The sequence below is a fragment of the Triticum urartu genome, chromosome 1 (assembly GCF_003073215.2).
Source record: "Triticum urartu cultivar G1812 chromosome 1, Tu2.1, whole genome shotgun sequence".
NCBI lineage: Eukaryota > Viridiplantae > Streptophyta > Magnoliopsida > Poales > Poaceae > Triticum > Triticum urartu.
Genome location: NC_053022.1, coordinates 66735279 through 66807367, shown reverse-complemented (window position 1 = coordinate 66807367; position 72089 = coordinate 66735279). Strand labels below are relative to the sequence as shown.

General features: G+C 44.7%; 1 protein-coding gene and 2 long non-coding RNA genes across 28 annotated transcripts; all 3 read left to right on the top strand.

Annotated features, from left to right (window-relative positions):
- The first annotated feature begins 44280 nt into the window (after positions 1 to 44280).
- LOC125508190 lies at positions 44281 to 47889 on the top strand. Its single transcript, XM_048672831.1, has 3 exons — positions 44281 to 44707; positions 45905 to 45979; positions 47576 to 47889. The coding sequence occupies exons 1-3, from the start codon at positions 44341 to 44343 to the stop codon at positions 47668 to 47670; spliced, it is 537 nt and encodes a 178-aa protein (XP_048528788.1). The 5' UTR covers positions 44281 to 44340; the 3' UTR covers positions 47671 to 47889.
- A 10772-nt stretch (positions 47890 to 58661) lies between these two features.
- Positions 58662 to 63865, top strand: LOC125547811. 12 transcript variants are annotated; one of them, XR_007300804.1, is made up of 8 exons: positions 58662 to 59213; positions 59315 to 59868; positions 60020 to 61060; positions 61237 to 61288; positions 61500 to 62182; positions 62339 to 62433; positions 62531 to 62592; positions 63722 to 63865. It is a non-coding gene; the product is annotated as an uncharacterized LOC125547811 (long non-coding RNA). The 12 variants fall into 12 exon arrangements; XR_007300808.1 differs by lacking the exon at positions 63722 to 63865 and having other exon boundaries at positions 60020 to 60117; positions 60907 to 61060; positions 62531 to 63397; XR_007300794.1 differs by lacking the exon at positions 63722 to 63865 and having other exon boundaries at positions 60020 to 60127; positions 60907 to 61060; positions 62531 to 63397.
- Positions 63866 to 67815: 3950 nt separating this feature from the next.
- Positions 67816 to 70834, top strand: LOC125547761. 15 transcript variants are annotated; one of them, XR_007300784.1, is made up of 5 exons: positions 67816 to 68497; positions 68628 to 68838; positions 68954 to 69028; positions 69502 to 69902; positions 70551 to 70834. It is a non-coding gene; the product is annotated as an uncharacterized LOC125547761 (long non-coding RNA). The 15 variants fall into 15 exon arrangements; XR_007300760.1 differs by having other exon boundaries at positions 68943 to 69028; XR_007300777.1 differs by having other exon boundaries at positions 68925 to 69028.
- Positions 70835 to 72089: the final 1255 nt, after the last annotated feature.

Here is a 72089-nt window from a genome sequence, read left to right as displayed (position 1 = left end):
ACCCTCGTGGCTGATGGGTGGCCCCCCTCTGGTACTTCTTGCACTCAATATTTTTTATATATTCTGAAACGTGCTCCCGTGAAGTTTCAGGACTTTCGGAGATGTGCAGAATAGGTCTGTAATATTTGCTCCTTTTCCAGCCCTGAATCACAGCTGCCGGTATTCTCCCTCTTCGTGTAAACCTTGTAAAATAGGAGAGAATAGGCATAAGTATTGTGACATAATGTGTAATAACAGCCCATAATGCAATAAATATCGATATAAAAGCATGATGCAAAATGGACGTATCAGGTATTTAGTAGCAACATAATATGATAGTAGTGGTAACGATAGCAAAAGTAATATTTTTGGTTTTATAGTGATTGTAACAGTAGCAACCGAAAAGTAAATAATCGAAGAACAATATATAAAAAGGTCGTAGGCAATGGATCGGTGATGGGGAATTATGTCGGATGCGATCGATCATGCAACAATTATAACATAGGGTGACACAGAACTAGCTCCAGTTCATCAATGTAATGTAGGCATGTACTCTGAGTATAGTCATGCGTGCTTATGGAAAAGAACTTGCATGACATCTTTTGTCCTACCCTCCCGTGGCAGCAGGGTCCTATTGGAAACTAAGGGATATTAAGGCCTCCTTTTAATAGAGTACCGGACCAAAGCATTAACACATAGTGAATACATGAACTCCTCAAACTACGGTCATCACCGGTAATGGTCCTGATTATTGTCACTTCGGGGTTAACAGATCATAACACATAATAGGTGACTATAGACTTGCAAGATAGGATCAATAACTCACATATATTCATGAAAACATAATAGGTTCAGATCTGAAATCATGGCACTCGGGCCCTAGTGACAAGCATTAAGCATAGCAAAGTCATAGCATCATCAATATCAGAACATAGTGGATACTAGGGATCAAACCCTAACAAAACTAACTCGATTACATGATAAATCTCATCCAACCCATCACCGTCCAGCAGGCCTACGATGGAATTACTCACGCACGGCGGTGAGCATCATGAAATTGGTGATGGAGGAAGGTTGATGATGATGATGGCGACGGATTCCCCTCTCGGGAGCCCCGAACGGACTCCAGATCAGCCCTCCCGAGAGAGTTTAGGGCTTAGCGGCGGCTCCGTATTGTTAAACACGATGAATCCTTCTCTCTTATTTTTTTCTCCCAGAAAGTGAATATATGGAGTCAAGGTGGACGTCGGTGGAGCGTCAGGGGGCCCACGAGGCAGGGGGGCGCCCCCCCCCCACCCTCGTGGACAGGGTGTGGGCCCCCTGACGTGGATTCTTCTTCTAGTATTTTTTATATATTCCAAAAATAATCTCCGTTGATTTCCAGGTCATTCCGAGAACTTTTATTTCTGCACAAAAATAACACCATGGCAATTCTGCTGAATACAGCGTCAGTCCGGGTTAGTTCCATTCAAATCATGCAAGTTAGAGTCCAAAACAAGGGTAAAAGTGTTTGGAAAAGTAGATACGATGGAGACGTATCAAGATCTCGCAGGAACGTAAGATAAAATAAATAACAATAAATTGCAACAAGGTATTTTTGTGTTTTTGGATTAATAGATCTAAAAATAAAAGCAAATAAAAATAGATCTCAAAGGCAACTATAATAAAGAAAAGACCCGAGGGTCGTAGATTTCACTAGTGGCTTCTCTCGAGAAAAATAGCATACGGTGGGTAAACAAATTACCGTTGGGCAATTGACAGAACTTCAAATAATCATGATGATATCGAGGCAATGATCATTATATAGGCATCACGTCCAAGATTAGTAGACCAACTCCTACCTGCATCTACTACTATTACTCCACACATCAACCGCTATCAAGCATGCATCAAGTGTATTAAGTTCATGGAGAGACGGAGTAATGTAATAAGAACAATGACATGATGTAGACAAGATCCATTTATGTATAAATAGACCCCATCTTATTATCCTTAATAGCAATGATACATACGTGTCGGTTCCCCTTCAGTCACTGGGATCAAGCACCATAAGATCGAACCCATCACAAAGCACCTCTTCCCTTGGCAAGAAAAATCGATCTAGTTGGCCTAACTAAACCAAAGATTCGAAGAAGAAATACGAGGTTGTAAGTAATCATGCATATAATTGATCAAAAGACTCAAATAACTTTCATGGATAAAAACATAGATCTGATCATAAACTCAAAGTTCATCGGATCCGAACAAACACACCGCAAAAAGAGTTACATTATATGGATCTCCAAGAGACCATTGTATTGAGAATCAAAAGAGAGAGAGGAAGCCATCTAGCTACTAACTACGAACCCGTAGGTCTACAGTGAACTACTCACACATCATCGGAGAAGCACCAATGAGGATGATGAACCCCTCTGTGATGGTATCTAGATTGGATTTGTGGTTTCTAGAACTTGCTGCAGCTGGAATTGATTTTCGTTGCCTACCCTACGGTTTCAAGAATATTGGGGTATTTATAGAGCAAAGAGGCGGTGCGGGAGGCCACCGAGGTGGGCACAACCCACTTGGGAGCGCCTGGGCCCCCAGGCTCGCCCTGGTGGGTTGTGCTCCCGCGGAGCTCCCCTCTAGTACTTGCTTGGCCCAACAGGTGTCTTCTAGTCCAGAAAAAATCTCCAAAAAATTTCGCTACATTTGGACTCCGTTTGGTATTGATTTTCTGCGAAGTAAAAAACAAGCAAAAAACAGCAACTGGCACTGGGCACTATTGTGATAGCCTGGCTTAATAAGGATGATAGACTACTCATATCAATAAGGAATCCCTTCTTTTCCGGGAGCCCATTCGGACAGAACTCCAAAGTTAAGCGTGCTCAGTTTGGAGAAATTTCAGGATGGGTGACCGACTGGGAAGTTGCTCCCGGGTGCGCACGAGTGAGGACAAAGTGCGCAGAAAAGACTAGTATTGATCTGTGGGGCCAGTCTAGATCCCGCCAGGAGTAACGACCACCGGCGGGTGTGTCCAGGGCGTTACAAGTTGATATCAGAGCCGACCCTCACGGTTACACGGATGTTTGCGGACAGGTGCGCGGTCATGTTGTTCATGACGTTTGTGACCCGTCGTGGCACACGGCATGGCACATGTAGTATGTGATAGCCTGGCTTAATAGGGATGATAGACTACTCATATCAATAAGGAATTCCTTCTTTTCCGGGAGCCCACTCGGACAGAACTCCAAAGTTAAGTGTGCTCAGCTTGGAGAAATTTCAGGATGGGTGACCGGCCGGGCCAGTCTAGATCCCGCCAGGAGTAACGACCACCGGCGGGTGTGTCCGGGGCGTTACAACTATGTCAATAGGTTAGTCCCAAAAAATGATATAAAGTTGCTATAAAATGATTGTAAAACATCCAAGAATGATAATATAATAGCATGGAACAATCAAAAAATATAGATACTTTGGAGACGTATCACAAGCTTATACACATTATAAATGATCTTGATCTCAAGGCTGAATCCACCTTTTTAGATGCAGATGATCGGGCATCTAAGGCGGAGGCTAAGCAGAGATTGCGAGAGCTTCTGAGAGAAGAAGAGATGAAATGGGCACTGAGAGCTAAAGTGAAGAAGATCGTCCAAGGGGACAATAATACCCAATTTTCCCATATGATTGCAAATGGAAAACACGGAAAGAAGGAAATTTTCCATCTTGAGCAAGATGAGGGTACAATTGTAGGACATGAGAACCTAAAATTGTATATCTCTAATTACTATAAACAACAGTTTAGGGCTCCCGAAGATAACTTTGTGTCTATGGACGAGCACATGGTCGGGGATATTCCTCAGCTCGGGACTGACAAGAATGAGATTTTTATTCACGCCATTCATGGAGAAAGAGGAGTTTGAGGCAATGTCACAAATAAATAATAATAAGGCGCCTGGCCTGGATGGTTTCCCATCAGAATTTTATAAGTGTTGGCATATTTTTAAAGGCGATCTAGTACTGATGTTCCATGACTTGTTTAGTGGCCATCTGCAACTATTCCACCTAAACTTTGGGACAATAACGTTGTTGCCAAAGAAGGAGGAGGCGATGCGCATTGAGCAGTTTTGTCCAATTTGTCTGCTTAATGTGAGTTTTAAATTTTTTTTGCTAAAGTTGGGTCAAACCAACTGATGTGGATTGCACATAGTGTGGTGCTACAAACTCAGATGTCTTTCATGCCAGGCAGAGACATACTTGAGCATGTGGTTGTCCTACATGAAACACTTCATGAGATCCACTCGAAGAAACTGGATGGGGTGGTCTTCAAACTGGATTTCGAGCAAGCGTATGATAAAGTTAAATTGTCGTTCCTACAGCAGGCTTTACGTATGAAAGGATTCGACGATTCCTGGAGGAAGTAGGTCGATTCATTTGTATAAAAAGGCGATGTTGGGATTAAAGTGAATGGTGACATAGGTCACTACTTCCAGGCACATAAGGGTCTAAGATAGGGGGACCCGATGTCACCTATCTTGTTCAACATAGTAGCGGATATGTTCGCTATTATGATAGGAAGATCTAAAGAGGAAGGCCAAGTATGAGGACTAGATGGTAAGGTGTCCATACTACAATACGCTAATAATACCATCATTTTCAGGGAACATGATTTGGCAAAGGCCAAAAATATGATGTTTGTAGTATGCTTATCCGAATAGTTGTCAGGTTTGAACATTTTTTAAGTTGTTCTGTTTTGGGAGAGCCAAAGATGAACAAGATGCTTATAAACAACTATTCGGATGTGAACTGGGTACCCTACCGTTTAGTTATCTGGGCATACCAATTCACCATCGCAAGCTATCCGAGAAGGAGTGGAACTGTATTGAAGATCGTTTGAAAATAAACTAGGCTGTTGGAAGGGCAAGCTTATGTCATATGGAGGTCGGCTAATACTAATAAACTCAGTGCTCACGAGTATGTCGATGTTCCTTTTGTCCTTCTTTCGTACTTGTAGGGGTATGAAAAGACTGGACTTCTATCGATCATGATTCTTTTGGCTGAGTGATGAAATAAAGTGGAAGTACAGGCTTACTAAATGGGACATCATTTGTAGGCCGAAGGACCAGGGTGGTCTTGGGATTGAGAATTTAGAGGTAAAGAACAGATGTCTACTCAGTAAATGGTTGTACGGACTTTCCGTGGAGACCGAAGGCACGTGGATACAAATTTTATGTAATAAGTACTTATAATCTAAGACTTTGTCCCAGGTTACCGTTAGACCTAATGATTCACCTTTTTGGAAGGGTTTGATGAGAACAAAAGCAACTTACTTCCATATAACTAAATTCATCATTAGAAAGGGTAATTCGACAAAATTCTGGGAGGATGCGTGGTTAGGGGAGATGCCTTTAGCCACACAATATCCATCTCTGTATAACATTATATATCGTAAGGAGGCTTACGTTGCTATAGTGTTACAGTCCAACCCTCTAAGTATTCAATTCCAGAGATCTTTGATAGGAGACCGATGGGAAGCATGACTGCATCTGGTCAGAAGGTTGATGGATGTGAACCTCTCTGATGATCCTGATAGTATTCACTGGAAATTAATTATGAATGATATTTTTCTCAGTGAAATCTATGTATTTGACCTAATTGATTTTGGTCCGATTCCAAAATCGATACATATTTGGAAGACCAAAGTCCAGTTAAGAATCAAAGTCCTAATGTGATTTGTTCACAAGGAGGCGGTTCTGACTAAGGATAACTTGGCAAAGCGTAATTGGGAGGGTAGTCAAAGATGTGGCTCCTGTGATTACGATGAAACAATCAAACACCTCTTTTTCGATTATCCGCTGGCCAAACTGTTTGGCGTTCGGTTCATTTAGCCTTTAATATCACCCCTCCAAATAGTATTCCCATGTTACTTGGGACACGGCTAAATGGAGTAGAGACAAGTATTGCGAGACATATTTGGATAGTCGTATGTGCATTACTTTGGGTTATATGGAACTATAGAAATGACATGGTTTTTAACAGACAAACTTGTATAATATTTTTGCATGTTATATACAGGGCCACTGCTTGTATCAGTATGTGGTCGTTACTCACTCATGTGAAAGCTAGGGAGCCTTTGGTTACTAGGTCTTCCCGATGGGAGATAGTAGCTTGGGATATCTACAACGGGTTTGGATGTCGGTCCAGTAATAGGATAGGTGTTTAGTCACCTTGTTCTATTTTTGCCGGCTGTGGCACATTATGCTTTTTTATTTTTCTTCAGCTCTGAGCGAGCTTATTCTGGACTTTTTGGTCACTTTTCTTAATAACGGGGCTGAATGCATTACTCCGGTGCAGAGGCAGGGGGTAATTCTCCTTTTCTAAAAAAGGATATTTCCATACTTGGGTTGTTTGATTTGTAGGAGTGGCCCATAGGAATTTTTGTAAGGATTGCTTTGTGCTATATTTCAAATGTGTTGTCTACTTAAATCTCTTGAAAACAATATTCTTATTTTTATTGAGGAGCACTTAAACGATCTCATACAATTTTGGTCATGTGGAATTGAAGTGGGCATGACACTGTAACCATGCATTTCTGCTAGCCTGCATTATTGAAGTTAGGTGAATAAAAGACACTTGTAAACGGTGTATCTTAGGCTCCTTAATGTGAAAAAACATAATTATACTTATCATTTTTTGCCACAACGTGTTATCAAAACAACAAAAAGTAAAGACACTTGTAAACGGTGTATCTTAGGCTCCTTAATGTGAAAAAACATAATTATACTTATCATTTTTGGCCACAACGTGTTATCAAAACAACAAAAAGTGACTAAGATAACGCTACGTAACCCATAATTACTAATTCATACGAACTGAAGTTTCACAACAAAAATTAATTGGTACTTCATTTATTAATCACCTGACAAACTGCCATTTCTCATGTAACCGAGTTGCATCATCAAGTTCAGTGGCACGCAACTTCAGATCTACAAAATGTGCAACGCACTGCATAAACAAAAGTTTGCGTATGATACAGCTTGCACTGAGAGCAACTCCAATGAAGCGACCCAAATAGACGACGATTTCGTTTGCTTTTTGTCCGTTTGGGTCGGCTGCCCATCCGGCGTCCATCCTGTTTTAGATATGGGTCGGCGGCGCGCCCAACGCGTCAACCCATATGTGCCGGCGTGGTCAGCTGGCCGCCCTATTTCAACAAATAGCTTAATTTTGCATTGATGAATTTGTATTTAAATATATAGTCAAATAATATAGTTTGAACTGAATAAAATAGCATAGTTTTACAAGCCGAATAAAAATAAAAATGACTCACATAGTTTTGCAAACGAATAAAAGAAGATACATCTATTGGTTGCCAACATGCATAAGCCCACATATATTCAACCAAATCACTTTGCTGTTGCATGTGAGTTTTCCAATCATGTATGTCATGATGAAATTGGGTGAACTGTTCAAACGTTGCCGCTCCTTCATGCTCAGACACAACATTCTCATCCTGAAACTGAAACCCTTGATCATACAGACATTCCGGGCGCTCGTCTTCTACGATTATATTGTGCATGATCACACAGGCAGTCATCACCTCCCACAGTTTCTGCGTGCTCCAGGTATTAGCAGGATACCGAACGATGCCCCATCGAGATTGCAAAACACCAAAGGCACACTCGACATCCTTCCTAGCACTCTCTTGCTCTTGGACAAATCTTTTCCTCTTCTCTCTGACAGGGTTGGTGATTGTCATACAATAGTGCTCCACTGAGGATAGATACCGTCACCCAGGTAGTATCCTTTGTCGTAGTTGTAGCCGTTGATAGTAAAGTTCACCGGTGGGCTGTTGCCTTCGGCAAGCCTAGCAAACACCGGCGAGCGCTGAAGCATGTTGATATCATTGTGTGATCCAACCATGCCAAAGAAAGAGTGCCAGATTCAGAGATCTTGAGACGCCACAGCCTCTAGTATGACAGTGCAAGCCCTGACATGGCCCTTATACTGCCCTTGCCAAGCAAAAGGGCAGTTCTTCCACTCCCGGTGCATGCAGTCTATACTGCCAAGCATCCCTGGGAAGCCCCTGCTGGCATTCATCGCCCAAACGGGCTATATCTTCAGGAGTCGGCTCTCTCAAGTACTCAGTGTCAAACACAGCAATAACAGCCTTGCATAATTTATACAGGGACTCTAGGCATGTAGACTCGCTCATACGGACGTACTCGTCAATGAGATCACCGGGCACTCCGTATGCAAGCATTCGGATGACGGCGGTGCATTTCTGATAAGAGGAGAAACCAATCTTGCCAACGACATCCTCTTTGCACTCGAAATAGTCATCATAGCCGACCATCCCCTCTCTAATACGGTTGAAAAGATGCCTACTCATATGGAAACGGCGGTGAAATTTTTGATATTTAAACAACGGGTTTGTTGTATCAAAGTAGTCCTTCCAAAGAAGGAAATGCCCGCTCTCTCGGTTGCGATTCAACGCCGAAAGGTGGCCCGGAATGGAGCCACGGAACAACGGCCGCTGGCTGTTGAGGTGGTGATGGACCAACATGGCAGCCAATATCTCCACCTCGTCATCGGACGACGAATCGTCGGAGTCGCAAAGGAAATTGTGCAAAAACAACCCGTCGGCGGAGTCCATTTAGTACCTTGGCAAACTGTCGAACAGCTTGCGGGCGTCGACGAAGGAGATGGCCGGCGAAGGGAGTCGCGTCGCGGACGGACCAGCTAGCTGTCCTGCCGTCGTCCGACGAGTGGGTCGGCGTCCGACGAGCGTGCCGGTGAGGATCTGGCCGGGGCGGCGATGCGGCTTCTTGGTCGCGGGCGGCTGTGTGGTGGGGGGGAGAGCGGGGCTGGGTAGCAGTCGGCTCCCAGGTGGTGGCGGGCGATGTGAGAGTGGGTGGCGTTGCTGGGCGGATGTGGAGACGCCGGCAGCTGGTAGAGTCGCCGGCAAAAATGGACGGTGACATCGGCGACGAAGAAGGCGAGCGAGGATTGCTGTTGGATGGGAAGATGCCAATGTGCCACCAACCAGCGTGCCCTGAGAAGAACAAGGCAAGCGCGGGCGCGTCCGTCTCGTGTCCACGCCGACATAAATCCGACTCAAAAATTAGCCGAAAATGAATCGCCCGTGGATAGAAGGCAAACGCGCGTTCGATTCGATCGACGAGTGGACGAAATGGGTCGCCCGTTGAAATTGCTCTGAGGGTGCCGGTGCTGTAGCAGTACGCGCATGATATCCAGCCGGCCAATAGCCAGCTACCGGCACATCACACCGTCCTATGGGCGTTGAGATCCAGATATAGGGCAACGCAGACCATACACGAGATCAGAGATGAACTACACGCGCGTTGTGCGCAAAAAAAAAGAAGAAAAGGAGTTGTCCATGCGGCAAGGTCTCCACCGTCGATCTGAGGGAAATATTCAGCGGGCCATGCAGTGGGGCCTGGCACGTGCGACTCCACGTGCCACCATGTGGGCGCCAAGGTGACAGGTCCACGTCGTCCTGGCCGGCGAATTAGCATTCGACACCCGATCGACGCCGGCCAACGGCGACGCGCGCGAACGTCGGAGGTTAGGCCGGCGTGTACGGCCAGGAATTTCTCTTTCCCCTGGCGTGTGAGCGAGCGGGGCGCACGTCTCCCGCGTACGGCGTGGGAGGTTGTTCCGGCCCAGGTGGGATGGATAGCGAGCTCGCGGCGGAGCGCCATGCACTCGATCTCTCTCCTGTGCATGCATGTTGACGTCGCCGTGGAATGTAGTACGTGCGGGAGCTGCGCACGTGATTTTGACGGCTCAGCCGCGAGTGCGTGCGATTACGAATTGTAGGCATTGAAGAAAAATATTCTGCACACATACAAAAAAATTATCAGAATTTTATTAAAACATACTATACATTTCAGTTTTACCAGATGGGAGCATGGTACTCCCTCCATAAACTAATATAAGAGTATTTAGATCACTAATAGTGATCTACTTCATCTCGCGTCAGGACTCACGCTGGCAGCGCCCTACTTCATCTCGCGTCGTCTCGCTGGCCAATGGTAGTGGTCATCTTCGTCGTCAGAGATGGCCGGCCAGAGGCTTGGTGATCGGATCTCGAGATCCATCATCTAGTCCCGGCTGCGAGTTGGGGAGACATGGTTGCCGGTGAAAAATCGAGCCGTTGGCAAGCGATGGCGGCGTTCTACGTTGTTACCTTGATGGAGGCATCGTCGTGTAACTACTGTCCACCCACTCGTGCTGTTCTGGGGGAAACCCTAGGATCTGGTGTTCCAGATTGGACGATGGCGGCACTGCGGTGTCGTTTCTCTCTTGGGAGCATCGTTTGTGGAGCAGCGCTGGAAGTCAAAGGCAGGAGGTGGAGCGGCTTCGTCTTGCACGGAGCTTCGGTGGAGATGTTAAGTCATGCCTGACCGACAGGTGCTACGCTTTGTCATGCCTGGTTAGCAGGTGCTACGCACGACAGATCTTCCAAAGACTTCAAGCTATGCCGGTTGGTGATACTTGGCAGTATGGTGCTGAGGTGTATCAGTGACGACCGCGACGTGCACAGCTGTTTGCGCGCAGGAAGGAGGTGTCGTTGGGCGCCGTGGTGGCGTCGATGATAGCTAAACGGAGTAAGGTTGATGCACCAGTACAGTTCTGAAGATGGAGCGGTGGCAGTTGGGGCGGCGGCCTCTGAGAGCACGCCGGACCGGCGAGACCCATGCCCGGCAGGCGTCCTGGATGGGTCCTCAGGTCTTAGATGTTAGGTTTGGCTGTGATATCTATTTGGTATTAGGCTCAGACTATCTGCGCCCTTCATCAATTGGATAGGTGTAGCGACAGTTTGTTGCTTAGACGGCGGCTTTAGTCTTACTGTGGCATTACTTTGTAAGGTCTTGTGAGAATAATTAATAAAGTGGTTGTATGCATCGCCCAGATGCAGAGGCCGGGGATCATCCTTCTTTTCTAAAAACAAACTAATAGTGATCTAAACACTCTTTTATTAGTTTACGAAGGGAGTAGCATTTAAGCCATGGAAGCTCTCTATATTCTCACGTTTGTGTGTTTGTTTTGTTTGACACATTTTGAACACCTCTCACGAGGTTGCCCTATTTCTTCAATAGTCTGGGTCACTGTCCTCGATTGGTACACAGGAGAGGGGAGGAAATCCATCATAGCAGCTTATCATTAGGATAAGTCTTTACCCTATATATTATGTGATATAAACTTGGTAACATTAAATTTGCATTCCATATTACTTAATTGTGGTTAGAGTTTTGTACCACCAAAGCTGCATGTTAACAGTGTTAGTGTACTTGGCCAAAAGCTTGTCCTAATGGACCTAATATGATAGGCAATCTTCAACAAAGGAAGTGTTTTTTCAAGACTCATTCCATACCATTTTGGAGGCTGCCTTCTTACCCCAAGGAGGAGATTGTCGAGAAGTTGATGACTTTTTCATTTCTCACGTAAATAACATATATTTCTGTTTTCCCTTGTCCTAAATCGATAGAATGACTGCTTTTCCGTACAAAACCTTACTTTTCCGTAACCTCGCGATATGATTTTTTTTACTAAGTTTCATGAAACGTGTCCATACATAAATGCATAGGTTTTGAAAATGCATTCTAGATAAAGAAGCTATTTTTTTAACACAGTACAGACACAAACGCTCATACATACGCGCATACACTCACCTCTATGAACCCGCACACACCCTTACCCCTATGAGCACCTTTGAGAGACTGAGTCGACATATCATCTTGAGATTTATGAAGTCACCATAGGTTCCTCATCGACAGCGGGAACGTCTCCTCCCACTGAGAGCGCATGGCCAAAAATTTCTGAAATAAATTCAAGAATAATGCGAGCACCGGGACTTCAACCCTGATGAGTTGTGGATATCATTGTCCCTCTAACCATCCAACCACAGGTTGAGTCAAAGTGCTCGCTCTAATGATGACATTCTTCTCATTACAAGAAAGATCCACGGCTCTGCAACTAAATGGTGATTCCCATGCCATAAAAACAAAAGTGATCCCCACCTCTCCAATGATGTCCTCATTCTTTCCTTAGTTTTCCATATGTGCGTCATTGAATTAGGTAGAACATCTGGTAGGAAATACTCTAAATAGAACACCATGACATAAAATTGAGGGGCAAATCAATTGAACATGTGAAGTAGTCCCGTCGAGAATAATTTCATCAGTGCCCCGTAGCATTATGTTAGTCACGCATGATTTTTTTTTTGTTTGTGTAGTGAAACGACATCTCAGATCACCAGGGGTCTCTTGACATGACTTTTACTGAGTTTTGGGCCCCTAACATAAACGCCTTATGATCGATAGATGATCATGCTTATATGTGAAAGAGCTTGAAATAGATAACTTGACAACTTATGATCGATAGACAATCAGGGCAAGATGCGATATATCTGTCTGGCTTCTATTTTCTGGTTACGACGTGTGTAAAACTTGGATCCTCTCGCATGATGTTGGCATTATTTGTATAGTCGGGGTATTGGAGACTTCGTTTTCTCCGAGTAGGACTTCAAACCATACATGAGTGGGACTCACGGTCTCTTGCCAAGTACTTGTCAAGACTCCTCAGGGAACCCAGGGGTGTGCCAAGTAGATCAATGCAACCTGTATACGATATACATGACTCATGGAGACAGTAGTATGACTATCCATCGCCAACTCAAATCAAGATTACTCAAAATAAGAAATTTAGTGCGTGGACCCATTGGTATTTGTAAGACATACCTTGTGTAGGTTGTTCATTCATGTTCAATCTATGAATTGAATACTGAAGTACGACACCCACATGTGTTCGCATTAGGGGCTCAAATCTTCATTTACTTCCCAAAATATAAGTCATATTTCATTGCTCTACGACATATGTTCTTATGTTTGGCCATGTGTGGTATTGGTAATACATATCTTGCATAGGTTGTCCATCCGTGTTCAATCTACGATTGGAACACTGATGTGGAACCCTATCTTGCATACATATCTTGCACATGTTCTCCTTGGGGATTAAACTCTTCTTCCTCCCAAAAATATAAGTCATATTTGTATTGTTCTAAGTCATATCTTCTTAAGTTTGACCATATTTTGTGTTGGTAAAACATATCTTGGGTAGTTGTCCATCCTGATTCAATCTACGAACTGAACACTGATGTATGATACCCACACATGTTCGCCTTAGAGCCTAAACTCATCTTCTCCAGAAAATATAAATCATGTGAGTATTTGTTTTGTTCTAATTCATATTTTCTTAAGTTTGACCAAATTTATAGATATCAATATCAATACAATAGGTACATCATGAAACATGTATTCATAGTCTATTTATTTGATATTAGACATCGACACTTTTTATAGACTTGGTCAAACTAAAAGAATTAGGACAAAACTAATGAGGCTTACATCTTGGGAAGCAGAGTATGCCCCATGATTTATGACGTATGCTAGCTTCATTTCAATGAATAAGGCATGTGCGGATCTTGAGATTCAACTTTGACATCAATTAGACTAATAATATACAAGTTATATGACTTAAAAGTTATGCCATTAAAACCTTATTTGAATATGAATCCAACAAATATAACTTTTATGGCACATAACTCACACTTTGTTGCTTACATTAATGGTCAAATTTAAATGTACAAACGTGTGCATGCTTTATTCGCTGAAATGGTTTTTTTTCGAAGCACTGGCCGTAAAACAATTGTTCTACAGTATTTATTCGCTGAAATGGTGGGTGTACGTATGATTTATTAGAGTGATCTTCGTCATAGATCTGATTTTTATTTCTGGGTTAGTTTTGATATTTTTTTTATGATAGGACGAGTTGGGTGCGGTAATGCCATGGTGTGAAAACCACCCTCATGGCATGTGTGTGGGCTTGTCGATCTTGTGTTGTCCTCGTAATTATATATTCAAATAAACGAGATAAATATAAAGAAATGCACTGGTTCATGTATATGACCGAATGGAAATTATATATATTTAAATAACTCGTATCATCACCAGTTCACATAATCGGATTACAAATGAAATGAAATTAGAGGAAAAGCCAACACCGCATTGTTCGCATGTACGCATGCGCGGGTGCAACTGAGGTGATGCTAATATCGATCTCCCTCATGCCTTCTCCCCATCAGTAGAGGAAATATGCGATGAAGGAGACGGCGGCGAGGGCGGCGGCGGGGGCGGCTGCCACGGTGTTGGCGTCGCTGGCGGGTGCTGCTTCGGAGGCCACGACGGCGGTGGCCGAGGAAGCGACCATGAGGGCGGCGAGGGCGATCTTCTTCATCTCCATCGTAGATTGGTAGTTGAGCTTGGATCCAGATGGCTTATTCTTCACTTTGCTGCGAGATGGAGCTTATTGCTTTGATCTTATTGCGCTTGATGATGAAATGCAAGGGAAATGGCTTGATTTATAGGCCGGGACGGTTTGGATACGAGTGGTTAAGAGCAGGATTAGCTGCATGTATGGACGATACTGCGTTTGATTAGTTCTGGCTGGAGAGAAGGTCAAAGGGAGAGCAAAAATAGGCATCTATATATAGTGTACGTTTATGGGAGGCACTAAGTGTTTCCCTTTATTTTTCCTGGACGTATAGTTGACGGTTAATTCTGTTCGGGTTCTCCTGCCGCAGATATCAGAAAGCTGTGGTTGAGGTCGAGCTACATGGAAAACCTTATCCTCACCTTTTCAACATTGTTTTGAGATCACTCCGCAAATATATGCTTAGTCACCTGACGCAAATACACACGGGTACTTGCGGCCATCGAGCTCAGGTCAATCATGTCAAGTTTAGATAGAGAGACGTAACTAGGCCGTGTTCATTCTCTTGATGCACAAACATGAGAGCAACAAATCACATAGGGCAAATAAACACGGGAATTGTTATTAGTGAGTAGTACAAAAGTTTTCTTAGTACGAGAGTACCCAGATTGTCATCCTTCGACTTTCCTTCTTTTCTTGACCCTAATATTACGCTGGCGTTTTCTTATGAAGGTCACCCGAGCAAATTATCTTTTCCTACGGGAGCACTACCAGAATTTACCCAATTGCCGACGGCCCCCGTCCGCATCGACGGACCTATCCCGACGGCCCAGGTCATCGGGATAGGCTTGGCCCATGGACGGTGCCACGTCATCGATCCGCGCCATACGCCACGTCATCGATCCATGGCTCTACCCTTCTGTGGCTGTAGCTATGCCGACGGCATAGCTGTAGGCATAGATTTCTAATATTTTTCATATTTTATTTATTTTCTCTTTTTCCTTAGGCCGTCGGCATAGGCTTGGCCCATGGACGGTGCCACGTCATCGATCCGCGCCATACGCCACGTCATCGATCCATGGCTCTACCCTTCTGTGGCTGTAGCTATACCGACGGCATAGCTGTAGGCATAGATTTCTAATATTTTTCATATTTTATTTATTTTCTCTTTTTCCTTTTTATTTTTTTCCAAAATAATTAGATTAACTTAAATGTGCCTTATGTACAGAAAACATATCTGGGATATATATATATATATATATATATATATATATATATATATCGATTGCCCCCTCACGGGCGTCGCTTCCGTCGTGTTACGGAGAGGGGAGACGGGACGGGGTACCTGGGGGTAGCAATGCCGCCAGGTGTTGCGGTGGGCCCTCCTACGGTTGTGGAAGCGTGGTGGCAGGCGCAGGCACCCGGCACGCGGCTCCAAGGTGTGCCCCTCCCCTCACGGGCGTCGCTGCCGCCGTGTCCCGGAGGGGGGAAACGACAACGTCGGGCCGACACGGAGGGAATCTTGGGGTGGGTTGGGCCGGGACTGTGTTGGGGGTGTACCTATAGGCTGGGCTATGACAACCAGGTGAAAAGGTCCACCGGTCAAACCCCGTGCGGTGAAAGACAAAGGGCTAGACCCGGCGGTCGTCTGTGTCAGGGTTAGACGGGACGGTGTACCTGGGGGGTAGCAATGCCGCGAGGTGTCGCAGTGGGCCCTCCTACGGTTGTGGAAGCGTAGTGGCAGGCTCAGGCACCCGACACGCGGCTTCGGGGTGTGCCCTCCTCACGGGCGTCGCTGCCACCGTGTCACGGAGGGGGGAAACGGCCACGTCGGGCCGACACGGAGGGAATCTTGGGGTGGGTTGGGCCGGCACGGTGTTGGGGGGTCTAGCTATGGGATGGGCTATGACAACCATGTGAAAAGGTCCACTGGTCAAACCCCGTCCGGCAAAAGTCAAAGGGCTAGACCCAGCGGTCGTATGTGTCACGGTTAGACGGGACGGGGTACCTTGGGGGTAGCAATGCCGCCAAGCGTTGCGGTGGGCCCTCCTATGGTTGTGGAAGCATGGTGGCAGGCGCAGGCACCCGGCACGCGGCTCCGGGGAGTGCCCCCCTCACGGTTGAGGTCCCGGTGCGACGCTCTGGTGCCATTGCTACCACGCACGGCCCCCGTCCTGCCTAAACCTGTAGCGTTTGACCATGGGATCTAGCCCTTTGACTTTGTACGGACGAGCTTTGACCAGTGGACCTCTCCACCCGGTTGTGTTACGTCAGCCCATAGGAACACTTTGGAACAACATCCGGGCCAAAGCCACAGCAAGATACCCTCCGTGTAGACCTAACGTGTTCGTTTCCCCCCATCCAGGTGCCGGCGGCGGCGCCGTCCGTGAGGGGGGCACACCCCGGAGACGCGTGCCGCCTCTTCGAACATGCCACCAGACCATCCCTCATGTATGAGGTCCCGGTGCGACGCTCCAGTGGCATTGCTACCCCCCAGGGCCCCTGTCCCGCCTAAACCTGTAGCGTTTGACCACGGGATCTAGTCCTTTGACTTTGCACGGACGAGCTTTGGCCAGTGGACCTCTCCACCCGGTTGTGTTAGGTCAGCCCATAGGAACACTTTGGAACAACATCCGGGCCAAAGCCACAGCAAGATCCCCTCCATGTAGACCTGACGTGTCCGTTTTCCCCCTCCAAGTGCCGGCGGCGGCGCCGTCCGTGAGGGGGGCACACCCCGGAGACGCGTGTCGCCTCATCGAACATGCCACCAGACCATCCCTCATGTATGAGGTCCCGGTGCGACGCTCGGGCGGCATTGCTACCCCCCAGGGCTCCCGTCCTGCCTAAACCTGTAGCGTTTGACCACGGGATCTAGCCCTTTGACTTTGCACGGACGATCTTTGGCCAGTGGACCTCTCCACCCGGTTGTGTTAGGTCAGCCCATAGGAACACTTTGGAACAACATCGGGGCCAAAGCCACAGCAAGATCCCCTCCGTGTAGACCTGACGTGTCCGTTTCCCCCCTCCAGGTGCCGGCGGCGGCGCCGTCCGTGAGGGGGGCACACCCCGGAGACGCGTGCCGCCTCTTCGAACATGCCACCAGACCATCCCTCATGTATGAGGTCCCGGTGCGACGCTCCTATGCCATTGCTAGCCCCCAGGGCCCCCGTCCCGCCTAAACCTGTAGCGTTTAACCACGGGATCTAGCCCTTTGACTTTGGACGGACGAGCTTTGACCAGTGGATCTCTCCACCCGGTTGTGTTAGGTCAGCCCATAGGAACACTTTGGAACAACATCCGGGCCAAAGCCACAGCAATATCCCCTCCGTGTAGACCTGACGTGTCCGTTTCTCCCCTCCAGGTGCCGGCGGCGGCGCCCTCCGTGAGGGGGGCACACCCCGGAGACGCGTGCCACCTCTTCGAACATGCCACCAGACCATCCCTCATGTATGAGGTCCCGGTGCGACGCTCCGATGGCATTGCTACCCCCCAGGGCCCCCGTCCCGCCTAAACCTGTAGCGTTTGACCACAGGATCTAGCCCTTTGACTTTGCACGGACGAGCTTTGGCCAGTGGACCTCTCCACCCGGTTGTGTTAGGTCAGCCCATAGGAACAGTTTGGAACAACATCCGGGCCAAAGCCACAGCAAGATCCCCTCCATGTAGACCTGACGTGTCCGTTTTCCCCCTCCAAGTGCCGGCGGCGGCGCCGTCCGTGAGGGGGGCACACCCCGGAGATGCGTGTCGCCTCTTCGAACATGCCACCAGACCATCCCTCATGTATGAGGTCCCGGTGCGACGCTCGGGCGGCATTGCTACCCCCCAGGGCTCCCGTCCTGCCTAAACCTGTAGCGTTTGACCACGGGATCTAGCCCTTTGACTTTGCACGGACGATCTTTGGCCAGTGGACCTCTCCACCCGGTTGTGTTAGGTCAGCCCATAGGAACACTTTGGAACAACATCCGGGCCAAAGCCACAGAAAGATCCCCTCCGTGTAGACCTGACCTGTCTGTTCCCCCCCCCCCTCCAGGTGCCGGCGGCGGCGCCGTCCGTGAGGGGGGCACATCCCGGAGACGCGTGCCACCTCTTCAAACATGCCACCATACCAACCCTCATGTATGAGGTCCCGGTGCGACACTACGGTGACATTGCTACCCCCAGGGCCCCGTCCCGCCTAAACCTGTAGCGTTTGACCGCGGGATCTAGCCCTTTGACTTTGCACGGACGAGCTTTGGCCAGTGGACCTCTCCACACGGTTGTGTTAGGTCAGCCCATAGGAACACTTTGGAACAACATCCGGGCCAAAGCCACAGCAAGATCCCCTCCGTGTAGACCTGACGTGTCCATTTCCCCCCTCCAGGTGCCGGCGGCGGCGGCGGCGCCGTCCGTGAGGGGGGCACACCCCGGAGACGCGTGCCGCCTCTTCGAACATGCCACCAGACCATGCCTCATGTATGAGGTCCCGGTGCGACGCTCGGGCGGCATTGCTACCCCCCAGGGCCCCCGTCCCGCCTAAACCTGTAGCGTTTGACCACGGGATCTAGCCCTTTGACTTTGCACGGACGATCTTTGGCCAGTGGACCTCTCCACCCGGTTGTGTTAGGTCAGCCCATAGGAACACTTTGGAACAACATCCGGGCCAAAGCCACAGCAAGATACCCTCCGTGTAGACCTGACGTGTCCGTTTCCCCCCTCCAGGTGCCGGCGGTGGCGCCGTCTGTGAGGGGGGCACACCCCGGAGACGCGTGCCGCCTCTTCGAACATGCCACCAGACCATCCCTCATGTATGAGGTCCCGGTGCGACGCTCCAGTGGCATTGCTACCCCCTAGGGCCCCTGTCCCGCCTAAACCTGTAGCGTTTGACCACGAGATCTAGCCCTTTGACTTTGCACGGACGAGCTTTGGCCAGTGGACCTATCCACCCGGTTGTGTTAGGTCAGCCCATAGGAACACTTTGGAACAACATCGGGGCCAAAGCCAGAGCAAGATCCCCTTCGTGTAGACCTGACGTGTCCGTTTCCCCCCTCCAGGTGCCGGCGGCAGCGCCGTCTGTGAGGGGGGCACACCCCGGAGACGCGTGCCGCCTCTTCGAACATGCCACCAGACCATCCCTCATGTATGAGGTCCCGGTGCGACGCTCGGGCGGCATTGCTACCCCCAGGGCCCCCATCCCGCCTAAACCTGTAGCGTTTGACCACGGGATCTAGCCCTTTGACTTTGCACGGACGATCTTTGGCCAGTGGACCTCTCCACCCGGTTGTGTTAGGTCAGCCCATAGGAACACTTTGGAACAACATCCGGGCCAAAGCCACAGCAAGATACCCTCCGTGTAGACCTGACGTGTCGGTTTCCCCCCTCCAGGTGCCGGCCGCGGCGCCGTCCGTGAGGGGGGCACACCTCGGAGACACGTGCCGCCTCTTCGAACATGCCACCAGACCATCCCTCATGTATGAGGTCCCGGTGCGACGCTCCAATGGCATTGCTACCCCCCAGGGCCCCCGTCCCGCCTAAACCTGTAGCATTTGACCACGGGATCTAGCCCTTTGACTTTGCTCGGACGAGCTTTGGCCAGTGGACCTCTCCACCCGGTTGTGTTAGGTCAGCCCATAGGAACACTTTGGAACAACATCCGGGTCAAAGCCACAGCAAGATCCCCTCCGTGTAGACCTGACGTGTCCGTTTCCCCCCTCTAGGTGCCGGCGGCGGCGCCGTCCGTGAGGGGGGCACACCCCGGAGACGCGTGCCACCTCTTCGAACATGCCACCAGACCATCCCTCATGTATGAGGTCCCGGTGCGACACTCTGGCGGCATTGCTACCCCCAGGGCCCCCGTCCCGCCTAAACCTGTAGCGTTTGACCACGGGATCTAGCCCTTTGACTTTGCATGGACGATCTTTGGCCAGTGGACCTCTCCACCCGGTTGTGTTAGGTTAGCCCATAGGAACACTTTTGAACAAAATCCGGGCCAAAGCCACAGCAAGATCCCCTCCGTGTAGACCTGACGTGTCCGTTTCCCCCCTCCAGGTGCCGGCGGCGGCGCCGTCCGTGAGGGGGGCACATCCTGGAGACGCGTGCCACCTCTTCGAACATGCCACCAGACCATCCCTCATTTATGAGGTCCCGGTGCGACGCTCCGGTGACATTGCTACCCCCAGGGCCCCCGTCCCGCCTAAACCTGTAGTGTTTGACCACGGGATCTAGCCCTTTGACTTTGCACAGACAAGCTTTGACCAGTGGACCTCTCCACCCGGTTGTGTTAGGTCAGCCCATAGAAACACTTTGGAACAACATCCGGGCCAAAGACACAGCAAGATCCCCTCCGTGTAGACCTGACGTGTCTGTTTCCCCTCTCCAGGTGCCGGCAGCGGCGCCGTCGGTGAGGGGGGCACACCCCGAAGACGCGTGTCGCCTCTTCGAACATGCCACCACACCATCCCTCATGTATGAGGTCCCGGTGCGACGCTCGGGCGGCATTGCTACCCCCAGGGCCCCCGTCCCGCCTAACCCTGTATCGTTTAACCACGGGATCTACCCCTTTGACTTTGCACGGACGGGCTTTGAGCAGTGGACGTATCCACCGGTTGTGTTAGGTCAGCCCATAGGAACACTTTGGAGCAACATCCGGGCCAGACCCACGGCAAGATCCCTCCGTGTAGACCCCCCGACGCGTCCGTTTCCCCCCTCTAGGTGCCGGCGGCGGCGCCGTCCGTGAGGGTTAGACGGGACGGGGTACCGGAGGGGGGTAGCAATGCCGCCAGGTGTTGCGGTGGGCCCTCCTATGCTTGTGGAAGTGTGATGGTACGCGCAGGCACCCGACACGCGGCTCCGGGGTGTGCGCCCCTCACGGTTGTCGCTGTCGCCATGTCACGGAGGGGGGAACGTCCACGTTGGGCCGAAAACTATCTATTCCGACGGGCAGAATGCAATCAATTTTTTTTTTGAGAACCAATAAACATGTGTAATATTTATGTGTTAGGAAAAATGCACCTTAAAATAATCAAAGAAAAAGAATATACCTATGCCGACGGCTTGGCCGTCGGCATAGGCGTACATGTGGCATACAGAGCTATGCCGACGGCTAAGCCGTCGGCATATCCTCACCTTATCCGCATCGGCCACCCGTGGCCACTCATTCTCTCTACCCTCCTCCTCGACCACTCCGCCTCCCCGACCCCGACCCACGCCGCGCCACCCGACCCCGACCCCCACCCGCGCCGCTGCTAGATCCCGACCCGCTGCGCCGCCCGCCCTCGATGCCTCTGTCCGCCCCCTCCACCCAAGCCTCGCCGCGCCGCCACCCCATCCTCTCCCCCAACTCCGGCGCCGCCCCGCTCCAACACCACCGCCGCCCCCATCCCCTACCGTTGCCGCGCCGCCCCGCCCCCGCCCCAACACCATCGCCGCCCCCATCCTCTCCCCTAACGCCATCGCGCCGCCCCCATCCTCTCCCCTACCGCCGCCGCACCGCCCCAAATCTGCCGTCGCCGCCGGGCCGGCCCGTCCCCATCCTCGACCGCCCCGTCCCCGACGCCACTGCCCCGCCCGTCGTCGCCCTTCTCCGCCCCGTCGCCGCCCCGCCTCTGCCTCGCCGGTGAGGCCCCCGCTTGCTGCTTGATGCTTGTTGCTTGTGCTACTGCTTGCTGCTTGCTGCCACCGCTGCCGCTGCCGCTGGTTGCTGCTTGCTGCTGCCACTGGATAGATTAGTTAGTTAGTTTAGGGTTTAGATGGATATATTAGTTAGGTATATAAATAGTTAGATAGATGGATTATAAGATATAAAAATGTTGTTGATGGTTTAGTTGAGAAATAAAATTGTTGTTGATATATAGATGGATAGATGAGTGGATATTACATCATGATATATAGATGGATAGATGATATGCTATATATGTGGTTCGATGAGATGCTATATATTGCATATCCTGCAAAAAAATTGGTTCGATGAGATGAATCAATGATGATGACGAATAGATGTTGATGATGAATATGTGACGAATAGATGATGATGGTTATAGTTTTTTTGCCTACATGATGCAAAAATAAATGAATGCATGTTTAAATGTTTTAAATATGCTCTATGAGTTGTGATGTTCTAAATTTTTGACGCGATGGATTTTGTAGGCTTTGTGGTGTCGCATTTCATCGAAGTGACCGTTGTATGACGCGTTGGTCCCCCTGAGCATCCCTCTGCTGTTCGACTACTTCCTCTACAGCCGAGAGTGAGCTACAAGTCCATCTCCTCCATTTTTTCATATCAATAGATTTCATTCTCAAGTCAACTGGTGTAACCTAGGCGTCTCCCGTCCGAAAGGGTTGCATCGATAAATATGCATTCAATTGCATATTTATCACCGCAGCTCTTTCGGATTGTCCAGCGTTTTCCACGGACAGCCCGAGGATGTGTAGATTGGGTATGTTCTCCATGTTCTACCCCGTTCCGAGACAGGATTTCAGCGGCGCCTCCCCATTGTTCTCCGGAGCACATTCTCTCGGCTATTTGTTGAGACGTGTATCTGGAGAACAACGGGGAGGTGCTGTCGAAATTTTGTCTCGGAACGGGGTAGAATGGAGAACGTACTCAATCTACACATCCTCGGGTGGGATTAGGACCCATCTTTACCTATTAGAGATGTAGGTGGATTAAACGCGGTAGAAACTGAAAATTTGATGTGATTAATTTAAGTGAATCCTTAATTATGTTGTGTGGCTTGCAAAAAAGCAGAGGATGGCAGATAATCAGTGGATGTACAGTGGTTTTATCCATCGGAATCGAGTAACATCAGAGTGGATCACGAAAACCGATGTGTATTTGAAGGAGATATTCCGTCGTCCAATGAGAATTATCCCACAATGCCCCTGTGCGAGATGTGCCAGACGTCACCATAGAAATCAGACGGACATGAGTGAGCACCTTCGCACGCACGGATATATGCCAAACTTTGACATGCCGCCGATAAAATTAGCCGAGCAGGACCGTGGTAGAGAGGAGGTGATGCGACAACCCATCAATGGATATGAGGACGACGGGGTCAGGGACATGCTAGATGATGTCATTGTTGCAAAAACGGCAAATGCAACACCTTCAGAGAATGAACCGAAGGAGCCGGAGGCAACCGCAAAGGCCTTCTTGGAGGTCTTGGCCTTGTTGAAGAAACCTCTTTATGCGGGTGTGAAAATATCTCAGCTGGATGCCATCTCACAACTGATTGCAGTCAAGGCTGAGTACGGCTGTAGCCAGAAATGCTTCGAAGAATTCCTGGGAGTATGGGCTAACAGCCTCCCTGAGGGTCATGAACTACCGAAAAGCATGTACGATACAAAGAAAATCATGAAGGCACTCTCTATGGATTATGAGAAAATAGATGTTTTCCCGAAGAATTGCCTTTTGTTTAGGCACGGGTATGCAGATGACAAGTACTGTAGGAAGTGCGGTTCGTCTCGGTACATTGAGGTGGTCGGTGAGGATGGTGAGAAAAAGCAGCTAACCATCCCCGTTAAGGTTCTTCGGTATCTTGATTTTATAAAAAGACTACAGCGCCTTTTCATCACGAAGGATTCTGCCAAAATGATGAAGTGGCATAAGGAAGGTATAAGGTACAATCCAAAAAAATCGTACATCCATTGGGAGGGGAAGCATGGAAGTCGTTCGATGAAGAATACCCCAAGGAAGCAGCCGAGGCTGGGAATGTCAGAATAGCCATATCAGGTGATGGGTTCAATCCATATGGTATGTAGTCCAATCCATACAGTTGCTGGCCTGTGTTTGTAATTCCGCTCAATCTTCCTCCCGGTGCCCTAATGCAACGGAAGACCATGTTCTTGTCGCTCATCATTCCGGGGCCTGAATACCCGGGGAAGCAATTGGGTGTGTTTATGCAGCCGCTTGTGGATGCTTTGCACCATTCTTGGTACTTTCCGAGGTTGACAGACGACCGGGATCTGCAGAGAAATTTCTTGATGAAAGTTTGGTTGCACTATTGCATGCATGACTTTCCCGGCTATGCTCTATTCTGCGAATGGTGTACAAGTGGGAAGATGCCATGCCCAGTGTGCATGCAGGCTCTGCGAATGATTTAGCTGAGTAAGGGTGGCAAGTATGTAGCCTTTAACCTGCATCGACAGTTCCTCCCTCCAGACCATCCAGACAGGGAAGACAAGAAGAACTTCACGAAAGGCCGGGTTGTTCATGAAGTAACCGAGATTCCAACATTTTCGAGGGCAGATGTTCTTGCTCAGCTAAAAGCTCTCAAGCCTAAAGTCAAAGGCAAAGGCAAAGGCTTCGAGGGATATGGTGAGACGCACAACTGGACTCACATTACCCCCTTCTCGCAGCTTCCCTATTTCAAGGACCTCAAACTTCCGTACAATATTGATGTGATGCACACCGAAAAGAATGTGGCAGAGTCCCTTTTCCACACGATCCTCAACATTCCTGATAATACGAAGGATAACGTTAAAGCTAGAGCCGATCAACAGAGAATTTGTGATAGACCACGCCTGAACATGAAGCCTCCCACAGGCGGTCAAAAAAACTGGTTCAAGCCAGATGCTGACTTTGTCCTTAAACCGCAAGAAAAAAAAGAAGTACTTATCTGGCTGAAACAAATTTTGAAGTTCACCGATGGTTATGCATCGAATATAAGTAAGGGAGTCAATCTTTCAACGGGAAAAGTGACCGGCCTGAAGAGTCATGACTACCATGTATGGATTGAGCGGATAATGCCGGTGATGGTTCGAGGCTATGTCCCCGAGCATGTCTAGCGAGTGCTTGCCGAGCTTAGCCATTTCTTCCGCACGCTCTATGCTAAAGAAGTAAGTAAAGAGGTGATTGAAAAATTGCATAAGAAGGCACCGGAGTTGATAGTCAAGCTAGAGAAGATCTTTCCGCCAGGCTTCTTTACTCCGATGACACATATCATTTTGCACCTCGCGAACGAGGTATTACTGGGGGGGCCTGTGCAGAATCGCTAGCAGTACGGCCCTGAGAGGCAGAACAAGCATCTCCGACGGAAATGTGGAAACAAAGCTAAGATTGAAGCTTCCATAGCTGAGGCAGTTATCCTAGAGGAGGTGTTAGACCTCAGGACATCATACTATCCAGACCACGTTCCCCATCTGCATAACAAGGTGCCTCGATATAATATAGAAGAGCCCAAGTATCAACCCAGGCTCGATCTATTCAACGCGCAAGGTGGGAGGGTTGGGGCCTCGAAATCTTATAACATGCCACGACAAGAGTGGGAGGACCTCATGTTCTATATCTTGCACAACATCAAGGACGTTGAGGAAGTGTGGATGAGGTAATACCACTACACCATTCCTTTATGTCTTCCACATCATCATGTTGCATGTTCACTCAGTCCCGGTCTAACACCGCTTTTCTTTTTTTAGTGATTTCGTTCAAGAGGAATGGACGGGAGTGAATCCTCCTACTGAGGCGGAGGCACTTACTCTTCTCCGTCATGGAAACCCTGGATGTAAAAATTTTGTTGCTTGGTTCATGGAGAAAGTAATTTTCCACACTCCCCTATTAAATACCTAGTTCAACATTTATTAGTTAACCGAACTAATGCACGCAACAATTTCCATTATACTTGTAGGGAAAAGATCCGAACATATCTATGGATGATGAATTGAGATGAGTTTCCATGGGTTTTGACCCTGCCGTCATGACATGTAAAAAGTATGATGTGAATGGGTATCGCTTCCATACAGAGGAGCACCAAAACAGCCAGCCCGATCCCAAAACTATAAATACCGGAGTGTACACCCCCGGTCAAAATTCAGTAGACTACTAAGGAAGGGTACAAAATATATACGAGGTTAAATTCCGCCAGGGGCGTGAGACCCTAAGTCTGCCTGTGTTCAAATGCCGATGGTTCGATGCGTGGGAGGGGGTAAAACATACGCCTTCCATTGGTTTGGTCGAAGTTAAACCATCAACCGTCTATGCCGGAGCCGATCTCTTCATTGCGGCTACCAAGCTGCACAAGTATATTATCTGCCTTACCCATGCCAGAAAGTGTATCTAAAGGGTTGGGAAGTTGTGTTCAAGGTGTCGCCACATGGTAAGCTACCAGACCCGAATGAAGACGATTACTACAACATTAACCCCATGACATATGAGGGAGTGTTCTATCAAGAACCTGATGATGATGATGATGTGGTTAGAAACGATGACGCTAGACCATTGGGTGATGATGATGTGGATCCAAACGTCGACGATGCACGGAATGATGGTGAGACCATTGTTAATGAAAATGACATACTTATGCTAGAAAAGTTAAACAAAGACGCTGACGACGAGGAAGAGCCTCCACCTCCGTCGGACAACAAAGATGATATGATTTATAGTGATGATGAGACGGACCGAGAAAGAGGTTACAACAGTGATGATTCATATGGGTTCTAGCAGATGTATGTTTCAAGTCTTTTTTCTATAGTTTAGGAATATGCCTTTTTATGCATTTTTATTAATGTGTTTATTATCATGCCTTTTCCTTCATTTCATTAATTTACTAATTCCTTATTCTCTTTTCAATGCAGGTTCGTGGAACATGGGCAAGGGGAAGGCCGACGGCATGGGTTTCCTACGCAAGGTCATCGGCATGTCTAGTCGGAGTGGTCGAGCACGTAATCCTCCCCCTCGGCTACTTGACGATGACTCCTCATAGGAAGGTCGAGGGAGAGGTGCCCCTAGAGGAGGAGTGGGCGGGGGGAGCCTCTAGAGGGCGAGGTGGTGGGGGAGAGCCACTACAGGGGGTCGCGGCCAGAAAGAGCGCACCCTCACCGACTTAGGGGTGTTGTCTTCGAGGCCCTCCTCTAGTGAGGAACCCTCCTCTAGTGAGGTACACTCTAGGGAGGAGGAGGACGAGGAGGAGGAGGACGAGGTTGGGGAGGAGGAGGCAGGCGAGGAGGAGGAGGTTGGGGAGGGGGAGGCAGGCGAGGAGGAGGGTGGTGGCGGGGATGATGGTGGTGACGGGAAGGGGGTTGACAACAAGCGGTGGCTGCGTGGTAACGCAAAGCTACCAAAGCAGGTTCCTGCTGCTGAGGAGCAGAAGTGGCTCATTGAGCCCACGGGAAAAGAGTAAGTGCCACTTTGTAATAATTTCATTATTTTGCTTGTCACATGCTTATTCCGGTTGTTATTTATTTTGCTTGTCACATGCTAATAGTTCATTCTTTTGTAGCAACTGGATATATTCTAAAGGGGTCCGTATTCCTAATGGCCTCATCACCGTCTTGTTGAAGTTATACTGGCCGGGGTTGTACTGTCCGGATCCAGTCAGGCAGCCGGACCGTCGGGTTTTGGCCACGAGCTGGGACCACTGGGAAGCGGTCCGCCACGCGGACCATGAGACCCATGCCAAGGCCGTGATCACTACTTTCTGGGTGAGTTCTCTTCAGAAGCACAAGTCCATTCTAGTTTCATGAATGATTTAACTCATGGCTTCTTCCATTCCTGTTTCTTTCATGATTGTAGAAATTCTATCGAGTTCTTCCGGAGCACAGGGCTAGAGCGGACCAGATCATGCTGCGCCAATGCAAGAAGAAGGCCTGCCAGATGCAGTACGAGGTGCGCTATGTGGCCATCTCCACATACTACCACGACGTTCTTGGTGTCAAGATGACCAAGGAAGAAGCGCGGAGGATGGGCATTACCTTGGAGAGGCCCGAGTTCTTAGCGGTAAGTATAAAAGATTTTTCATTATGCTTTCATATATTATGCTTTCATTATGCTTTCATTACCTTGTGGTACATTATGCTTTATGCTTTATGCTTCCATAACACCAATTTGGACACACCTACATGCCATTATGCTTTTATTATGTAGGTGTGTCCAAATTGGTGTTATGGAAAAGACGAGTCCTGGGCAGCATTGGTGGATCTTTGGTGTGATGAGGCTGGAGCCTGGGCGGCTATGAGAACCAAAAATAAGGCTAACCGAGGGACGGAGGGAGTACATGCTCAGGGAAACCGAAACCACTATCTCCACAAGGCAGTTAACGTATGACTAACCCCATTAAACATTCTTCTTCTTCTATTTACCATCACATTCTTATGTATGACTAACCTTTGTTTGGTGGTGCAGGAGGAGAAACTGAAGCGGCCGCTCTCACACATGCAGGCGTGGGAGATCGCCATGCGCGGAAGGACCCCAAGCCTGGCGAGCCCAAGTACTACGGCAAGAAGACCGCGGGGAGGAAGAAGGCCTACTCCGAAGCGTATCTGAAGTTACATCCTGACACACCTAACCCCATTGTGGCGGATCTGGACGACAGGGCGGTGGTGAGCATGGGGCCCAAGGAGCACGGTCGGGAGGCGGTTCTCGATGCTGTGATCACTCCTACTATCTCCTACACACAGCTCCGTCGGATCGACCCGAGCCTGAGCCAGCGCACGAGCCAGCCAGTGACCAGTGCACAGTCCCTCTTTCAGGAGCAACAATCTGTAAGTATTTTCCCTCTTATCTTCATTGCTCACTTTATTTTCCGCATTTAGTAGTTTTATGAGTTCCATCATGTCATACCGTAGACCTACCTGGAGTACACACGCCAGGAGACCATGGCGTGGCATCAGAGGCTTTATGAACACCAAGTGCAGAGGGATCGCCAGATGCAGCAGGCTTTTCAGGAAATGGCGGCCGGCAGGTGTCCTTAGTTGCAGCCAGCACAATGCCCTCCAGCACAACCAGTGCTGCTGACCTTTGAGGAGTTTGTGGCACAGAACGCTGGCCCCTCGCCGGTTAGTTCATCCCCAATCTATTCACCCAAAGCATGTCATGCCTTTCAACACAGTCATATATCCCGTTAATATGTCTTTTCAACATCCAGGGAACAGGTGGATCTACCGTTGGCGGTGGTCTTCGCAGCACTCCGGAGACACGGAGCCCGACCACTCCGATCCACGGAGGCGGAGGTGGAGGCGATGTTGGCGGTAGCGCTGCCACTAGCACTGACGACCTGGGCTTCGGCGGTCTTGGCGGTGACGACTTGGGCTTCGGCGGTCTTGGCGGTGACGACCTCCGCGGTGCTCGACGTCCTGGCGCTTAAGCCTTGTGTGTGGTGATGATGCTTGAGATGACTTGTGTGTGGTGATGATCATTTAGATGACTTGTGTGCTTTTCTATATGCTTATGCTTATGTTGGTTGTGATGATGATCATTTAGAGACTTGTGTGTGATGATGCTTATGCAATTATTGTTGTGATGATGCTTATGCTTATGTTCGTTGTGTTCTATATGTATATTACATCATATATATCTGCTGTTATGTGATGTTCTTTGAACTGAATTGATTTGAAAACAAATAGAAAAAAGAAAAAGCAAACTATGCCGACGGCTATGCCGTCGGCATAGGGCTGGCGTGAGCTCCCAGTAGCTGACACGTGGCACCTATGCCGACGGCCTAGCCGTCGGCACAGTTTTTTAACTAAGCCGACGGCTAGGCCGACGGCATAGGTCCCACGTGTCAGCTACTGGGAGCTCTGTATGAAGGAGTATGCCTGGTCGCCATGTGGCAAACCTATGCCGACGGCCTCGCCGTCGGCGTAGTTTTTGACTAAGCCGACGGCTAGGCCGTCGGCATAGGGGTGCCACGTGGCGACCTGTCGTTGGGCAAACTTGACGGCGGCCGCCGTTAGGCGCGATCGTTGCCGACGGCCGGGGCCGTCGGCATAGATGTACGGCCCCCGTCGGCGTAGCATATATGCCGACGGCTTTTCTATGCCGACGGCCTCCCTGGCTGTGCCGGCGTATATGTTGCCGACGGCCCTATGCCGACGGGGGCCGTCGGCATAGGGGGCGATTCCGGTAGTGGAGGTCATCCAAATGAACTCCACAATCTGGGAGTGTTCTCTTAAAAATCATTTCCAACAAATGCTCAGGAGTGCCATGCTAAAACAAATATATTTGCCATGCTGTTGTATAAAAATTTGTCATATTGTAAAGAAAAAATGGCATGCTAGCAAAAAGATTGTCACGAATTTGCCATGTTGCAACAAAGTATTTGTTATGTGTTTTCAGGGATTTGCCAGGATGCAACATGGAGACTTACCAGCCTAGAAAAAAATGGTTTTAAAAAAAACTTGTTTGGGAGTTGCCATGCTGGGAGAAGAAAATTGTCATGCTACTGAAGGAAATATGCCCTAGAGGCAATAATAATGTTATTATTTTATTTCCTCATATCATGATAAATGTTTATTATTCATGCTAGAATTGTATTATCGGAAACATAATACTTGTGTGAATACATGGACAAACCAAACGTCACTAGTATGCCTCTACTTGACTAGCTCGTTAATCGAAGATGGTTATGTTTCCTAACCATAGACATGTGTTCTCATTTGATTAATGGGATCACATCATTAGGAGAATGATGTGATTGACATGACCCATTCCATTAGCTTAGCACCCGGTCGTTTAGTATGTTGCTATTGCTTTCTTCGTGACTTATACATGTTCCTATGACTATGAGATTATGCAACTCCCGTTTACCGGAGGAACACTTTGTGTGCTACCAAACGTCACAACGTAACTGGGTGATTATAAAGGAGCTCTACAGGTGTCTCCAAAGGTAAATGTTGGGTTGGCGTATTTCGAGATTAGGATTTGTCACTCCGATTGTCGGAGAGGTATCTCTGGGCCCTCTCGGTAATGCACATCACATAAGCCTTGCAAGCATTGCAACTAATGAGTTAGTTGCGAGATGATGTATTACGAAACGAGTAAAGAGACTTGCCGGTAACGAGATTGAACTAGGTATTGAGATACCGACGATCGAATCTCGAGCAAGTAACATACCGATGACAAAGGGAACAAAGTATGTTGTTATGCGGTCTGACCGATAAAGATCTTCGTAGAATATGTAGGAGCCAATATGAGCATCCAGGTTCCGCTATTGGTTATTGACCGGAGACGTGTCTCGGTCATGTCTACATTGTTCTCGAACTCGTAGGGTCCGCACGCTTAAGGTTTCGATGACAGTTATATTATGAGTTTATGCTTTTTGATGTACCGAAGTTTGTTCAGAGTCCCGGATGTGATCACGGACATGACGAGGAGTCTCGAAATGGTCGAGACATAAAGATTGATATATTGGAAGCCTATATTTGGATATCGGAAGTGTTCTGGGTGAAATCGGGATTTTACCGGAGTACCGGGAGGTTACCGGAACCCCCCGGGAGGTATATGGGCCTTAGTGGGCTTTAGTGGAAGAGAGGAGAGGTGACCAGGGCTTTCAGGGATTTGTTATGTGTTATGTGTTTTATGGGCCTTATTGGGCCATACGGGAATAGAGGAGAGAGGCCAAAAGGAAGGAGGCGCCCCCCCCCCCTCTGGTCCGAATTGGACAAGGGGTGCAGCCCATTTTTCCTTGTTCCTCTCCCCATCTTTCCTTCTCTCCTAATCCAACAAGGGAAGGAGGATTCCTACTCCCGGTGGGAGTAGGACTCCCCCCTTGGCGCGCCCTCCTCCTAGGCCGGCCACCTCTCCCCTTCCTCCTTTATATACAGGGGCAGGGGGGCACCTCTAGACACACAAATTGATCGAGTTGATCGTCTCTTAGCCGTGTGCGGTGCCCCCCTCCACCATAGTCCAACTCGATAATACTGTAGCGGTGCTTAGGCGAAGCCCTGCGTCGGTAGAACATCAACATCGTCACCACGCCGTCGTGCTGACGAAACTCTCCCTCAACACTCGGCTGGATCGGAGTTCGAGGGACGTCATCGGGCTAAACGTGTGCTGAACTCGGAGGTGTCGTGCGTTCGGTACTTGATCGGTCGGATCGTGAAGACGTACGACTACATCAACCGCGTTGTGCTAACGCTTCCGCTTACGGTCTACGAGGGTACGTGGACAACACTCTCCCCTCTCGTTGCTATGCATCACCATGATCTTGCATGTGCGTAGGAAATTTTTGAAATTACTACGTTCCCCAACAGCTACATCAAAGGGAACTAGTGAAAATTGAAATGCTCTCAAAACAGAAATTTTCCATGTCAAATGTGTTCCCTCGGATCACCATCCTGAGCGAACCATTTAGTGTCGTCGGCTCATAGTTCGCTTAGAGGTTTGTGTGGGAGCGAACAGTGATTGCCATGTGTTTTGCTTTGAGACTCGTACATGAAAATTGAACATGTCACAACGCGTCCGCTCAAAAAAAAACCTCTAAATGACGTGAGGTGCTTAACATTTAGGTTTATTTTTAACATCAAACCATCCAAAGATTCATATGGTGGACATCCACAAAGATTCAAGGGCTCCCACTTCGAGTATTTGATAACACGTAGCAATCCTAGTAACAAACTTTCACCTAGTTCTAACCTAGCCATTGGAGGAGGTGGCCTCAATTTCCCGGTCATGTTCGGTTGGTTCCTCTCTTCTCCGACCACCTCTCAGTCACCAAGGTGTGTGGGGCGGGGGATAAGTAGAGACCATGTATCCACATTAAGTACAATTTGATACATTGGTGTATCTTTGACCCTGTCTTCTCGGTGTCATTGTGTCACAATAAATTTCTCACGACTTTATCTTCGTGTTGGTGTGTCTGTCGTAGTTGACACAACAGGGCATGTTGTATTTGATCCCACATATCATTGGTTTCAGATCCACCGAATTGTAAACATGTGCTTCGATCCTTCTTGGCGATGGTGGTGGCGATGATGTGTTAACTGATATTATTGTCAGGAGTTCTCTGGCTTAATTTTTGGTGCTCCTGGTCTTCTTCATTGACAATACAACAACAAACTTGCAATGTTTAAGGTAGAATTTTTTTAAATTTTTTTTGTTTAATCTGGAAATAGACAAGATAATTACATGATGAACATAAATCAAGCCATTTTGATTATACCGGAAAACTATGGTTTGTAGAGATGCATTGTTCAATGTAGAATCATACAAATCTATACATGCCAAGAACATTATTGATAATGATCATAACAGCAATTGCTAAAAATCATAATCGACGGCAGGAGCACCCGCATTGTTGTTGGTGTTTTTGCTCGTCCACACAGTGGCTTGATGTAGAGGTCATCGAGGAAGTGGTTGTACGTTCAACGTCGAGTAGTAGCGAGCACTCACGCGTACACTCCCTAAAACCTTTTTCGCCCTCACTCCTGCAAGTTTTCCAAGGTGGATGATCGTGAGACAGTTGTCCCGGTGCAACTAGTGGACAAGTCTTGCAGAGATGGAGATGGTGTGCACCAGTGCAAGACAGAGGAATAAACGACAAGACATTGTTGCTCTAAAATTATCAACCTTATAAATTTGAATTTGATCTAGAACTTTTCATAAGAATAACCCCCCCCCCCCCCCGCACTCACTCCTAGCCCTTAAACACTCGATCCTAACACTCTTGTCAACATTCCAACTCCATTTCGATCATATCCTCAATAGGTATTTAGTCCTTGTTGAGGATCCTGGTAGAGTCAATTGGGATGCCTAAATACTTGATTGGCTATGACCCAGTTTGACAAGTAAAAATATCTTCATAGTGACTCTGATTTTGCATCAAATGCCCAAAAAATAAATAATCACTTTTGTGAAAAGTAATTTTTAATCCAGGCAATTGTTCAAAAATCTTCAAGATGAATTGTAAGTTTCTAGCATTTTCTTCTTCATCCTTCAGGAATAAGAGTGTGTCATCTTTATATTGAGCAGTGCCATTCCTACATATGAGTTTTACAAAAAGTTTACATGCTAGTTTACTCTAGCGACGGTTACCTCAAATCAGGGAAGTCCTTACCAAGCTAAATGAACTTGATCGTACAGATTTTGTACATTCCATACTTAATGGTATTTTCCTAGAGATGACATGTTATCCCCATCACCATTGTTGTTCTTTAGGGCTTGGTGAATGAGGAAAGCAAGTGCATCAATAACAATTCAAAACAAAATATGGCATGGTGGGTCCCCTTTGTGTCACACCTATGAAGGTGGTGAAATGGGGACCTTGCTCATTATTGACCATGCCATAAACTTCCACATTAACCATAACACTCAGGACTCGTGTCCGCAATAGGGTCGGAAAAACATGTAAGCCCCATGATTTTGTAAAGAAAAAAATTGATGTCATCATATGTTTCCTCAAAATTAATTTTAAACAACACTCCCATATTTTTTACTTACGCGCATCACGTAGGATTTCATGTAACACCAAGAATTCCTTCCATGATGTTTCTACCTTTCATAAAGGCAGTATGAGAGTGGTCAATAGTCTTATTCGCACACAAACTCATCATATTATTAGTTCCTTTGATTAGCAACATAGAAAAAATCTAGCAAAGATGCCATATGCTCTAGAAGTCCATAATAATATCCAATATGGAGGCTAGGGGCAAAAAGGCACTCTAGCAGAGTTGCCATATGGGTTGCTATCATCATGCATTATGGAGAACCCTCCATACCTGGCATCCCAGCCTCCGCATTTGGCATCTCATGGACAACTTTTGGAGCGCACTCCATCCAGCAAAACCGTTCGCGAGAAGGAAACCTTACGTGGTCCACCAACACATCGTGAGGATGGAAGGAATATTGGGGAAAATGCCCCACCGACAAGAGGGTCTTGCGGTATGGAGGTTGCCAATATGGTGACTCTAACTTTGTGCATCGCTTTGGAAACCTCCATATTATTTTGGAGCGCGCTCCATATGCGTTGTGGAGGCTGATATGGCGATCCAGCTAGGGTTGCCCTTAAAATTAGCATTCAACGGACATATGTTTGAACTGTTGACATTTTTAGGCTCTTGAGACATTAGGAATCAAGGAAATTACTCCATAATTCAATTTGTGTACCTCGGGTTTTCTAGCATAGAAATCAACAAACAAACCTTGGAGCAAATATTTAAAAATAAATCAAACTGTTGATAAAACTCAATCGAGATACATCACAAGCAGGACCCTTGTTATGATCCATGGAGAAGACAAGCTTTTCTATATCCTCCAAGGAGTACTCAGCCAAGAATATTTAATTTATCTTAGGGTCTATAGTCTGAGAAAAAGGGAAATTAGTTGAAATAGAGCAACCAAATGATGCATCAAATAACTATTCATAGTATCTGATGTCCACTACGCAACATTCTTCTTATAGACTCGTGTTGGGCCTCCAAGCGCAGAGTTTTGTAGGACAGTAGCAAATTTTCCTCAAGTGGATGACCTAAAATTTATCAATCCGTGGGAGGCGTAGGATGAAGATGGTCTCTCTCAAACAACCCTGCAACCAAATAACAAAGAGTCTCTTATGTCCCCAACACACCCAATACAATAGTAAATTGTATTGGTGCTCTAGTTCGTCGAAGAGATGGTGATACAAGTGCAATATGGATGGTAGATATAGGTTTTTGTAATCTGAAAATATAAAAACAGCAAGGTAACTAGTAACAAAAATGAGCGAAAACGGTATTGCAATGCTTGGAAACAAGGCCTAGGGTTCATACTTTCACTAGTGCAAGTTCTCTCAACAATGATAACATAATTATATCATATAACAATCCCTCAATGTGCAACAAAGAGTCACTCCAAAGTCACTAATAGCGGAGAACAAACGAAGAGATTATTGTAGGGTACGAAACCATCTCAAAGTTATTCTTTCTGATCGATCTATTGGGCTATTCCTATAAGTGTCACAAACAGCCCTAGAGTTCGTACTAAAATAACACCTTAAGACACACATTAAGCAAAACCCTAATGTCACCTAGATACTCCAATGTCACCACAAGTATCCGCGGGTTTGATTATACGATATGCATCACACAATCTCAGATCCATCTATTCAAACCAACACAAATAACTTCAAAGAGTGCCCCCAAGTTTCTACCGGAGAGTCAAGATAAAAACGTGTGCCAACCCCTATGCATAAGTTCACAAGGTCACGGAACCCACAAGTTGATCACCAAAACATACATCAAGTGGATCACGTGAATATCCCATTGTCACCACAGATAAGCACATGCAAGACATGCATCAAGTGTTCTCAAATCCTTAAAGACTCAATCCGGTAAGATAACTTCAAAGGGGAAACTCAATCCATTACAAGAAGGTAGAGGGGGAGAAACATCATAAGATCCAACTATAATAGCAAAGCTCGTGGTACATCAAGATCGTGCCAAATCAAGAAGACGAGAGAGAGAGAGAGAGGGAGAGGGAGAGGGAGAGAGAGAGATCAAACACATAGATACTGGTACATACCCTCAGTCCCGAGGGTGAACTACTCCCTCCTCATCATGGAGAGCGCCTGGATGATGAAGATGGCCATCGGTGATGGTTTGCCCCTCCGACGGGGTGCCGGAACAGGGTCCCGATTGGTTGTTTGGCTATAGAGGCTTGCGGCGGCGGAACTCCTGATGTAGGTTTATTTCTGAGGGTTTCTATATTTATAGAAATTCTTGGCTCGAGAACAAGTCAGGGGGGTCCACGAGGAGCCCACAAGGTCAGAGGCCGCGCCCTAGGGGGTGGGGCACCCTCCATCCTTGTGGAGGCCTTGTGGCTCTTCTGGCCCAACTCTTTTGCTTCGGGGGCTTCTTCTGGTCCATAAAAAATCACCATAAATTTTCAGGTCAATTGGACTCCGTCCGGTATTTCCTTTCTGCAAAACTCAAAAATAAGGAAAAAACAAAAACTGGCACTAGGCTCTAGGTTAATAGGTTAGTCCAAAAATCATATAAAATAGCATATAAATGCATATAAAACATGCAATATTGATAATATAATAGCATGGAACAATAAAAAATTATAGATATGTTGGAGACGTATCAGTATCCAGGTATATGTTGCGTCAGGGCCTCTTGCCCTTCAACTCAGTCATTCCCATCCCTAAGAGACATAATTGAATTTCTATCATCCACCCACTGGCCTTACTCACGAAATATCTAGAGTTGCTATCCTGGCTTAAGGTCTTTTTCCTTAGTTCTTTTCTTCCTTTAGTGCCATCCTATTTCATGTTTTTTAAGCTCATCCTGTAGAGATTCCTCTATTGGATTTCATGAGCATCCAAACCACATAAAAGTCCAAGGCATTAAGCTTGTCGGCCGGATGACGGGTTTGGCCCCATGATGTGCCGGCCACACACCCTAGCGGGTCATCGGGTCTAATACCCGAAGCCCATGAGGGATTTGTAGCCAACCGTGTCGCTCCCCTAAACGAGAACGCCCCCCTCCCCCGACCCCCAAAAGGAAAGGTTTTCAACTACAATATGGAGAGGAGCCTGAGCCATCCAAGGCAAGAAGATCAAGACGGAGGGTAGGCGAATCGACTAAGGCCGACTATAAATAGGCGAGATCCCGAAGATGGAGGCCAAGCGACCTCATATCGAAGTAGCTGGACCCCTGATTATTCTTGACGATATGTTGCTCTTTTTTAATAATTCCATGTAGATTGGTGTTATTACTTGAATCACAAGGGACCAAACTTGGGTAGAATCTTAGCCATGTGTCCATCTTGTAATCGAAGGCCACATACTTACAATACCGTTGATGGGTACTTTGCAAAACACCACAAAGCTGGCCCTCTAGTTTTTTTATAAAGGATAGATTTTTATTGACTCAAAATGAAGCATCAAGAAGATACAGACACAATGAGCACACACCCGACCTCTGCATAACTAGGTTGCACACAACTAACACCAACGCACCCACACAAAAACACGCCGGCAAATAGCGAAGTCATATAAGACCAAAGCTATGCGTAGGGTGAGGAAACAAAAAAGAAAGAAAAATGTCCCAAAGCGATGAGATCCGCAATCGGCAAACTATAACAATGACCATATCTGAACCGATCATCTCATGACACCACGCGGGCGACGAAGTTCTTCAACACAACAACGCCCTCAGGAAGGGACCGACACTCAATTTTCGCCGTCATCGGATCCAACCATCCAATGCTAGAATCTAGGTTTTCACCCTGAAGAACCAGTCCAAGCATTCTGAACAATGCCTTCAATAAGGTAACAACGCAAAAACATCACCACTGCCAGGTATACACAACTTGGGGTTAGACCTAGGCTTTCACACCCTGGAGCTCGACCCCGGAAGCTCAAGTAGCATCACCATCGTAAGTCCTTTATGTGTTGTCGCCACCACTTTTCCGTGATCCCAACAGCTACATGTGATGTGACCATCGCTGTTGCACAATCATCCCTCTGCATCAAGACTTCGTCCATAGTTTGCATCTCGCCGCCGAAGTCAACCACCGGATCTGCAGAGATGAAACTCTTGTAAAGATCTCTTGATGGTGATTGCAATCCGTAGCAAGGCCGCCACCACTGGCCGAAGTGATCACCGTACACATAGCTGATGTCATGGTCGACCTAGCCATGGCTGGCCCGGGAGACGGTTTGACTGCTGCCGAGGAGCACGGGAGCCAACACCACCGAAGCTGATGTGCCTCCGTCCCGAATCCGCCCCCCTATGGCGCGGTCAAAAGCCAGAAAGAAGATCAGACCCTCTAAGTAGGTTATCCTTTTTCTATTTTATTCGCTACAAAAACAATATTCCATCCCTTTAGCTTCCTTCTCAAAGTCCTCATCCTCCACTGCCACTCATCTAGATGGTCATGTCCTTTTTAAGGAAGATTCCATACATACTAAACAACTCACTTCAAATCCTCTCTTTCGAACCAACACGTCTCAAATTTGAAAGGATGGTGTGTAATTAAAACCAGACCAGAAGCCACTAGAATGGAAGTATGGTCAGATAGATCTCACTCCAAGTCTTTAATTGTGAACATAGGATAATGTAAATCTCACTCAGGCTTCACAAGAATCCTACCAAGCTTCTCATATACGGTATTTTCATGATCATTGACCATGTAAACCTCCTGTTTATGAGATCTAGCTCAATCAAATTACTGTAAGAAAATTACTGCTCTCAATAATGCCATGGAAGAACATGATCCATTTTCCACATTCGCCATTATTTGATCTTTCTCCACTTCATCCTAAAATATTGAAATCACCCCAAACTCAAAAAAGAAGAAAAATCACCCCCAACACACACTGGCTCAGCACATTCGTTCATCCATCATAGATGATGATTTAGGCGTCTCTACTATCGGAAAAAGTCAGGGCTGGCACGTGCGGCGCGTGTGACTTCACGTGGGAGGGTGGACGCGCGCGAAATTAAGCGGTAGGTCTGCGTCGATCGTTGCGGCGCACCAGCATGCACAAACTTGACCCCGGCGGCCGACGGCGACATAGGCTTGCGGACGGAGTAAAAGAAGATGGTGATCGACGCATCAGTTCATCACGCATGTATCCACATACTATCGCGCAGCCAGGAATCTGCCGCCGGCGTGCGTGGCGCGAGCGGGGGACACGTACGCGCGGCGGGCCGGCGATGGGGACTAACCACTAACGCATCCGCTGCCGCGAAACCCAGGGCGGGCGGTGGAGGTACGTGGCCGGAACGACCGGCGCGAGCGAGCCATTCCGTACGACGGCGATGGATGCATGCTTGAGGGCGCCATGCATATTGTCCCTGGTGGTGCTTGCTGCCTTGCTGGCGTCGCCATGACACGTGATAAAGTTACGTGATTTGGATGGGCCGCCGGGAGTTATAAATGGAAGAACGATCCGCCCCTGTTGTGTACTAAAATTCTTGGGTCGAAAATGACGGAGGAATTTTGGGTTCCCCACTGCTGGGACGACACGTCTACTCCTCTCTTCCACAGGCCACTTGGAGTAGAGCCAAATGCCTCGTGAAGCAAAAGATGAGATATCGACAAAGAGAGGCGAAGATATATGCTAGTAGTAGTAGTAGATTTGCCACGCTTCAAGCATCCACTGCATGCATTTGGTATGCTACTTGAATTTACTACGTCGAAGAATTTTAGGGCAACCGTAAGTCGGTAGATCTTTTAGCTATTTGGTACGTGGACCATATCTATAGAGCGCTATACCATGCATGCACATAACAATTTCTTGGCTTTCAAAAGTAAAAAAACAGAACCAAAAGGAAATGTAGCAAAGACGTACTATGGGCGATGGGTCTCGTAGCTTTCGATTCTTCGCGGATCCCGCCACGCTGAGCGCGGATACGTAGTCCGTACAAGTGTAGATAGATGGTTAGCTTTTGATTCGCATCGTCCTGGAAGCGGCGGCGTGGCGCGGCGACGGCCGCTTGTTGCCGGCGAGCTTCACCTTCACGTGCCCACCGGGGCCACGGGGCCTCGCCCGACGCCCGGACCACCGATACCTGTCGTCCCTTCCGTCGCGCAAAGCCAAAGCCGGCGCCCACAACTATTTGTCCTCATGTCCGGGCTGCTGTGCCGCTGGTCCCATCCGATGCCCGTGTGTTGCCGCATCTGCATGCGTGTCCACCTTCATCATGGAGATCGGTGCAGCGTAAGTTCCGCTGCGATGTGCCGTGACATCTTTCTTGCGGGGTCAGGGAAGCCATTATGTTGGAGCAGGTGATGCTTTTCTGAACGGGAGAAAAGGTGTTTAAGAACAGTGAACATCTAGAGTGATAAACTGCATCTCCGCATGACAGATTTGATGGAAGCTCCGGTTGAGCTTGAGATTCTTATTTAGGATATTTTGAGCACAGGTATTTAGGATTTTCTTGGGTGCCTTTTCATGAGTTTTATGCCAGCCTAAGGCCCGGTTCTTTTGCCATAATCTGGGGATTCTTCCAGAATCCGACCCCTACTCAACTTCTCCCAAAACCTTTGGGTCTCGTTTGTTTTACAATCCTATCTAGCTAGAGTCTAATTAGATAGAATTGTAAAACAAATGGGGCTCAAAGATTCTGGGAAAAGCTGGGTAGGGGTTGGATTCTGGGAGAATTTCCAGATTCTGGCAAAAGAACTGGGCCTAAGATGAAAGCTCTACTTGAACTACAGATAGGATAACCCGCAAAAAAAGAAAAAACTACAGATACGATTTCAAGCAGAGATTTTTTTTTAGTCCATTTCAAGCAGAGATATTTAGGCTTATTCAGGGTGCCCTTCCATAAGTTTTGGGCCAGCCCCAAACTAACTTCATTCCCGTATAGGAGAGCTCCTACTCGGCCTTTTTCTAATGAGAAACTCCTACTTGGCGCTTAAAGCATCAAGTTGTCGGTATAGCGCTCGCGGGCCGTGGCCCAGTCACTCACCCTATTGTCTCGGCCGCTCCCTGCTCGATACATGTATTAGAAAAATGTACACCAAAATGTATTAGAAAAATATTAACGTTGTATAAATAAAATATTTTACAAAAATATATTAGAAAAAATCTGAATGATCTGGAAAAAAAGGAAAAAGAAATGAGAGGGGTGTTCTAGAATATGAGGGGGTTTGGGGGAGACATCAAAAAAAGGTTCCTGGGAGAAATGGTGATGGATATGAAAGTATACTTCTTATGGTTGCAAGAAACTATGAGAGGTCAATTTTCTAGAAATGATCTACATGGGATCTATGCAGGCAGAGATTTCCACTGGCACCATGTACCTTCCAGAGGTAAATCTGGGGGATTGTTGTTGGGGGTCAATTATACTACATTAGATGTTATTTTACATGGGGATGGGGAGTACTATATTAAAATGACAGTCCAAGATGTGAAAATAGATTCATCTGGGATTTGGTGGTAGTGTATGGAGATGCACAATCTTCTGGCAAAGCTAGATTCCTTGCAGAGCTGTCTAGAATTTTCCAGAATAGTGTGAACCCTATCCTAATAGGAGGGGATTTCAACATTATTAGGAAAGCATCTGAGAAAAACAAACCGGGTACCCCAGGTCTCTGGAGCTTCCTTTTCAATGCCATCATAGAACAGGCTGGTGTGAGGGATCTAGATATGCATGGCAGACAATATATTTGGGGGAATAATTTGCCCCAACCTACTTCTGAGAAATTGGATAGAATATTATGTGATGTGGAGTGGGAAGGAAATTATCATTTGACTGATATCTCTGCTCTTTGTAGAGAAAAATCTGATCATATGCCACTTTTTCTGGATACTGGGGATGTAGTTAAAATTGATCCTTTATTCAGATTTGAAAACTCCTGGTTTCTCAGGAAGGGCCTAGATGAGTTGGTTGTCAGGACTTGGGAAAAAATAGGATCTAAAATTTCTAGTTTGGATAACTGGCAAGCAAAACTAAGAGGGTTGAGACCCACTATTGAAAGGGTGGAATAGAAACATGAATGCATGATATAGAGAACTTAAAAAAGATATCCTTGGAAAACTGGATAATGTAGATAAAAAGTGTGAGGCCTATGGCTTAAATGTTGCTGATAGAAAGGAACAAATGGAACTTGGAGCACAATTGGATAGGTTGCTGGCCAGGAGGCACTACATGAACCAGAGAACTAAATGGAAACAGAGAGCTAAATGGAAACATAGAGCTAAGGTAGATGAACTGAACTAATAGATGGGGACTGCAACACTAAGTATTTTCATGCAAAAACTAATGGGAGACGTAGGATAAATAAAATAACTGGACTGGATCAAGAGGAAGGGAGGATTGAGGGAAAAAATAATTGATTATGTTACAAACTTCTATAAAGGGTTATTTGGGCATCGTGAAGTTTCTAGCATCTCTTTATGTGTTGATAATCCTATAAATGTTTTGCCGGCACATAAAGAGATGTTGGTTGGGGGATTCTCCTTAGAGGAAATTAATAAAGTAGTTTTCCAAATGGCCCATAATAAATCTCCTGGTCCAGATGGTTTTGCTGCTGAATTCTATCAACATTTTTGGGATCTGGTTAAAAATGATCTCAAGCAAATGTTTGATGGTTTCTATAATGGGGTTTTGGATATAAACAGATTGAACTATGGGATTATTACCCTGGTACCAAAAAGCAAAGATGCAAATTGGATTCAGAAGTACATGCCAATATGTTTGTTAAATGTGAGTTTCAATTTTTTTACTAAAATTCTCATGAATAAACTAAACTTGGCAGCGGATACAATAGTTTCTCCGGTCCAAACTGCCTTTATTAAAGGTACATACATAATGGAAGGAGTTTTGGTGTTGCATGAAGATCTAAATAGTGTGCATACCAAAAAACAGAATGCTTTGTTGTTTAAGGTAGATTTCGAAAAAGCTTATGATAAAATGAAATGGCCTTTTGTTCTTCAGATGTTAGAAGGGAAAGGTTTCCCTGATAAATGGATAGACTGGGTAATGGGGACTATTAGAGGAGACTAATTTTGTATCAAGGTTAATGAGAATTATGGGCCTTATTTTTCCTACACATAAAGGGCTGAGCCAGGGAGATTCCCTGACCCCCCTGGTGTTCAATTTAGCTGCTAATACTTTGGCTGTCCTAATGGACAATGCCAGGAAAGCTGGCCTAATTAAAGGGCTATTGACTGAAACCTTGGAGGGTGGTCTGAGTATGCTGCAATATGTAGATGACACTATTTTTCTTAAGCAGGATGATCATGAAAGTGCTCATAATTTGAAATATATACTATGCTTGTTTGAACAAATGTCTGGCTTGACAATTAATTTCCATAAAAGTGAATTGTTTCTGTTTGGTAAAGCTGCTAAAAAGACAGGAATATTCCAGGATTTTTACTTGTCCACTGGGGGAGCTCTGTAACACCCCGAGAATCATGCTACAGTAACTCCACACTAATGATGCCAAGTCATCATCATCATGCCCTAAGAAAAATAGTTAAGAATACTTCAACCTCATTTTCAAATTTAAAATGCAAGTCAAATATTTATTTCTTCAAGCAGTAAAACAAAAATGTTACATTGCCTATAAATTCCCCTGACCATTTTCATGTTGGAGCCAGCCTCTTTTGAATCCCCTAAGTGCCCCTAGGAATTAATTTAGTGGTCCGGCATCGATTAAATTGGCCTTTTCATTTTCCAAAAAAAAAATGGTTAGACAACTCCTTTTGACCCCAAACTTTTTGTTCCATCTCCATATTTTTGTGTTAGAACTATGTGCCAAGTTATGTTCAAAACAAAACTCATTTGTTAATAAAAGGAAATGCAAAACAGTGACTTAAATGTTTGACAGAAAACAAAAGGAGATAAGAGAAAAGGCCTATGGAACTATTATGCACTCGGCCTACTCCTACAATACAAGGCCCAGCCCACAACCAGCCATCCCCTACCTTGCTACAGAGAAGAAATCGTGGCGGCCATCCAGGCCGCCATGGCCAATGATGGCGCCGTGTCCGCCATCCCCCGGCTCCCTTGGGCTATAAGACTGATGCCCACGACCCCGGGACAAACCCTAGCCCCTTTTCCTCCCCCTCCCTGTGTCGTTGCTCTCTCCCTCACACCCACCCGACGCCACCATCGTCACGTCGATCCCGCGGCCACCGGCCTCCCTTCGTCGCGCCAAGATGTCCAGAAGCATCCTCGTCGTCGTCTCCTTCGTCCTCGACCAGTGAATCAAGCCGGGAAGGCCCGTACGCTCGCCATCAAGCTCGTCGTCACTGCGTACATCATCGTCGCCGCCGTCGATTGCCGCCACTTCGACCGTCCCCGGCCCCACCGACCAATGCGTCGTGACCGCTGTGAGAACCCGCATCGAACCCCTCTTTGCCTTGTCCCTGAATTCGAGCTCGAGCGTGTTCCTCTGCAACCACCGTAGCTTGCCGTCCATCATGTCCGTTGAACCTGATGTTGCCATGCTGCCCAGACCTCGGCAGTGATGCGCACGAGCTCCTGAAGCTCGCAGGAGGCCGTAGCGCTCTTTGTCGCTCCCGCTAGTGCATCGTAGAGCCGTTGCCGCTTGCATCCGAGTCGCCGCCGCCCCTGTAGCTCGTCCAGTGCACGGCGTGGCTGCACCCTTGCGACGCCCGCCCGTGCGCGTCGTGCCTGTTGTTCACGCCACTGCGCTGCCCCTCTGCTCCCCCATTGCCGCTGCTGTTCGCTGCCTACTGCCGCTGCTCTGCCTGTACTGCTGCAGCTACAGTAACGGAAAGTTACTGTGGCGCCAGCTAGCTTTTCTAATTCTACATTGACTAACCCTCTAGACAGCCCCTAAACTCCGGCAAAACAATTGTTAACAGGATTAAAAAAATATGGGAAGGTAGTACACTTGACAAGGTTCAAAAGGTTTCATTTGATCAAATTCAAAAGGTGTAAGGATTAAATGCAATGAAAATGACAAAAGTCTATGTTCTGTTAACAAGAAACCGAAAAACAGTTTTATTTTCATAGCTACTTTAGTGCTCTTGATGTTCAAGCAAATGAACTCTAATATGGATGTAATTGCTACTAACATGTAGATCACAGAAAAGTACTCAAAATTAATATAAGGCACTAACTCATAGGATATACAGAACAATAGTTGTAGTCTTTTGAAAACAGCCAAGTGATGTTTAAAAAACTGTCGAATTCTCAGACAGCAAAATTTCAGGGATTTCTAGAATATTGGTTAAAACTTTAGAAATTTATATAAAATAAACTGTAGCTCGGATGAAAAATTTTTATACATGAAAATTGCTCAGAACGACGAGACAAACCGAAATACGCTCGCCGTTCATCTATCACATGCCCCTAGCATAGCGAACATCGAACCTTTCCCCTCCGGTTCGTCTGTCCGAAAATGCAAACTTCGGGAAAACTTTCCCGGATGTTATCCCCCTTCGCCGGTAGCGTGTAGTGCCGCGTTAGAACACCCCTAACACCGCTTTTCGTCTTGTCATGCATAGTATTGCATTTGTTTGCTCTGTATTTATTGTTCTTCCCCCTCTTCTCTCCGGTAGACCCCGAGACCGCTGCTAAGGCCCCGGTGATCGACTACGTCACCGACGACCCGTCCTTCTCGTCTGAGCAACCAGGCAAGTCCCCTTTGATCATCCCGATATCGCCCATTCCATTCTCTCATGCTTGCATTAGATTTTGCTATTGTTATTGTTTGCTCCTATTATGATGCATAGCCTGCTTTTGTAACCTGCTCATTGTACCTTACTTGTTTACCCTAAACTGCTTAGTATAGGTTGGTTAGTGATCCATCAGTGACCCCCGCCTTGTCCCAGTTGCCCCGCTTTATGTTCGATGACTCGATCAACGTTATCGACGTCCAGGCCCCGACACCGCACATCACCCCCCCCCCTAGTTGTACGACTCTGCAGAGTTACTATCTAGTGCCGAGGGTGACACCTCATACATCACTCCTGATGAGATCTCTGTAGTGTAGTTGTTCGGTCGTGGTCATCGAGGGTGATTTCCTCCTTAACCACTTCTGATACGACTCTGTCGTGCAACCCCTCAAGAGTGAACCTCGAGGGTGGTTCCTCTTACGTTCACCTTGATGATTACATCGAGTGAAATCCATCGAGGGTGGTTCCTCAGGGTTCCCCTCGGTGTTAGACACACAGTTACTATGGTTACTATGACTTTACACTGAACCATGTTACTAAAGACGGGTCGACCCTGAGGGGTACCCGCGCGAGCTTATTTGCGAGTGATGTGGAGTCGGGTTGACCTGGAAGGTGCCCGCGAGATTCTTACGAGGCGTGGCCGGGCATTCTTAGCCCTTGCCGCATGTCCTCGAGACGGGGCGACGAGGTCACATCTTTCGTGAGTCTCTGCTCGTGACCGCACTACCAACACACTAACGGTTTGGATATTTGATCCGAGGGGCCTCTGGCTTGATAGCACTAACCATCACGTGGGCATAGTATGGGCGTTCTACATTGTATACATCAGCCGCAGCTTAATAGACGCCAGTGACTAAGCGGCGCGCGCCAGGTTGGACTACGTAAACTCCTGCCTTGTTTAAGGAGGTAGCTAGGTCTGCTCACCGGCCGCGTACGCAACGTGCAGGAGTTCCCGGGGAGATGGCCCATGACCCGTGGGGGCATAGGCTTAGTCTGGCATGCTAACCTCTCTATTAAGCCTAGGTCGGGTTGCAGCGTATTGTTTGGCCGAGGCCGGGCAGGACCCAGGAAAGTATGTCCGGCCGGAGTTAATCGAGCGTGATGGGTAAGTTGGTGCACCCCTGCAGGGAAGAAAACATCTATCGATAGCCTGTCCTACGGTAACGGACACTTGGAGTTGTATCCCGATCGATACAACTAGAACTAGATACTTGAGGTGATAACTGGATAGTATGGCTCTGGGATTGCTTTCTCGTAGGGAGTCGAGAAAGGATCTCTGGCCGAGGTTGATGACACTACTACTTTACTTTATGCTACTCTTATCTCTTCTGATGCTGCAAGATGTTTGAAGCTGCTTGAAGATGCTAGTCTTCGATAGGCTAGGCTTTCCCCTTCTCTTCTGGCATTCTACAGTACGGTCCACAGATACTACCCATTTCATTGATACCGATGCATATGTAGTGTAGATCCTTGCTTGCGAGTACTTTGGATGAGTACTCACGGTTGCTTTGCTCCCTCTTTTCCCCTTTTCTTCTTACCGGATGTCGCAACCAGATGATGGAGCTCAGGAGCCAGACGACACCACCGACGATTACTACTACACCGAGGGTGCCTACTACTACGTGGAGACCAACGACGACCAGGAGTAGTTAGGAGGCTCCCAGGCAGGAGGCCTTGCCTTTTCGATCGTTGTTACTTTTGTGCTAGCCTTCTTAAGGCAAACTTGTCTAACTTATGTCTGTACTCAGATATTGTTGCTCCCGCTGACTCGTTTGTATATGAGCTTATGTATTCGAGCCCTCGAGGCTTCTGGCTTGTAATATAAAGCTTGTATTATTTTAATTTGTGTCTAGAGTTGTGTTGTGATATCTTCCCATGAGTCTATGATCTTGATTGTACACATTTGCGTGTATGATTAGTGTACGATTGAATCGGGGGCGTCACAAGCTCCCTTTGAAATATTTAGGGCTCCCTATTGACAAAAAAAGAATTAGAAATAAACACTGGAAACCCTTTGAGGACAAAAGGGATAGATAGGAAATGTGGGACTTGGCAAGGTAGGCTGCTAGCTAGTGTTGGGAGACTGACCCTGATACAGTCCTCACTGTTAGGGATACCTTACTTCATGATGTCCTTCTATGGCTTGCCAGTAGGAGTTAACAGAAAAATGGACTTCTTTAGGGCCAGACTGTTCTGGCAGGAAAACATTGATAAGAAAAAATACCACCTAGTTAAATGGTCAAAGGTTTGCAGGCCTAAGGATATGGGAGGTCTAGGCATTCAAAACCCAGCTCTTATAAATAGAGCTTTATTATGTAAATGGTGATGGAAAATATATAATACAGAGGGGATATGGCAAAATGTGCTTAGATGCAAGTATATTAAAAAACATGTATCACCAGTGTTAGGGGTAAGGTTGCGGACTCACAATTTTGGGGGGAACTTCTAAAACATAAAGAATTCTTCTTTTCTTTTTGTAAATTTAATGTGGGGAATGGTGAGAACACCAGATTCCGGGAAGACTGGTGGATTGGTCCAAAATCTTTAAAGGACAGTTATCCTTGTCTTTATAATATTTGTTTTGATAAAAATAAGTCGGTGGCAGTAATTCTGAGGGGGGGCTAGATAATGTTAGATTCAGGAGAACCTTGCTGGGGGAATCACTGGAACTGTGGGGGCACATTAAAGAAGCTTGTGAGAGTTTAACTTTCAATGAACACCAAGACAAGATCAGATGGACTTTGACGGGGAATGGCAAATACGTTGTCAAGTCCTGTTATAGACATTTGGTCCAGAATGGGTTCAAATATCCCTATAAATTCCTGTGGAAAACGAAAATGCCACCTAGGGTTAAAGTTTTCCTGTGGTTGCTGTTAAGAAAAGTATTGTTACTAAAAACAACTTGAAGAAAAGAGGATGGCAAGGTGAAAGTAATTGTTTCTTTTGTGGTAGGGAAGAGGACATACATCACCTTTTCATACACTGCTTTGTGGCGAAAATGCTATGGATGGTCATGAAATGCTCTCTTGGAATGCAAGATATTCCTGATAATGTAAATGATATTTTTGGGGTGTGGATTAGTAGATTTGATAAAAATGACAAGAGTCTAATGACGGTTAGCATATCTGCAATGTTATGGACTATGTGGAAACTAAGGAACAAATTGGTTTTTGATAATCATAGGGTGTTTGATCCCTTGTGTTCCTGTGAACCTGATCATCAAAATTTTACATGATTGGTGTGTATTTGCAGAAAAATCAAGGAAAAATAAAGCGCATGAAGGAGGGCGTAAGGCAAGTTGAGCGGGTGGCTAGGGAGATCTTCAAAGCTGCGCATGGATGGACAATTGGGGTACCAAGACTGAAGGCTCCTGGAGATCAAACATGCTGAAGTTTCTACCTCGCCTGAAGTTATCCTACCTATATTTCCTTTTATGGCCCTCTTGTTTGCCTTTTCTTTTGTTCATGTAAGAATGATATGTTTCTGAAATATGGCTAGACTTATCATGTTGGGTGGTTCCTGGTGTTCCCCACCGGGGTTTAGCCTATCTTGACGCGAGCTATGGAGGAGGGGGATGGCTCCCTCCCCTTACTATAGTGCTGTCAGATTTGCTAGGGGAATGTTGAGTAGCTAGTAAGAGCCTCGTAATGAACTTTGTGGTTTCTTCTAAACGAAATCGGAGAGGGAGCTCTCTTTTTCAAAAAGAAGAAAAAAAACTACGAAGCGTTTTAAAAACTTCTAAATGTGCATACAAGTTTCTCATGTATGCAAAAAAATTATACGAAAAAAATAAACTTTGTGTCAAAATGGTTGATCATGTATTTAAAAAATTAAGCATTTGAAAAACATGTTAAGAAGTATATAGAAAATGTTAATCAAGAATTAGAAAAATGTTAAATGTGCATAGAATTGTTTTTTACCATGCACCAAAAAATATTAATCGAGCATTTAAAAATGTTTAATGTGTATATAAAAAATGTTTACTAGTTATGAAAAAAGTCTTGTATTTGAAAAATATATTAATCACACATTTAAAAAATGTGTAAATAAAAATATGTTGACCATGTATTAAAAAATGTTTATCTTGTATTTGATTTTTTTATGAATCATTTCAAAAATGTTAAAATGCATACAGAAATAATGTGAGTGTGTATTTAAAAATTTAAACTTGTGTTTCAATAATTTTAAGTGCATATTAGAAAAATGTTCAATGTGTATAGTAAACAAGTTGACCATGTATTAGAAAAAATCTTGCACTTCAAAAAATGTTAATGAAGCATTTGAAAAATGTTAAATGTGTGTAGATAATTTTGAGACCATGTATTCAAAATATGTTAATCTTGTATTTGAAAAATATTAATCAAGCATTTGAAAAATAATAACCATGTATTAAAAAGAACTAAACATGTATATAAAATGTTTCTAATGTATCCAAGAAATGTTGAATGTGTACTTAAAAAAGTTCACATTGGTTGAACGAAGAAATCCGACGATAAACAACAAAAAAAAGAAAGAAAAAAAAGAAGATCGATAAAAACCAAAAATAAAAAGAAAGAAAGCAATAGAAAAGAAAATGAAAAAACCCAGTTGTATCAACAACTCGGATATCTGAAAGAAACCCAGTTGTTCTTGCTAGAAAGTCACCCCATTCATCACGCAGTACAACAGCAGCTATAAGCGAGATGTATGTTAGTCTCGCAATAAACGAGATATAACACATGTGTTTCCCACATACGGCGGTGAATAGCCAGGAAACAAGCATCTCCAGTGACGTTGTATGAGCCAGCCCATTTTCGAGCTTCGGATGAGTCTTTCTCCAAATGTTTCTTTTTGGTTTTTTTCCTGCGTTTCTCTTCTATAGGTCATGTTCTAGTTTTATTGTTTTTTAATATAGTTTTTAATACATATTTATTCTCCTTTTTTTCATTATCCTTTTTAACAATTCGCTAAAATTTTCTGCATTTTGGATATTTTAAATTCATGAACATTTTTTAAAACTTAGAAATTTCTGTAATTCGCGAAATTTTAAAAATTCATTATTTCCATTCAAATTCATGATGTTTTTGAATTCATGAACTTTTTTACTTGAATGTGTTTTCAAACATATTAATTTTTTTGTATTCACAGACATTTTTAAATACTAGACCTTTTTTCTAATTCGCGAACATTTTTGACATCCTGAGAATTTATTATTTAATGATATTTTTCTTAAATTCGTGAACATTTCCAAATTAACTAACCATTTTTTATATCAAAGATTTGTTTTGAATTCACTCATATTTTCAAAATTCTAGGATGTTTTGGAAAATTGGGAGGATTTTTTAAAGTCTTTAATATTTTCTATTTCACAAAAAAGAATTGACGTCACGGACATCTTTTTAATTCCTTGGGCAATTTTCAGAGACATGAACATTTTTAAAAATTGTTGACATTGTTTCAAATTTGTGAATAGCTTTTAAATGGGTGGAAATTTTTAAAAATTGCTACATTTAATAGGAATCAGAAAATATTTTATCTATACATGAATATGTTTTCATACTTCAGTATATTTTTTTGGAAATAAATGAAGAAATGAAGGGACACTCCGCACCACCGCACTTGCCCAGCCCATAGTGCGCTGGGGATATCCTTTTGCTCGCTTTCCACTACACTGATCTGGGAATACTGGCTCCATACGTTTTCTGGTATTTTTGTTTTCCCCGTTTGCCTGTACGATCGTTTCGTTCACTCCTGACTACCAAAAATTGGAACGTTTGAAAAAATACCTCCATTTCTTGGTTCATGAATTTCGAAAAAGGTTCATACTTGAGGAAGTTGTCGATTGGAAAAAGTTCATGAAATTTGAAAGAAGTTCACAGATTCGAAAAAGATCTAGAATTCAACAACATTTCATGAATTCGAAAGGAGTTCTCTAATTTTAGAAATTTCATGAATTTGATAATTTATGTATTTGAAAACAACAGGATCCAGGATTTTAAAAACTATTTAGGAAATTAAAAAGTTCGTGAATTTGAAAATTCACAAATTTGAAAACAAGAATGTCCAGTATTTAAAAATAGTTTACAAAATTTAAAAGTTCAAGAATTTCAAGAGTGTTTATGATTTTCTAACATGTTCATGAATTTGAAAAAAATCATGATTTTTTATGAAATTGCGAATTTAGAGAAAGTTCATGAAACTTAAAAAAACAAAGGCAAAACAGAAAACGACAAAAAAAAGATGAGAAAACAAAAAAACTAACAGAAATCTAACCATAAGCTTCCTGAAACTAACTGGAAGCTCCTAGAACCTTGCAAACGAGTAACAACTATGCTTTTACGACCGGTCGATTTACTAGTATGGCGTATGTGCCCTGTACTAGAATGAATATGGCGCTCTAAAAATAGCAAAGTTCAGCAGTGGCCTGGCCCATTTACTAGCATACGAAAATATCTATAAGTGGCACTATAAGCGTCACGTAGGGAATAGGCCAGTTCTGTGGGATACAAATGTTTGGACAAACATAAAGGTGGGGCACACTTAGGCCTGACCCATTTTCCAGTTCTGACGGGTTTTTTCAGTTGATTCAGCTTTCTTGTCGTGTTCTCTCATGTTTTTTCTTCAATTTTTCTGGCATTCAGTTTCTAAATTTTTGATAGTTTTCCCTTTTCATTTTGGGTTGCTTGCTTCTTATTTATTTTTTTCAGATCTATTTTCCTCTTTAGGGAATTATTCAATTTTTACAAAAAAAGTAAATGAATATTTTTTTATATGCAAAAAATTTGTTTCGCATATATCTAGATTTGTGAAAATACAGGAAATTTCCTAAAGTTATTCTATAAAATAATAAAACCAAATGGTATATGAATGCATTTTAAGCATGCGGTATATACATGTGGCATTCTAAAGTTATTCTATCAATTAATAAAACCAAATTCTTGAACTTTTTCCGATCGACAAATAAAACTGAATAGCAGAGTTTGGGTGTTTTTGAGAAGAGGAGTTGGCTAGGCTATTTAAATAATCAAATAAACGGGCTTAGTGAACCCACACATGGCCCAGCCACCGACCCACGTAGTGCTCTCGTGTGTAGCTCATGTTCCGATTGAAAAATGGGCAAGTGTGTCTTGGACGAACAAACTACAAGTTTGTTTACACAGTAAAGTGGTACAAAATATATTCATGAATTTTAAAATAATACTATAATAAAATACCAACAATTTTGTAAATATCGACAGATCTTATCGTAAAAATCGTTTAGAAACATGCATTTTATGTACAATATTCATGTTTTTTCAAGTTCACTAATTTCGTGAAGATTTTAAAAAATGTTAATGGATTGTAAGAAGAAGTTCATGAAATTAAAAACCAAAAAAGGGAAAAGAAATAAGAAACCCGCCAAAACAGATGAAAATTAAACAGAAAATAAATAAAAACGAAAAAAAAATTGGTAGCAACCAGCGTCCTGCATACCGCGGGACCTACCGAAATGCTCCAACCCATACTGTCGGAGTGTGGGTGATATACTGGATGAATAGGATTTTCTAGACTTAATTTTAGAGTAATGCCAAAATTGCGGCATATAAGAGATGTGTCGCACAAGGATGTGGTGGGTCGGGCTCTCCTGCTGGGATCCCTGCACGCACTATCGTGCAGGGTCAACCAGCGGCCAACACGTGGCTTGGTGGACCCATCACTCAAACAACCCACCAGATCGTATATCTCTAATTACAGAAAATCAGCAAAACTGCCTTTCTTTCTCCCGCGTATCAACAGACTGCCGCCAAAATCTCCAACACCCTTTCTTCTATCTATCTACTCCATTGTGGATGAGACGAGAATAGATCAGGATCGATAGAGAATTGCCCTCTCACGTGGACGAGCATCTACGATGTTCTTCGGCATGGAAGGAGCTCCCGCGACTTCTTCATCCATAGGTTTGTTGTTGTGCCTTGAATCTGCAAATTATCAACACTCTCATCATATGGAGGAGACAAGATTAAACAGAAACAAACTAAGAGCTTAATCTATGACATGCAGATTAATCCTTTAGACTTAGCTCCTCGTACTTCATCTTCCATTGGTCTGTTTGTGTCTTTTTGCCAATTGTAATGATAGAGAATATTGTATCTAAGAAAAAAGTCAATTTTTTGGTAATGCTCCTATGAATACAGTGCGATATTTGGCAAAATATGTTGTTGAATCTTCAAGTGTTGTTCAGGTTTCACTACAAGAGGACTGAACATCGTGTGGTTTTTTTTACAAAAATGGTTCGCCCATGAACTAATTAGTATATGATATTCTTTTTATGTTGTGTAGATCAGGAGACCACAAATGTGGGAGAGGCAAGTCAAAACACAGATGATTATTACAGCAAAAGGTTAAAGCCAGAGATAGGAATGGAATTTGAGAATGAGGATATAGCATATGAGTTTTATAATGCATATGCAGGACATGCAGGTTTCAGTGTCAGGAAATTTTGGCATGATAAATCCTCAACGAATGTTATTCGAACAAAGAAATTTGTATGCTCAAAGGCAGGTTTCAAGGACAAGAGCAAGGAACAATGCCAGCGGAAACGAGCAGATACAAGAGTTGGGTGTCTGGCAGAGATGACCATTAAAATAAGTGCTAACGGAAAATATGTTGTAAGCAGCTTTGAGGATGCCCATAATCATGAACTGGTAACTCCAAGCAAAGCCCATCTACTGCGATCCCAAAGAAGAATTACAGAAGCTCAGAAGGCCCAGATTGACATTTTGAATGATTCGGGTATTAGACCAAAATCTGGTCATGAAGTGATGAGTAGGCAAGCAGGAGGGCGACAAAGTCTTTGCTTCGGTCACAAAGATTATAAAAATTATCTCCGATCGAAGCGTATGCAATCAATCCAAGAAGGAGATACAGGTGCCATTCTTCAATATCTACAGGAGAAGCAAATGGAAAATCCTTCCTTTTTTTATGCAATACAAGTAGATGAAGAGGATATGATGACTAACATATTCTGGGCAGATGCAAGATCAATATTAGATTATCACTACTTTGGTGATGTGGTATGCTTTGACACAACCTTTAAGACAAATAGTTATGGCAGACCATTTGCCCCTTTTGTTGGTGTCAACCATCATAAACAAACAGTGGTTTTTGGAGCTGCATTATTGTATGATGAAACAGCCGATACGTTTGAATGGTTATTTGAAACATTCAAAAGGGCCATGTCAGGAAAGGAACCAAAAACAATATTGACCGACCAATGTCCTGCCATTATTAGTGCCATTGACAAGGTTTTTACTAATTCAATACATCGTCTATGTGTGTGGCACATGTATCAGAATGCTGCAAAACATTTGAGTCATGTTTTCCAAGGTTCAAAGACATTTAAGAAAGATTTTGCCAAGTGTGTTTATGATTTTGAGGAAGTTGATGAATTCTTAGCAGGTTGGAATGATATGCTAGTGAAATATAATTTGGAAGACAATGGCTGGCTACATAGATTATTCCAGAACAAGGAGAAATGGGCTTTGGTTTACGGTCGACAGACCTTTTGTGCGGATATGAAATCTACACAAAGAAGTGAGAGCATGAATGCATTATTGAAGCGGTACTTGCATGTTCGTCTTGATTTATTAGATTTCTTCAAGCACTATGAGAGGGCCGTGGATGATAGAAGGTATGCTGAAGTGGAAAGTGATTTCTATGCGAGTCAAACATCACCAAAAGTGCCACATGTGCAGATGCTGATTCAAACTTCCAAAGTATATACACCTGCTATGTTTGAGATATTTAAAGGAGAATTTGACATGGTAATGGGATATTGTGTGTATGAAAGTGGTCGTAGTGCCTCTATTTCTGAATTCAAGGTTACCCATTCAGCTAGCCAAAATAGTCATACAGTGAAATTTGATCATGATGGATCAAAAGTTTCATGCTCATGCAAAAAGTTTGAATTTGTTGGGGTATTGTGTCGTCATGCATTGAAGGTGTTGGACCACAACAATATTAAGGAGTTGGCACCGGAATATATCTTGAAAAGATGGACAAGGCAAGCAAAATCAGGGCCATCACATGCAATTCAAAAGTGCGCTGATGATGAAGATGCTAGAGTTGTGCTAGCTAGGCAGTATGGATCACTATGTCGCACTTACAATAACATTTTGAGCAAAGCAGCAGCAAACAAAGAGGCATATGCACTACTGCAAAGTATGTCAATTGAACTAATGGAAAAGGTGGACCAGATTTTACATGGAAGCAACCAGTCGAAAGATATCCCATCAAATCATGAACAAGCTGAGAAGCAAGCAGAGAAACAACCAGTTGAATGCAACAATGAGAACATTGTCCAAGCACATGGAATAAAGAGAAAAGAAAAAGAAAATAGCAGTAAGAGGATTAAATCTGGTTTGGAACTAAACAATAAGAATACACGGAAGAAAGGTATGGTATAGCACAAGAAATGGGTACATAAATATTTGCTCATGTTATTTAAATAGATCTAACAATTTCTTTTCCAAATAGGTCAAGCAACAACATGCAAGAATAGGAATGATGATTGTGCTCCTGCCTCAACTGAAGCAAATCCTAGCTTCACCATGTCAAATCATTACTCCAACTTGCAAGTACTGCAGAGTGCCATGCCTCTAGTACCACATGCTACGAACTACAGCTTGCAAGTATCTTCGCACGCTATGCCTCCACTACCACATGTTGCGACCTACAATTCGCAAGTATTGCCACACGCTATGCCTCCAAACCCACAAGCTACAAACTACAGTTTCCAAGTATCATCGCGCGCTATGCCTCCACTACCACATGCTGCGAACTACAATTCGCAGGTATTGCCGCAGGCTATGCCTCCAAACCCACAAGCTACAGACTACAATTTGCAAGTATTGCCGCATGCTATGCCTCCACAACCACAAGCTATGAACTACAATTTGCAAGTATTGTCGCGCTCTATGCCTCCGCAACCACAGGCAGAGAACTACAAATTGCATCAACTTCCTCAGATTATGACACCAGTACCACAGCCAGAGAATTATAATTCGCAAGTATTGCATCACGGCCTGCCTCAAGTATCGCAGGCAAATGCTACTTCTTTTCAGCAGTTACTCGGCTTGCAACCACAACAACCATATTTCTATTATGGTACTCAACCAAGTCAGGTATATTTATATAGTTAGTCATTAAAAATTAAGATGAACATGCATAGGCCATTCACTTCCGTTAACTTTAAACTGCATGTAGAGTTCTGTATTGATACCGACCTCGGATTGGCCAACATATCAAAATGACCAGCTGCCGACTAAGGTATTGTTTCACTTATAAGTCAGACTCTCAAATTCAAGTTTATTTCTCACACAAAATCGTTTCTTTCTTATTTCAGGACTTGGGTGGCCAATCAAGCCATGGACAAGATAGCACTTTTAAATAGCTCTGTATAAATATTGCTTCTCAGAATTTCTCTACAAAACAATAACATCCTGATGTAATAGTTTATCTTACTATTCCTTTTGGTGTGAGATGTATAACAGATTTATTCTAAATGGAGACATAAAAGTGTACTGATTAGTTGCTGGTTATTTCTCTATGGTTCAATCCACAAGGATCTTTCACCAATTTGAGATTTCTGTGACTGTTGTGTGACTTAAAACAGAGAACATGTCCACATGAGGCTGCCTAGTTTGAAATCATTGAAAGCTAGTTCAATCTCAAATTAATTGTTATCTTAGCAATATACTACGTAGTAATTAATTGGATGGCCCATGTACTAGTATGAAGCCATCGAAAGCTAGCTACTAGTACAGGATATAGATGAAGAAATCAGCTACCACTAACCTCTGTCTGACGAGTGTGCATCGGCCTCCCGTCTTGATGTGCGCCTCGACGACCTCCGGCGGCATCCCGGCGAAGCGGCGCTGCACCCAGCCGACTGCACGCCCTGCAGGTCCCCACCTTCTCCAACGGATCTGCTTGGTCCAGGAGGGGAACGGCGGCATGCCAGAGCAGCTACTCCAGCCTCGGCCGGGGCTTGGGCGCGCCGGAGTCAGGCAGCGGCAGCACCTGCAGCAGCCGCTGCTCCCTCTCTATCGCTGGCCACGACCACGAGCCTGGACCGCCGGACGGCGGACCTCACTTTCTCGAATCCTCTCTCTCTCACGAAGCTCAGCTTAGTGGAATAATGGTACTAGCTCGAAGCGTCCGCGGCGGATAAGGCAAGGAAAAGGACTTTTCAGAAAACCAAACAAAACAAAATCTGTTTATTAAGTGGTGGGGTCCACGGGTACATGTGTTGCTCAATGATTGGCCCTGCACAATAGCGCGTGCAGGGCTCCCAGCAGGAGAGCCGAACCCGGATGTGGTCGTGGTCCATCGGTATAGTTAGGCTTCTATCGCTTCCAAGCCATGCTTGCTTACTGGACTGGCCCATGACGGGCCGCTCCAACAATTTGACGCATGGAATTGCTTATTCGGTGTTTAAGGCGCCAAATATAGGCTTACCTGTATTCTCTCAACAAATATCTCTATTCCTAATGAAGTAGTAGGTAGTCTTGTTTTCAGGTTTTTTTTCGTCTCACCACTTTCGTCCAGGTTTTTTTCGTCGGTTAATCTTCGTAGGTTTTTTTCATCTGGTTTTTCTTTCGTATCTCACCCCGCACCGAAAACAAACAGCCAACGAGGCTCCCTCAATCTCGATCTATTTCATCTCAGCCTCCAGCCCCGAGAGGAGCCGCCGCCGCCGCCGAGAGGAGACGCCCCAGCCCCAAGAGGAGCCACCGCCGCCGCCGAGAGAAGACGCCCCAGCCCCGAGAGGAGCCGCCGGGGAACGAGGTCGCCGCCGCCTCCAGGTGGCCGCCGTCACGCACCGCCTCCTCCAGGTCGCCGCCGTCACACACTGCCTCAGGTCCGTTGATCTCTCTCCTCCTCGCCACTCCTCACTACCAGCCCCGCACAGCTCTGCCTCCACGGCGGGGATTCACTCTATGGCGTTCAAGAGAGGTGGCTGCAGCCGCCATGCTGCCGATCCGGTCCTTGCTGCTGGATCCGGCTCTCTCCACCCCTCCTCCCGGTCCGATCCAATGGCGACAGATGCGGTTGGTGCGCGCGGGTCAGAGGATGGACGAGCTCTTGTCCTTCATAATCCACTCCTAGACTGTTTCGTGGTGGCAGCGCTCCGTCCGACGTTTGCCCTCCATCATCCACTCCTTCCTCAATGGTAAGTCTCCTCTTCTTCTTAATCACCACCTCTTTGCCATGTACCTCCCACCGCATGTGCTCCTGTGCATCTCCATCGTAGTGTATTCAATTTTTATTCAGATTTTGTGATAGGGACCATGGCGATCGGACTTGCGGGCGACGCGACTACAGGACGTAATTGAGCATATGCTATATTGGAATCGAAGAGGACCTAACGGGGAATATGTAGAGGCGCTCATCGGGCTAGGGGAGGCTCTACAGCGGCTGAATCAGTCAGAGGCGATCGTCGGGCAGAGGGGCGAAGTTGTGGTCGATGGCATCATCTCGGCGCTCTTCTGCTCAAATGCTTCTGCGGAGAGACACTGCGAGGCCTGGTGATGCTTGTGGACACGAAGGCGCGGCAATTCTTCGGCGGTGCTCACACGGACGATCAACGGCGGCTACGGCTGTGCACTCGGGCAAGCTTGAGATCGAGCGCTAGAGGAGAGGGAGAGAGCTCCAGAGCAACGGGAAAGTGAGAGGGGGTGCAGGGCATCTCCCAGACGAGCGGATGGGGACGAGGACGTGGGGGACAGCGCTAAGCAGGAGGTGGCAGCAGGGTGAGCCCGCGCGACACGCCTCTGCCTACAGGCAGACGTTCAAGAAGACCTGGCTGTGGGCTGGCTTGGCTTCAGGTATGTTTTTGGTTTTCTTTCTTTTTCTTTTCTTCTCTGTTTTTTATTTATTTGCCACTGTTCTAAATTCAAAACTGAAATCAAACCAATGCCAAATCTTCTGTGAATTAGCCGGGCTAACTAAACATCACATAAATGGTTGTGGATATAGGTGATTGCTCACAACATTGGCCTAGGGTGACAAGACGTTAGGTTATTGCTCCCTACATTACAGTCTTTGGCCAAAGGGAATCCACGACTTGCTCTAAGGTTTGTGATGGTAAGGGAAATGTTTGCTCTTCGAAGTTCAAAATGAGTAGCGTCCTATCATAAATGAGCTTTAGCTCACACTTAAGAAGTCGTCCAGTTATTACTTTATGTCTTGATCATAACAATTATTTCTACCGAAAGCATATGGTCTCAAATTGATATTGCAAATGGTACTACAAAATCATATCCATTTTCCCCAAGATCACATGTTGTATCCTGTTTAGCATGTAACAAGGCAATGCTGATTTCTAATTTCAGTTATCTATGCTTGTAGCCATTAGTTGTATCAAAGCGGCATTTGCAACTCTCCTTGATGGAAATAATTAGTGCCGCCCGCTGGAGCATATGGAATTGCCGTCCTTCTTGCAAGTGTTCTGTTTCAATATGTAAATGAATGGAGAAGTACCAATTAATGGCTACTGAATAAACTACATCAGTTGGAAAGACACTAACTAGAAAGAAAACATGCATAGGAAGAGGTTAAAGGAAGAGGACAAAGGAAGAAGTTATTTTATTTTCTTCTAACTATGGAATGGTGTACGGAAAAAGTCATCTTTCCAGTATTTATATTTTGGAATGTCCTCTTATTTGTTGTTGTACTGTCCGTCCTATCAAGTAGCTGCTCGTGATCGACGTGCTTACTATTACTATTGTTGTCGTCATGTCTATCGCAGATCACGGGTTGCAAGTTTGAGTACCTTCTCAAATTATGCAACTGAATCTATCTACTCTAAGTCTGCAACCTAGAACTAACATCTTAATCTGGCCTACTACCTGTACAATGACCAGGAATTTAATGGTGCACAACCTATCCATATTGTTTTATTTCTTGGTGATATTGAGAAAAATGGAAAGGAATAGGCGGTATTTTCAAGTGAAACAACTATGCGAGTGAGTGCTCAAAAAAGGATAGACGCAGGGCATGGTGAACTGCTTGCTTGAGGTATTATACAATACTGTTGCATTTCGAAATGGTATGACTCTTTGTATTGTTTTTCTTAAATTGAAGAAGCATGTTGCTTTCTTAAATTGAAGAAGCATGTCGAAGAATCATTCAGTACATCATCTCAATATGGAATGTCATCTAAAAAATGGAACTGTATCTTTTTTGGGCAACAGTATACAGGAACTAGAACAAGCACCTGAAGCGGGCAGCCGGGCTAGACTAGAGGTTTGTGCATAACCCCTAAACTAATTGATTTTAATTCGCTTGATACATGTCCTTTTAGTTTTGTTCTTTTCTTCAATGAGTTCTTTTGTATTCTTGTCAATTTCGATCCAGAAACTAACATCTGGACAACAATTGATATCATCTACCGTATAAGAGTTGTGTGATTGAATCAAGTTGTAGAGGAAAATCACAATTTTCTGCTGACGTTCAGGTTCCTTGACACACTGCAGCGCGTGTTCTACAGCAACAATGCCGGGCACGAAGCACTGGTGAAGATGTGCGCAGACGAGCACATGCAGCAGTGGAAGGTGCTTCACGGCGGTCGCCGTGTCGTCGGGTACATCGGTATACAGCTTCTCCTTCTGCAGAGTTCTCCTCTCCTTGTTGACATGTGCTCTGCTTGACTAGCGTAGATGCACTAAGCAGCTTTTTTTTCATTTGGGGTGATTCCCAGGGCTCCCAAGCTACTGAGGTAGTACACAATTTTGATGCTTTAGATTTCTATCTATGTAGCCTACATCTTAGCATTATGTATGTGTAGTCTCCGAGAGTAAGGAATATATTGTCCGGTTCAGTCACGTGGTGTGTATTGGTGTTTAGAATTCAGGCATGTACTCATTGATGCTGAAATTGAAATCTGAAAGGCTGGTGGAGGATGGTGTGGAGAGTGTCGCCGAACGTGGGTCTGTCCGGCTGTCACTACTGCTGGAGTTGCAGCGCCGGTACACAGAGATCAACAGGAAGGTGGCCATCGCCAGGACCCTCTTGAGCCTCATGCAGGAGGACATGTACGTACTAACATAAACAAGATGACAGATAAGTTCTCTGCTCTTCAGCTCAAAGTGATGGAGGTGAATGCGTTGTTCACCATGAAGCAGAATCACTCCTCCAAAGGTGAACTAATTAGCTTACATTGTCTTTTTTTTGTAGTTTATTCATGCCAAGTTCAACGGCCCTCTGAACTTATCTACGAAAGAAGTTTCTGAACTCTAAGCTTGTGTGACTAACGCTGAAGTGATCTATTGTGGTAACTCCTTTTGAATCTCCCAGACCTGTTAGGACAGCAAGGACAAGTGCACGATGGTGCGCCGAAGCATCACGGTGAACATGGTAATGTCAGGTTGTTGATGGAGCGATACAAATTGGTAATCGATTTTATTGAGAGTTAGTATTGTACATAATTTTCTTTATAAGAGGTACCTCTGTTATCCTGATAGAGATTACGCCCATTTGGTACCTTAGGTTTGAAGGCCGGGTACTACGCCGCCGCCAATATTGCGCGCAAACATTATTGAGTACCGATGGTGAGATTTTCCATTTCTTTATCTTTTGTCCTTTTAATCAAGAACAATATTGAGATCGTACATGGTTGTCCAAATTTAGTTCTGTAAAGAGAAATATTGATGTCATGCAATGATCAGTGTGGTGTACGATAGTTACAGACTTCTTCCTCTGTTCTCATTGAGCAAAGATTGGACGCGTGTGATTTGTTCTACTACCAAGTCAATCTTGGTCCATATTGTCAGAGTTTGCTTATTGAGTTTTTTTGCTGCTATTAGTATTTTCATTTATGCAGAGGCTGGGTGTAATGCTTAAACCTTTTAAGTAATAAAGCGTCCTTCATCGAAAAAACAGTATTTTCATTTAAACTGGAAGTTTATGTGAAGAAGGGGCTGGATTGAAATGCATGAATTTATGTTCCTATTTTCTTTGGAAGAATGAGATGACCAGGAAGGTTGTAGCTACTCATCGCCTCATCGTTAAAAAAAGGTTGTACCTGCTCACATAATATTCACACATCATCGGTGGCATGGCAGTGGCCGGCGGAAGGATGCTTCTGTTTGACACAGAAATCTTATTTTTCTAGCAACTACAAGAAATCAGTGAAGCAGTAGGAAGTAGGAACTTGGTCCAGAAGATTATCTGATGACCTAATATGCTATCTGGTGCCTTTTAGTACGTAATAAATGTAACTTCTTCCGCAACAAGAATAAGAATGGGAGGCATGTTACAGGTAGTTTTATCCTGAGAATTGGTCACCATTCTGTAACCTTAATACAAACATATAACTTGTGACATATCCATGCATATATGTGCTTTGCAAATCGACTGACCTTTTTTTGTCTTCTGTGAATAGATGTTGAATGACTTCCTAATTTTTCTTTCAATGGTGCATAGTTCAACTTTTTCTTCATTTGCTATCTTTAGATTCTTCAAAGCAATTAAATTTCTCATGTTGCACCTGAGATAAACCTACAATCTAGAGCACATTGAAACCATAGATCATTTTTTCGATTGCTTATGCAAAGTTAAGTAATGGCTTTCAGAAGTATTTAAACATCATTTCTTTTATATGGATGTCTACCTTTCCAAAAGAATTGATATTCTATCTGGTGTAATTCATGATCAATTGATGTATCAAACATAATATAGGACGCAAAAACAGAGTGTATGAGCATGCAGTATAATTGGTGAGACTAGGGGAATGTACTGACAAGTGACTTCCTTGCGTGTCCTTGATGCTGCTTCCTTGGCTCACACATTAGTTCTCTTAATATGTATCATACTCGATTTGATTGGCAGGCTTCAGGTAATTTGTATTCGTGTGGTAAGAATCAATTGCACCACTTTCTTGATGCAATCACATCAATGGACCTGACTGCTACAAATTACATCACGAACTATGTGCTACTTTATCAATTGTAGTTTCTTTGTTCAGTTAGTTCTCTGAAACAAAACCACTTCAACTCTCGATGTGTATGTTTCTCGGCAAAATTTGTTGTAATACTAATCTTCCAGAGATTATTGTAATAAATAACTATATTTAGTATCTTATCTCATCAGTGGGTTAATTCTATAGAACAACTAATAAGGAGATTTCTTAGTAGTACTGTATATGTTTGGAGCAGTGAGATAATTTTTTCCTATATGACTTTCTTTCTCTTGCCTTTCATGATTTTGCTATCCCCTCCATTTTTTTAGGTTCCAAAGTTTGACCGTAGCTAGCTTGATTTGGATACATTTCATGTTAGGACTTAAACTTTGGCTTGGAGGCATTGAGCTTTGGTTCTAACTAGCTTTGTTACTTGGTATACCTCTGTCAGCGTTCAGGTAAACAGTATCTACCACATTGTTTAATGTGGGGTTTACTCCGGTGCCAAGTGTACTCCGGTGCCAAGTTTACTTGGTAGGATTTAATTAGCGATCTTACTTCTTTTACTTCTTGGTGAATATGAAATATATGGCGTTTTCATGCAAGAAGGAGCCAGGTAGTTGTGGAGCGGGTCGTGCGAAAGACGGTCGGCGAGCGCAGGCTGGATGGGAAGGTGATGTGTGCGACGGCGACCATGCCGGCGGGTAGGGCAGGATTGACCGTGGCCATCATGATGTTTCCGAGGGAGAGCGAGGCATCCGCCATCGCGTAGCTAAAGAAGTCGAAGCCCCAGGCGAGGTTGGCCACCGTCGCCGGTGTGAAAGGTGACAGACCTAAAGGCCTAAAGGCTGGTGACAGGTTCGCCGCCGTCGCACCTTCTTTGAACTTGGTGGGGACGTGGAAGGAGAGCGGTGGCGTTGTGAAGAGCTCGACGTCTGCGACCACGATTATGATCATGACCATTGTGTTGGTAATAACTAATTGTTTACATATCCCTCAACTTCGGAAACATTAGATAAATATCCAACTTATTATTGAAAAATATTGATTCAAGATAAATGGAACCTTTCCTATATACAATGAGCTTTGGAAACATTAGATACATATCCAACTTATTATTGAAAACTTTTGATTCAAGATAAATGGAACCTTTCCCATACACAATGAGCTTATTGTTGAAGGTTGCGTCGATTGCGCTATTATTGCTGAAATAAGAGGCTTATGAATTTGGTAATCTTTGTGTACCTTGTAATAGCGCCTGTCAATCTTTATGTACCTTGTAATAGTGACACGTGGATGCGTGAAGTTGAGTGATACTCCCTCTGTTAAGAAATATAAAAGCGTTTAGATCACTTATATTTCTTTAGAGGGAGTACTAATACTATTAAAAAATAGACAATCTATATGCAGTTATGAGTTCTTGGGTGGCGAGCGATTAGGATGGTTAAAGAGATAGAAAGATTGCCGAGAAAAGTGGAAGAGAATCTATATTCTTCGTCGCATGATAAAAACCGAATGTAACCATGCTTAACCCGTATTTTTAAATTAGAAGAGTAATTTAATCAATGTGTTCATATTTTTATTATTCTGTGGCAATGCATGGGTATTCGGCTTTTGCCCGTAGCAACGCACGGGCGTTCTACTAGTAAAATATAGGCTCACCGTTAACCAGCGCTCATAACGGTCACGTAACCTGGCCGTCCCATATAAAGGAAGAAAACTTGATGATTAATGGGAAAATTCTAGAATGTCCCCCCCCCCCCTTTTCCAGTTTTCAATCTGTTGGCTCACCGATTTTTCTTTTAATTTTCCTTTTATTTTCTATTTTATTTTTACTTTTTATTTGTTTAGTTGTTATTTGAAAATTTCATATTCTTATTTCGAATTTTTGTAAACTTTTTCCAAATTTCAAAAGGTTTTCCGAATTGTTGAACTTTCTAAGTCTATTTATTAATTTGTGATATTTTTTTAATTTATGTCGATTTTTATTCATGAACTTGTAAAATTCATGAACATTTTGAAAATCTAGACCTTTTTAAAAATTCCTTTTAATCTGTTGGTCATAAACTTTCCGGCGAGGTCGTATTTTCCTGTTTTTAATCTGTTGCTTCACCGATTTTTCTTTTTAATTTTCGTTTTGTTTTCTATTTTTGTTTTCGCTTTTATTTTTACTTTTTATTGGTTTAGTTGTTATTTGAAATTTTCACATTCTTATTTGAAATTTTTGAACAAATTTCAAAATTTTGTGAACTTTTTCCAAATTTGAAAAGGTTTTTCTGAATTGTTGAACTTTCTAAGTATTTTTATTAATTTGTGATATTTTTTCAAATTTATGACCATTTTTATTAATGAACTTGTAAAATTCATGAATATTTTTCAAATCTAGACCTTTTTAAAATTCAAGATCATTTTCTAAATTCATGAACCATTTTCCAAATTCATGAAGATTTTTATATTACATGATATTTTTAAAATTCACCAATATTTATTTCAAGTGATGAGCTTTTGGAAAATATTATAACTTTTTTCAAATTTGTGATACTTTTTGTTCATTTTTCACTCACTCTATTTTATGTAATTGCTGGGCATGCCATTTATCAAGCGGTTAAGCAGCCGAGCGAGCGAACCAGCGAATGATGTAATGGGTTGTGTGGCCTGCCTTATGTCCTCGCTAGCGCCATCAGCGATTCGGGTGTTAAAGGCGCTGAGGAGGAGCTCTGTTCACGCATCGCGTGTCTAATACGAATTCTTTCTAATGCCCATGAACAAAATGTCCGGTCCCTTCGTCGTTTTTCTTCTGGGTCAAGCCCAACTCATATGCTAGATTCTATCGGATGGGGTCAGGCTGCAACGATCTTTGATTCTGCAGGCCTTTTAAGTAGGTCCATTTAAGTTACTTCTAGAAAAGAAGACTCGTCGAGAAACTCCATGAAGATTGAATCATTTTTTTCCAACCGGGTTTGCACCTTTCGGTTAATTGTTTGATGAAAATACCGAGTCCGTACTGAATTACTCAATCAGAGTCAGTACCTCTGGCATCTGCAGTGGCTTGGGCACTAATCCCCTCCAAGCTTCGCCAGCGAGCCCGTGGATCCACCATCCCTCTCCATTGCCGCTTAGGTGGTCGGTGGCGGGGTCTAGATGCCTCGTCTCCGACAGGTAGTTTAGGTTAGGAGTTTTTTCTCGCTGGGGCAGCGCTTCAACTTTTAATTGGTCTTCCGAGCTTCGATTCTCCTCAAGTTCGTTCATTGGGACGACGTCGATGGCGCTCTGGTGTAGATTTAGTCGTCTCCTTAGAGCGGCGAGTCTAGGGTTTCTCTCGTGCATGCACATCGATGAGATTTGGTGCCAGGCTTTCAGATTGATTGAAGGTTCCTCGGCTATGGAACACTAGTCCTTAAAGGCACGTCTACGAAGACTTGCCGACCGTCGTCGACAAAGTCAAGCTGGCTCCAACAGGGGGAGCAACGACCACGACGCATCGACACCTCGTTTTGACGACGGTAGTCGTCGTTCGTCCTTGATGTAAATTTTATTATGTTTAGAATGCTTTGTACCCCCTTGATCTAAAAGATCTTATATTAGTACAAAGTGAGTACTTTTTTTTGAAACAAGTAAGTGAGTACATTTTATGAAGTTTCATAATACTATATCTAAGTGTTTTGCATGGAAAAAATAAAGAGAAAGGGAAGAGGGGAAAACGAGTTGGGGCAAACTAGTAGGAAACCCAGAGTACACTACAAGGATACCCCCTATAATGCAACACATATCGTACGACGTTTTGACTATACGTTGCAAAGTTCACAAGAGATACGTATATAGGCATTGTAGCATATGCGTTGTAGTGCAGCTCGTGACGCATTGCTCCATGTAAAGCCCAATGCACTAACCCAGCCCAAGTTGGCTTTCACGACTAACCTAGGTCGTTCCCTTTCCTCCGCCTCCCCTACTCCTCTCGAGCCCTCCCACCTCGGCCGCCGCCGCTCGTCAGTCGTTGCCACTCCTTTGCGCGGCTACGACCTACCTGCATCCCTGCACGCCGCCCCTCACCACTCGCCTGCGATCCTCTCTCCCGGCGCCGCTCCTCACCACTGCCCTGCGACCCTCCGTCCTAGCGCGCCGCCCCTCGTCACCGCTCCCCTGCGACCAACGGTGAATCCAAGGTACGGCCATGAACAAGCACAGGCAACCACATCCCTCGTTCCACATCCGTAGCCCCTCGCGGTACCAATGCATTATCCACATCTGTAGCCCCGTTCGTCCTCCTCCGGTGCTCCTCCTAATTGTTTTCCACTATTCACGTGTCCTCCGTGTAAAACGATCCAGGAAGCCTCTTTTTTTTTGCGAATAGGAATCCTCTCCCTGATCCCTGCTCTGGAACCTTTTAATATCCACTGCACCAGGACATCCTTCCAATCTCACATTCTATGCCCAACGAAAACTGAAATCCAATGCAGTGGAGAAGGCGGTACATCAAAGAAAGTTTGTATCTGATTGGACAGCCTCTATTGTTGATGAAGTTGTGGAGAAGAGGAACTATTGCAGGCTGGTCGCAGGTATGGAAGGAGCAAGAAGAGAGTAGGTTTTTTGCTTTTGAGGATTTTTATGTTGTGTTGTACTATTGAAATCTGGGACGTACAACCTAGAGATTTGTTTTGGGGAATATTGATAATGTGTTTTCTTTAGTTTCAGACATCTGAAGATACACATTACTTGGATGGCTAAATTAGTAGGTGCTACACAAGCAACTAGGTGATTCAATTCAGCGAAGGCGTGGTCGTACCTCTGCACAGCGAACTCAAGCACCACTTCTAATATTGTTGGAAAGTGGATAAGTCGTTTTGGAGCATTACACGATTTGTTCAGTCTACTTCGCTATGTTCCTTACATGCAAAAGGTATGGGTTTGTTTACTTGATATGTTCTTTCAATTTTATCCTCACCCAGTGATCCACATCTTAAAAGCACAAACTACTCTGTTCAGATGGAATATCTTTGATAGTGTTGTTGCAGACTTGAAGGTATATGCATCAGGAGGTCAAGGTGGCAGTGGCACCGTAACAGTATTTATTTGAAACTACACGCGAGGTCAAAAAATGATTCTAAGTTAACCTCTTTCCTCGTATATTTTTGTCTGCTTGGTTTGTTTTAATGTCGTTCTTTTGTTAAATTGATGTACTAAATAATTAAGAACATATTTGTATTCATTTTTAAAATTTCATGCATCTGGTGTATGGTGCTAGAACTTGCTTAGGAAGAGCTGTTATGAAATTAAGATCTGGTTTCTGTAATTCGCTGACTGAATCCATGATACTAAACTGTATGTTTGTTATAGTTCATATATATGTTATACATACACGTGCAGTTACTAGGCATGCATTGTGAGTAGATAAGTTGAGTCTCCAATTATTTCGTTAAGCACAAAATATGACCTTGCATACATGTATTTCCATTCTCATATGATGGAAAATATACTGAAGGGAAGACTCATGCTGTATGCTTCTGATTCATGTTGAAAGTGTGTAACCTGTTTGCCGCAATTTTTCCTTTTCACATAATAGGAAAAGGTCAGTAACAAAAAAAGGAAGCTCACTGAGCACGTCAATACAGATTACCTGACGAAAGCCCAGGCGATGAATAGGATGATCAAGTTGAGATCCCACGGAGGACGTATAATGGCTGAATGAACTTCTGATCCACGCTTTGGCAATCCCGTGCCTCCAGGTGTGTAGGTATTGGCTTCATACTGTTCTATTTTATACATGCACGTACTGGACTAGAGGTTTGATTTCTAGGATAATTTCTTATTACTACTTTACACCTTTTCGCATGATGCATGGATGATGAGCTCATATAAGTTTGGAGAGCATGGATCATATGATTAGTTGCAGTGGGGCTAAGCTAAAAGAGGATTAATGATGCTTACAATACGTATATCACAGCCACACACTTTGTGATATTGGTATGTGTAGTATATGATCTATATTTTTTTAAGCTCTCAATCTATGTTTTTGTTCTGATCCTATACGAAAGAGAGCAAAACCATCTCAAATCAGTACGAGCCAAATAAATCTATTAATTAATCCATGATTTGATGTACTATTTAAAAGGGAAAAAAATTAAGCTACATGTATGTATCATGCACGAAAAATATATCTTCTAGATGAGTATGTATACCATATATTTGATATGCGTACATATGCATTTGTTAAGTCTTACAATGGGTTTCTTTGGAAACTCTTCAACATAAATGACCCGTTGGAATATTTCAATGGATTTTCTGTATATCACCAAAACAAAATAAATGTCCTCCTTTTAAGTGTTCATCCCATATACAGGAGCCAGAACGCCTCTTTCTGCAGAAACATAGATACATGGTCCCTTCTAAATATTCCTTGGAATATTTTAGTTTGAGTTTCCAGTTTTATCGTCCAATAGTGGCCATCTTTTTTTTCATCTGAATCCATGGCATAAAACGACCCGCTGTGAGATGTTCAAAATGTATTACACATTCTCTAATTACACTTACATTACCACAGAAAGTCATTCGGTTTTTTGTTTTTTGTTAATGCATTGTGTGTTAACAGTTCATTTTGTTTTTTGTTTGTAGGTTCAAAAGATAAATGGATGATTATATGGGCGCGTGGCAAATATACTGATGATGATGATGATGATGATGATGATGATGATGATGATGCTGGATGCTTTCAATTTTAGTTCAGTTGTAGGAATGATGTTCCTCTATTAAGTTTAAGTGATGTTGAGGGATACTTTCGGTTTTTGTTTTGTTGTCAAGAAAATATATAGATTATGCATCACATTTGGATGATGTTCCTCCTGTAATATCCATTGTTGTAATCCAACAATTATATATATATATAGATTTCTTCCTCCCGTGAGTATATTCTCTTGTTTTTTGTTCACTTGAAATGCATATATAATTATCACCATTACGTGTAGCATTAATTTAGTTGCTAGCAATATGTATAAAAATAATATTATTCACATTATATATGTACCGAGTTTTGAAGCATTGCAAATTCTCTGTTGCCAAGCAATGGGATTTTGATTCCTGTACATTAAGCACCAACATATAAAAGTGTTGCATAAGTCTGTTTTATGTGTTGCATTTTTGCAACGGTCCCTTTACCAACGGTGGTATAACGTTGTAATATGCGCTAGCAACACTGGATAAGGCAACGCATCCCAAACCGTTGGTATTGACATTAACAACGCATATATGAACTTTTAGATACGGAAAAAGCATTGCTATACGGGGGTTCCTGTTGTAGTGGTACCCGATTTCAAAGATGCAACCAAAGTAGGAGCATGAAGATTGAATCACGATGCCACACCCTTCGCCCCATAAAAACCCTGTTGTATTACGGGGCGGAGTGAGTAGAAAACAAATAGAGGAGTGTTCCGATTTGTCCTAGTTTACTCCAGGTTGCATGTTCTCGTAGTCAACGGTAAAAGCACCGCATCACATTCACACTAGAGCAACTCCAATGGGACGACCCATTACGTCCGTTGCCGTTCGTTTGGGTCGACGCGGACACAAAAGACGGCCTAACAGGCCGACTTAAACGGACGCGTGTCCGCTTTTCATCCGCGGGCGACCCATTCCCGGCTCATTTTTTAGTCAGATTTGCGTCGGTACGGACACGCGACGGACTGATAACCTACAAGTATAGAGGATCAATTGTAGCATTTTTCGATAAGTAAGAGTGTCGAACTCAACGAGGAGCTAAAGGTAGAACAAATATTCCCTCAAGTTTTATCGACCACCGATACAACTTTACGCATGCTTAACATTCGCTTTACCTAGAACAAGTATAAAACTAGAAGTACTTTGTAGGTGTAACGGGATAGGTTTGTAAGAATATAAAGAGCACGTAAATAAAAACTAGGGGCTGCTTTAGGTAAAGAAGCAATAAAGTTGATATAGCGAGTGTGAAAAAGTGGTGGTAGGAGTTGCGAAATTGTCCCTAAGCAATTGACTACTTTACTAGACTGATAGAAAGTTTTATGTGGAAGAGACCACTGCTAACATGTCATCTCTGACTTGGAATTCTATGCACTTATGATTGGAACTATTAGTAAGCCTCCGCAACTACTAACGTTCATTAAAGTAAAACCCAACCATAGC

What these genes read in the sequence shown, in the direction of transcription:
- LOC125508190 (XM_048672831.1), top strand. Translation starts at nt 44,341, where the DNA reads ATGGCCAATGATGGCGCCGTGTCCGCCATCCCCCGGCTCCCTTGGGCT. An exon ending in ACCAATGCGTCGTGACCGCT is followed by an intron (nt 44,708 to 45,904) that starts GTGAGAACCCGC and finishes TCTCTCCGGTAG; the next exon opens with ACCCCGAGACCGCTGCTAAG. An exon ending in CTTCTCGTCTGAGCAACCAG is followed by an intron (nt 45,980 to 47,575) that starts GCAAGTCCCCTT and finishes TGTCGCAACCAG; the next exon opens with ATGATGGAGCTCAGGAGCCA.